This window comes from Leptonychotes weddellii, chromosome 2 (genome assembly GCF_054177405.1).
Source record: "Leptonychotes weddellii isolate Sample4059 chromosome 2, ASM5417740v2, whole genome shotgun sequence".
Classification (NCBI taxonomy): domain Eukaryota; kingdom Metazoa; phylum Chordata; class Mammalia; order Carnivora; family Phocidae; genus Leptonychotes; species Leptonychotes weddellii.
Genome location: NC_138370.1, coordinates 54,877,723 through 54,949,811, shown reverse-complemented (window position 1 = coordinate 54,949,811; position 72,089 = coordinate 54,877,723). Strand labels below are relative to the sequence as shown.

General features: G+C 36.8%; 1 protein-coding gene across 1 annotated transcript; it reads right to left on the bottom strand.

Annotated features, from left to right (window-relative positions):
* Positions 1-23,248: 23,248 nt before the first annotated feature.
* On the bottom strand, positions 23,249-61,556 carry NAF1 (nuclear assembly factor 1 ribonucleoprotein). The gene is made up of 8 exons (XM_081811269.1): positions 61,036-61,556; positions 56,441-56,609; positions 43,496-43,589; positions 40,375-40,457; positions 34,203-34,363; positions 30,983-31,034; positions 27,933-28,035; positions 23,249-24,237 (listed from the first exon to the last, which is right to left on the bottom strand). The coding sequence occupies exons 1-8, from the start codon at positions 61,362-61,364 to the stop codon at positions 23,774-23,776; spliced, it is 1,455 nt and encodes a 484-aa protein (XP_081667395.1). The 5' UTR covers positions 61,365-61,556; the 3' UTR covers positions 23,249-23,773.
* Between the last annotated feature and the right edge of the window lie 10,533 nt (positions 61,557-72,089).

The following is a 72,089-nucleotide window of genomic DNA, read 5'->3' as shown; positions in this document are numbered from 1 at the left end:
TACAAATTTGGGGAGGTAATTACATTTATTTATCTGGGACTCGGAAAAGGAGTTTGTGCTGAGAAATAGATTTGAGAGTCATCAGCATAGAGACAGTAAAGGAAACCAGAGGGAGCAGGGCAGGTAAGTTTATCTGGAGGAAATCAGTACAGTGAGAGAATAGGTCCAGTACAAATCTTTAGAAGAGGGTAGAAGAGAAGGCAATATTAAAGAAGAATAAGGAATGATCAAGGACTTAGAAGAAAAATACATCATGTAGGAGGGATGCCATTGAAGACAAGTAAAGAAAGTGCTTCAAAGGGGCGCCTGAGTGGCTCAGTCGGTTAAACAGTTAAGCATCTGCCTTTGGTTCAGGTCCTGATCCCAGAGTCCTGTCGGGCTCCCTGCTTAGTGGGAGTCTGCGTCTCCCTCTCCCTCTGCCCCTGCCACAACTCTCTTTCTCTCTCTCACTCTCTCTCTCAAGTAAATAAAATCTTTAAAAAAAAAAAAAGAACGTGCTTCAAGGAAAAGTAGTTAACCAAATCTGCATAATGTTATATCTTAGGCTTTTATTATTATTTGCATCAGACTTTACTTACCTCTTAAAACTATTTTATCACAAAAGTGATGCATACACATAAGTTTTCAAAAAATACACACAAATGCACTTCATCCATTCCTCAAGTGTAACTACTATTAGCAGTATTGCGTGTTTGGGAGAAGTCTTTTCCTGGAAATTTTGCCAATATGCAAGCATACATATACTTTGGTTTCTACACAGATAGGATTATATTATAAATAGTACTTTGTACCTTGTTTAATTTAAAAATCAATTTCTGCATAACAAATGTGACCACATAAATATCCTTTTTTTCAGTGTACTTTTGATATCTTATTGTACAATGTACCATAAATTATTGTGCCATTTTAAAGCAGTTCCTTGGTTATTATGGTCATCTGGGTTGTTTCCAATTTTACAAACAGGGCTGCAAGGAAGATCTTCATACATATTTAACTGCTTGTGCAAGTAAGTACATTTGAAGGATAAATTTCAGACTGGAATTCTGGGTTAATGGATTTGCGTATCCCATTTTTAATAGTTAATTATTCGCTTAAAGGATTACATGAAGTAACATACCCACAACAATATATGAGTTCTTATTTCCTAAAACCTCTGCAAATACCAGATGTATTTTTCCTCGCCTCCAAATGAATTTCTTCTCTTGCTCACCTCAAGCATAATCCAGTACGTGCTGACCTGGTGTCCCTCCGACCTCTCTCCCTGCACTTTGGTTCCCACATGCTCAGTGCCTTTGTTGACCTTCCAGCGTCCTGAGACTGTGCGCAGAAGTTAGAAATCGAGAGCTTATTTTTGACAGTCTTTGGTGGTATTATATCCAAAAATAGAAAAATGCCCCAAACCTGTCAATCATTTCTCCCCCTTCTTTCTTTCCCCCAGTCGCCCAAGGTAGCTCTATAAAAGGAAATGTAGCTCAATGGAAACTCAAGAACCACTTCAGTAACCATGACTGACCAATGACAGCAAAGGCAGATTTCTGGCAAAGGTTTTGTGGCTTTGGTCAAGCATGACCTTTTCCCACACAGCGCCAGGCCCCACTCAAATCTGTATCTTGGGAGGACCTGGCCCACGCACGAGGCTATTAGGTGAAAAGAAAAACAAACAAACAAAACAAAACAAAACAAAAAGCACGAAAAACAAAAAGAAAAAACCTTAAGAAGGGAGCAGCTGAGTTTCTCAGTGACTTCTCTAACCCAGTCACATAAAATATGGGAAAGAGAGAGGCGAATATTTCTGGACTCCCATGTATTTTTCACCTAAAGCCATCTCACTCCTGGTGAAGGAAGGGGCATGTCTTGGCTCGACAGATCCGAGCAGCAGCTCCTCTTCTTCAGATGAGCGTGGAAGACAAGTGGGAAGAACAGAGCAGAAATGTCCTCCTCCTGCAGCAACCACACTGCGGGAGACCTAAGAGAACAGCCCCACTACTCCCGACGAGAGTACCCTCCCTGGAGACCGTCTCCTCCGGGCAGACTCAAGTGCATGCCTGATGAAGATGTACCTATAGGTGCCGCCGCTCCCTGAGCCACCACCGTCACCGCTGTCACTTAAATGCGGTTTGCCTTTGTTTTTACAGAAGCAGAAGGAGAACATACTGTAAAATACTTGGACGAAAACACTTCAGTCTGAATTTAAGAATGAACTTCGTCCCCCAAGTGTAAGATCATTCACTGTATGAAAACAGAGAAATAGTCCCCTGGTTCCAATTGTTCACAGATTAATTGACAAAGACTGGTCAAAGACAGAAAGATATAAATATCGTGATTTTGCCTGCAGTCGAGCAGAATATAACTAAAAGAAAGATGTGACCTCATAGTCATGCTTTTTCACTGCTCTCTGTCTTAGCCCATGTTTGTCGTGTGCTCTTCCCTCTCTTTGTCAGCCTGGAAAACTCCCACTCATCCTTCAGGACAAAACACAGGACCACCTTCCCAGTAGTGCCTTCTCCCTGCTCTCTCCTTTAGTATCTTGCTGTAATTATTTCTGCTCCGCCAATCGTTTCTTCTTCTCTCTGTCATCCCCACTAGACAGTGAGCTTCTTAAGAGTATAGTTTGTGGTTTGGTCATTGTGGGTTTCCAGAACTTAAAGCAATGTCAGGAACATGGCTCAACAAATATTTATGGAATGAACAAACAAAAATGTAAGTCTTCTGCTTCTGCTTCTTGTCTATTAATGAGAAACAGAAATGATAAGGAAACTTATCTGAAGGAATGTCTCCTGCCATAAAGGGTCACCTGGGAGAAGAATTCCAATAACTAGAAAGTCTCACAGCACAGAGAGTTCAAAAACTGTGAACGTTGGTGCCCGAAGAAAAATTTCAGAAATATGAGTGATTTCGGGATCCCTAGGGAAGACTTAGGAGGAAAGGAATGACTTTCATCTTCTGGATTCATCTGAGCACTAGTGTTCCAGTGCTTTTTAAGGAGTTTCAACAATTTGCTAACAAAGTACGTAAGTGTACTAACGACACTTACCTCTTTTCTTTTAATCATCTCTAAGCCTTACTGGCAGTCAAAGAGGATGATATAAGAGGAAAACCAGCACTTCTGCATAAGAGTTTTCCAGTAGCTCATTCAACTTGTTCTTTTTTGGCTTAACTGCTCCCTGCATCAATACATGCTGATTAAGTACCCTCACTTACCTAGCAATAGGGAAGTCAAGAACCTAAATGAAAAACATTTCTTGTTACAGCAAAATAGAATGATTTGAATTCTAAATTCTATTTTACCTTCTACACATATAAACTGTTTTATTTCTTCTTGTCATTGTTTTTCTTTTTTTTAGTAACATATATAAAAGAAATCACACCAACATATTATATACCACCTGAGACGGCTTAAATTTATTATTCCAAAATAGGATTATGCAGCAAGACAATAGCCGCACTGACAGACTTGAGAGAAAATTTTAAAAATTAATTTTATTCTTTTCACTAGCATATCAACCACCAATTTTGAAGAACTTAGTTCACAGATATGTTTATAGGGTACAGAAGGAACTGCTATCTGTCATTAAAGTTAAGCCAGAGTTAGAAAGAAGAAGAGGAGAGAGAGTGGGAAGAAATGATGTAGAGAAAATCCTTTTACTGGGGATTGTGGAGAGAGAGACAGAGAGAGGAGAGGAAAATGCTCTCGTGTGTATCAAATTTTAGGTTCTCTAGACTGAGGGGTTGGGGGAGGGAGATATGTTCATGAGATAAGACCAAGGAGAGAGAAGGCTCTGGGAGAAGGCAGGATCACAAGCTGCCCAGACATACTTGGGGGCAGTCACATCAAAATAAACTTGGCAGCACAGGGTCATCAGGTGGATGAAGGATGTTATGGACTCAACTGTGTTCCCTCCAAATTCATATGGTGAAACCCTAAACCCCAATGTGACAGTATTTGGAAATAGGATCCTAAGGAGATAATTAAGATAAAATGAGGTCATCAAAGTGGAACCTTAATCCAATAGGATAGGTGTCCTTATAAGAAGAGGAAGAGACACCAGCAACACACACACCCAGAGAAAAAGGCCATGTGAGGACCCAGCAAGGAGGTGACTGTCTGCAAGCCAGGAAGAGAGGTAGCAGCAGAAACCAAATTTCCTAGCACTCTGATCTTGGGTTTCCAGCCTCCAGAACAATGAGAAAACGAATACCACTCAGTCTGGTATTTGGTTATGGCAGCCTGCACAAACTACCACAGAGGTCTTGAAATTTAGCTTTCTTGAGTCATTCAGTACTAGGTTTCAAGACAATTTGCTCAGGAAGAAATTATAATTCAGGGAACTTTTGGTACAATCAGGGGTCTACCCATCAGCTGACAACAGTACATTGGTCCCAGCCCCAAGAGAAGAGCAAAGTCTATTCATGTTACTGTAATGGTTGGTCTCAGTGCAAGAGAAGCAGGCCTTTCCCAATTTTCCCAAAGCAAACCTTTACTAAATAAAATCAGCTTAAACATTCAACAGTCAAGTGTATCATCTTACAGAAAAACTCTTTAACTCAAAACCTAAATAAAACTCATTGTCATTGTTATTAAACTTCTGTGTTCTCATTATTTACCACTTCTCTTTCTAGTTCAGAGAGATGCTCCTGACTTCTTTCACTGGCTTCAGTTCTGAGACATCAGGACGTTAAAACTACTGATCTTTGAGATTTCTTTCAGAGGAAACTCCTCCAAGTTTTATTTCCTGCGGCAGGCTGTGACTTCAAACTCTGTGTTTCCTCTTTCATCTCTCAGAGGACAAACTATGATAGGGGGGAAAAAAATAGCCCCTCTTCTTTCTGATTGGTTCTCCCTATGCTTTTACCTTCCACATGTGAGGCAGAAAGAAAGGTGAAATGTCAATTACACATAAATAGATAGATAGATAGATAGGTAGATGATAGATAGACTCACAAGCTTCCAGGGATTTTGCTTTTTTCCCTTTTATTCAATATGCCAGTTCACTTGAGTCTTTGTTGAGTATCCTGTTATTAAAACAATAGCAGCAGTGCTGCTTGATTTTGATTGAGCCACACAAATTATGATTATAAAAGCTTGAGTTGTTAATGCATTGACTTAGAATTTTTCTTTGACTGTTTCTTAGATGTTGGTTTATAGCTAGATTGTAAGCTTGTTGCAGATAAAGAATATATTCTCTCTTTGCTTGGCCAAACTACCAGGCATAAAACAATGCAGGGTATCCACTGGGTGTTTTCAATAACTTACACATGTGAAAATAAACATGTGAAGGCTGTACTTTCTATTAATGCCATATTCGGGACACTGAGCATTTCATAAAAAGGGGGTTTTAATAAAATTGAACCTATCTACTTAGTGCAGGAAAGAGATGTTATTGTAGAAATGTCCATAAAAACATAATGTTACACTGTTTTCTGTTATATTTTATAGATAAGATTTTTTTATTCCTAGTTTTACAGAATATAACAAAATATGGACACACGAAGATGTTAATTTTTTTAAAAGATTTTATTTATTTATTTGACACAGAGAGAGACAGCGAGAGAGAGAACACAAGCAGGGGGAGTGGGAGAGGGAGAAGCAGGCTCTCCGCTGAGCAGGGAGCCCGATGTGGGGCTTGATCCCAAGACGATGGGATCATGACCTGAGAGGAAGGCAGACGCTTAACGACTGAGCCACACAGGTGCCCCTTAATTTTGTTTTTTAAAAGTTATCTCTATGCCCAATGTGGGGCTCAAATGCATGACCCCAAGATCAAGAGTCACATGCTCCACCAACTGAGCCAGCCAGGTGCCCCAAGATGCTGCTTTTTTTATTTCTGAAATTTCTCGTTTGTATTAAAGTGGCAAGAATGGGCATTTATACTTAAGGAGACACACCCACCCCAATCTCTAAGCTCATTAATTTATTAACTGGAGTCAAAATGTATGATCACCAAGAAACAATTTATAATGCAATGAAAATGATAAGCTTCACTTTCTGAATAATATCAGAGCAAATGATTCCATGAGAATACTGGTCGAGTGGTCTTCCCAACCTCAGGAGTGATCACTTAAATCTTGTAACTAGGAGAGCTATTAATTACACATAAGATAAATCCAACTTAATAGCCACAACTCAATAATTTGTTCAGTGCCTTTTCATGTTTTAGGACATTTTAAGTCTCAAAAAAGAAAAGAAGGAAGGAAGAAAAGAAAAGAAGGAAGAAAGGAAAGGAAAGGGAAGAGAAAAAGAAAACTAGCACTTGAAATTTTAATTATTAGGCTCAACACAAATCTTTCTTCATCCTTGATATTATTAAAAGTTATACCCTCACAGTGTTACACCAAAATATCAGCAGACCCCTCCTTTATAATTGCTAGTTTGCAGAGTCCCTACTGTTGCTACCAGAACATGCTGTGATATATTGGAAATTCCTAAAAGGTAGTTGGTGCAGAGATTAGGATGTAAGCCCTGGGCCCTGAACTGGGGTAGGGCATGATGCAAATCTTGGCTCTGGAATTGCTGTTTGTATGAGCCTCGGTAAGCTAATCACGGTGAGGGGCAGTTCATTCCAGGGTACAATTCAGATAATAATAGCTCTTCTATAACAGTACTGTTAGAAACATTAAGTGAGATAACATCTATAAAATTAGGACTTAACATAGTGCTTGGCATATAATTTTAGATGCTTAATAAATGTTACCTATAATTAGATCACAAAGTAAAAATTGGAGGAAAACAAGGAGAATAATCACAAGATGAAACTATACTTTTGAATCTGTTATCTATGATTCTTAAAAAATATGTTAGCTATTTAATATTTGACCAGTGAATGTAAATATTCTTGCCTATACTGTATCTAAACTAGAAGATAGTCTTTTATAATTGCTGTAAGATTCTGTTGGAAATGATAATTTCTTAAGACAATAAACATGCTGGATGGCATTTTCATCTTATTATAAGCCAAATTTCATCCCTACAAAATAAAATACCTAAAAATATACTTGCTTTTAGAGATAACAAGTGTTATCGAGGGTGTGGAGAAGAGGGAACATTTGTTGACTGTTGGTGGGAATATAAATTGATGTATCCACTATGAAACACAGTATGGAGGTCCCTCAAAAAATTAAAAATAGAACTACTGTATGATATAGCAATCTCCCTTCTGGATATATATTCAAAGTAATTGAAATACAGATCTAGTAGAGATACCTGCCTGCACTTTCAGGTTCATTGCAGTATTATTCACAATAGCCATGATATGAAAACAACTTTAAGTGTCCGTCAATGAACAAGTGGATAAAGAAGATGTGGTGTGGGGCACCAGGGTGGCTCAGTCATTAAGCGTCTGCCTTCGGCTCAGGTCATGATCCCAGAGTCCTGGAATCGAGCCCTGCATTGGGCTCCTGCTCAGCGGGAAGCCTGCTTCTCCCCCTCCCGCTCCCCCTGCTTGTGTTCCCTCTCTCGCTGTGTCTCTCTCTGTCAAATAAATAAATAAATAATCTTTAAAAAAAAAAAAGAAGAAGATGTGGTGTATTTACCATGGACTATTATTCAGCCATGAGAAAGATGGAAATCCTGCCATTTGAGGTAATTTGGATAAATCTTGAGGGCACCACGCTAAGTGAAATAAATCAGACAGACAGTGGTATTATATAAATACCACTTACATGTGAAATTGAAAAAAAGCCAGACTCAAAGAAACAGTTGAGTAGTGGTTACCGAGGGCTGGAAGGTTCAAGAAATGGGGGGATATTGATCTAGGGTACACACTGCCAGTTATAGGATTAATAAGACCTGGGGTCTAATGTACAGCATAGTGATTATATCTAATAATATTATATTATATATCTGAATGTTACTAAGAGTAGATCTTAATTGTTCTCATAGCAAAAAAGAAATAGTAATTATATGACAGGATGGAGGTATTAGCTATGATATGGTAGTAATCATTTTATAATATAAAAGTGTCTCAAATCAATGTGTAGTATGCGTTAAATTTACACAATGTTTTATGTCAATTTGATCTCAATAAAACTGGAAGAAAAATAAAAAACTAAAAATATACTTGCCTTGACCAAGCAAGTTTATTTGATTTTATAAATAAAATGTGTGCACATTTTTGGGTACATGTCTGATTTACATTTACCTTAAATCTTTTAGTAGGTGTGGCAAACATGCATATTTTCCCATGGTCAATAATTGGCTGCTAGGTTTTGTCACTGAATGCAAGCTTTGATTCAGTTCCTGTTGAGAATTAAGTAATAAGAGAATAAGGAAAATTATAATGAAGAAGTTGCCAAATTATACCTTGACAAGTTTCTGTGTTAACATTTTGTTCTAAATTGCATATTTCATTTGAATATAATGTCAATACGAAGATCTTTTAATATAACTTTAACCATTTATAAGATTTCAGTTTTTTATTTAAAAAATGCAAAATCAATGCATTTTCATTAACTACACATGTGGGAAGCCTGTCTATTTGGACGGTGAACCAGGGTCCTGCTACTGACAGTTATCCTACCAAAAGACATGGTATTAGCCTGAGAGCCTAAATCTATGTAATGAGGAAAATTCACAATGATCTGTCAGTGTTCTTACAGTGATTCAAACTAGGTACTTTGATTGTGTAAATTAAACATAAAAATATCCTCATAGTCTAGGGGTTGCATTGACCAATATGCTAGGCACTAGCCCCAAGCGGGCATACAAGTTTAAATTAATTGAAATTAAATAGAATTTAAATGCAATTTCTCAGTCCCACTAAGCATATTGCAAGTGCTCAGTATCCCCATGTCGCTAGCGGCTACCATATTAAAAAGTGCCAGTATACATCATTTCCATCACAGCAGAAAGTTTTATTGAGCAGCACTAAAGTTTCCATTTCCTATAGTAATGGAAACTGTTCTTTTTTCTCATTTTCATCCCTTTGCTTAATTTTTTTTCCTCTTCTTTCTTCTGCCTATTCACTCCTCATCTCAATAGAGTATCAACCAATATGATTTTAGTTTTGAAATGAAATTAAATAATTCATTTTAATTAAAAATTAATTTCAAAAAACAAAGGAAATCTTAACGTTTCCTGAGAAATTTAGAGAACAATATAGAAAATGATGTTTCATTTTGTTTTTTTATTATTCTGAATGAGGTATAATTAACATACAATATTATATTAGTTTCAGGTGTACAACATAGTGATTTGACATTTGTATACATTGCAGGATGGTTACCATAATAATTCGAGTTACCATCTGTCACCTTACAGAGTTAACAAAATATTACTGACTATAGGCCCCATGCAATACATTACATCCTCATGACTTACTTCTTCTGCAAGTTTGTACTTCTTAATCACCTTCACTCATTTCACTCTCCCTGCAACTCCCCTACCCTCTGGCAACCTGTTCTCTGTTTCCATGAGTCTGAGTTCTGTTTTGTTTGTTTTGTTTTTTAGATTCCACATGTAAGTAAAATCCTGTAGTATTTGTCTTATTTTACTCAGTGTAATACCCTTGAGGTCTATCCATGTTGCCACAAATGGCAAGATTTTATTTTATTTTTACGGCTGAGTAGTATTCCATTGTGTGTGTGTGTGTGTGTGTGTCCACCACATTTTCTTTATTTATCCATCAATGGACGCTTAGGTTGTTTCCATATCCTGGCTACTATACTTAATACATCAATGAATATAGGAGTACCTATATCTAGAAAAGGATATTTGAAACACTGCAGAGATGAATATTTAGTTACAAATGTAATTCCAACACAAAGATCTATTCATCAATAGTATATTAGGCAAAATTAGTAGACAAAATTCATTTTGATTTTTAGTACACCTTAGAGAGAATTCTCCATCCTTTTCTCATATTTTCAAAAGAAAGGTGTATTTCAGAATTATTTCTCCACACCTACCTTTATTACGAAAAGTGACTAATCCCATACTCTTTAGGCCATTCGCTGGTAGTGGGGACCACTGGGCCCCCAGAGCAGAACCTTGTGTTTCCACTTGCTAATGGCTAAGTGCTCAGGTTCAACAGGCGCCTTCGCCTGCTCCTGCAAGGGCAGTTCAGGTACACGGTGCTCTCCCTGTGCTGTTTTCTCTCCAGAACGAGACTTTTCTTTTTTCTTTTTTTTTTTTCTTTCAAGTTTAGATCATTTTGCAGGAATGAGTTGACTTCAATTCAGACAAGAATGACTGATCTCACTTTAGTCCTAGATCTAGGAACATTTTACAAATAAGCTTTAACCTGGAAGTCCTGTTTTGGTTCAACTATTTAAAAAATCGGTTCCCATGGAGCCATTAGGTCTTTACCAGTTATTCCATTAGCCAGAACCTGGGAGAGGAGAAAAATCTTTAGAAAAATAAAAGCACAATATATAACAGTGTTTCTTAACCTTTTTTTTCTCATTACTGCCCCCTTAAGAAGCCTTTCTAGACATTTTTTTTTCCTAAACCCCCATCATGAAATTTTAATACCTCGGATTTCCTATAATTACTGTCTGTATGCTTGTGCTTTGTACATAAAAAGAGTAAGAATTTGTCACTTTCCAAGAATCAAGTTTTATCTCCTTAGCAACAATATTGCCCCCTTTGTTAATGCCAGATAAACAGGAATTGAAATATCAGAAATAGATACTGTTTTCAAGATCATTTACTTACGTTGCAGCGCATTGTCATGAATATTTCAAAGCTTATAGCTTGCTTGAGTATGGAGATTAGAAAAATAATTTTTCCTCCTGCGTACATCATAACTTACATACATTAGTAGTTTAGTAACCTCTTTGGGCTTTCTGAGAAATCACAGTATCTGAAGTCACTGGATCTTGATCTTTGAGCTCTTATGTCATTCTACTCCAGCATTTTCAATGTCACTGCTTACAGGCGGGAAGAGGGAGGGGTTAGGGGTCAAAGGGAAGTGGGAAAGGATAAGGGAAAGGACATGGAAGGAGGGGAGGAAAGGAGGAAGATACCTACATAATAGCATATAGCATTTATTTTATTTTCCGATAGTCATTCAAACTCATTAGCCAATAGCTTACCCATGTCTCTTGAAACCTCTGAACATGAGAGATTAGCACTTGGAGAGCATCTCTTATTCCCCACCCTCAATTATTTTTTAAAAAGATTTATTTATTTATTTGAGAGAGAGAGCGAGCACGCAGGTGGGGAGAGGGACAGAGGGAGAGAATCTCAAGCAGACTCCCTGCTGAGTGTGGTGCCAGATGTGGGCTTGATCTCACCATCTCACCACCCTGAGATCGTGACCAGAGCTGAAATCAAGAGTCTAATGTTCAACCAACTGAACCACCCAGATGCCCGCCTCAAACCCTCCATTATTAAAATCACTTCCTAAAAAAGAAAATGATATTCAAATGTTGAGCACTGAGTCCAATATGAAGAAGTCTGTCATACTTTAAAGTAATCATTGCTAAAGATTTACTCTAACCTGTTTCATTTAATCAAAACTTTCCTCCTGTATTATTTGATAAATCAACAATTTTTTGGCAAAAATCGTCAACTCTTACAATTAAGACAATAAAGCTTGTCACTGATACTTTCCTTCATTATGCTTCACACAGTAATAAAAAGAAGAAACATGGGGATTTTAAAGTGTAATAAAATACACTGTCACAATAAAATATTGTTCTTAAGACGTAATCAGTTAAAGGGGCGCCTGGGTGGCTCAGTCGTTAAGTGTCTGCCTTCGGCTCAGGTCATGATCCCAGGGTCTGGGATCGAGCCCCACATCGGGCTCCCTGGTCCGCGGGAAGCCTGCTTCTCCCTCTCCCACTCCCCCTGCTTGTGCTCCCTCTCTCGTTGTGTCTCTCTCTCTGTCAAATAAATAAATAAAATCTTTAAAAAAAAAAAAAAGGGCGCCTGGGTGGCTCAGTTGGTTAAGCGACTGCCTTCGACTCAGGTCATAATCCTGGAGTCCCAGGATCGAGTCCCGCATCGGGCTCCCTGCTCGGCAGGGAGTCTGCTTCTCCCTCTGACCCTCCCCCCTCTCATGCTCTCTCTCTATTTCTCTCTCTCAAATAAATAAATAAAATCTTTAAAAAAAATAAATAAAAAATAAAAAAAATAAATTAAAAAAAAAGATGTAATCAGTTAAAGTAGCAGGCAAAAAGGTACTCTTTGATTTATGCTATCATTCATTCATTTGTTCATTCAAGAAATATTCACCGTGGGCATCAAGTGCCTGGCGCTATGCCCCAGAGGAAAGCTGGCGCTGGGTGATCATTCTTACCCATCTGTGGAGCTCCCCCTTTTTCAGGTTAGATCCTCACTAAAAAAGGGCTTAATGTCTTTTCCCTTTGGTTATATTTCTTTAACAAAATTAGGCTCCAGAAGATACAGTTCCTTCTCTTCTCTCCCCAAATCTTTGCCATAAGTTGACAAATTATTTAGAAGTCTCCATCTGAACCTATCACATCCAGGACATTTGTGTTTGGAGAAGAAATGAGCTTTTCAATAAAACAACTCTAGTTATACAGGGTCTAATGTTTTAATGCTAATATTACCTTCCTAGACTATACTGAAACATTGGCCCATGACTGTTATTTATTCATTTGGGGACAAGCGAAAAACAAGTTGTAAGTATTTACTCTGAATTCATTAAAACTCCTTTATTTTGGGGGCACCTGGGTGGCTCAGTTGGTTAAGCGGCTTTCTTTGGCTCAGGTCATGATCCCAGGGTCCTGGGATCGAGTCCCGCATTGGGCTCCCTGCTCAGCGGGGAGCCTGCTTCTCCCTCTCCTTCTGCTGCTCCCCCTGCTTGTGCATGCTCTCTCTCTCTCCCTGACAAATAAATAAAATTAAAAAAAAAAAAACAACTCCTTTATTTTCTAGTGTCTAAAACATTTCAATTTGTCTAGGAAGAAAAAAACATCCTCTTATTATGAGGCTATTATTTGTTTAAAGTATTTTTCTATGAATTAGTGCATAGAGAAAGTAACATTTGGGAACATATAGAAAGAACACAGATGGTAACAGGGGACGGTGACAACATGACCCTACCTCACTGAGACAGAAAAGCATGTCACAATTTGCTTTGTGACATCGGCCATTGGGAAGGAGAGCATTCTTCCATGGGGAGCTAAAACCTGACATCAGTCTACTTAGAAAGGTGTTTGTCAGGACACCTCACACTCCTGCACTTCCAGGTGATTGCAGTCCTCACTGAGTGTGAGAGTGGCCCATAAATAGGCTCAGGTGAAGTAGGAATGGCTAGGGATACATGTCTGATCTTCTGATCTGAGGTGAAATGAAAATACAATTTCTTAACACAGACTGTGCTTTTAAAATGCAGAGATGGAGTCTTTACTTTGTCGTGTCCTCATTTTGTCTTTCTTCACTGCGAATGACATGTGAGGTGGCAACCTCCCTATCGAGTATGAAGATCTGCAGTCATTAAGAAAGAAGACAGCTTTTCATTATTTATTTAGCCAGAACATACAGTCCATGAAATCTGTGGGTTGCAGACAGGGTTTCCATGGAGACTATTCTATATGAAAGAATGCCTGACCAGGCTGGAAGATTTGCTGTTACCATCACGAGCCATGGCAACATTTGCAAATCCCACCACCATCTTGACTTTAAAAGTAATTTGCATGGTAAATGGACTCTATCTTCTCACTGTTCTGGAAATCTAAGGTCAAGCAAAAATGATGCCTATGTGTTTCAGTGCATTTCTACAGATTTTAATGTGACTTTTATTTTTGCTTTTGGTTTTTCTACCCAAAAGAGCTCTACAGAGCTGCCTGAGTTTGTTTCTCCATTCTGCAATGACTAGAAATTGCGCTGATTTTCACATATGGTAAGTTAAACCCCAGAAATTACTCTTCATAAGGCTCTTTAGGAAATTCCTTGTCTTAAGTGGATCCTGCAAAAAAAAATCTCCTTATATATGCAATAGCCAGATGTGACTCTGGCTCTTGTACATGTACCCTTTGTGGGTTTTTACAAAGTGACAAGTGTTGAATATATTCTAGGTAGAAAGCTGAAAGATTGACTTGATGTTAAACAAATTGACAGACACCAGAATCAAGGGAGGAAGGAATGAGGACCAGCAGAAAGGGAGGAAGCAGAGGGCACATTTCTTTGGTCGTTGTCAATCCATTTAAAATATTTAAATTCAGAGAGCTACCCCTAGAAAATTGAAAGTAGGTTAATTCTCTACTTTGACCGCGACTATTCCCTCCTCATCTCCAGGCATAAGGTAAAAGCAATATGTAATCCTTACTGTTTTTCTATTTTGTTTTGTTTTGAACGAGGTGTCTGAGGCCTGAGTAACTGGAAGGAAGGAGTTGTCATCAACTGAAAGAGCAGGAACTTCCAGTGGGGCAAGCTGGGATGAAAGTTTAGAACTCCGTTTCGGACATGTTCAGATATTTGTTAGTCATGTAAGTAAAGATGTCAGGTAGCCTTTGGATTTCTGAGTCTGAGCAAAGTCTTGAAAAGAGACGAATGTACTTAGAAAACAGAAATACACCAGGCACAAAGCCCTGTGGCACTTACATTAAGAGTCAGAGCAAGAGAACAAACTAGAACAAAAGACTGAGAAGCAGAGCCACCTCACTGCCTCACCCCGGAGAGACCATTTGTATTCTTGTCCGGGTAAACGGCATCTCTTGGAATTGTGCCGTTGATGGCCCATCTGAGAAAGCACGACCAGTGAGGCAGAATAAACATGAGGGTTTGATATTCTAGAAGCCAAGTGGGAAAAGCTTCGAAGAGTAGAAAATTATCAACCATGAAAAGAAGCGTGATGGAGGCAGAGACTAGACCACTGTAGTTTGCTTTGTGGAGGTCACTGGTGCCTTTGACAAGAGCAGTTGCCACTGGTCAGTGGGGGGCAAATGCCTAATCAGAATGCGCTAAAGAGAAAACAGAAGAAGAATTGGAGAGTGGGATTATATAGATCATTTTTAAGTAGCCTTTTTTTTTTTTCCAAAAGAGAGCAGAGAAATAGGGCAGTAGCAGGTGAATTGGGCCAAAAAAGAATGATTTCTTTTAAATTATAAATTGGAAGAAATAATAGACATAATCTATTGTTATTCCAGTAAGAGATATTATTATTATTATTATTATATATTCTTATATATTACATGTAATATTATCATTATTTCCAGGGAGGAAAGATTGGTAATGTAGGAGCAGGGAGGGAGAACTGTTAGAGCGATGTCTTTAGTAATCAAATACAGTGCACAAATGACATGATAGCCTTCAAATACAAGCACCCTCTGAAGAAGACAGTCACAGAGGACTGGAACAGATGCAGGTTAGTAGATGACCATGGTGATGGGACTCTGGATGCTTTGTGAGGTGTCACAGATTGAGTTCTCTGGTGGCAAAACTGAGATGAAGTTTAGAATAGTGCATGTGCATTAGGGATCAAAACCTATGGAAGGGAGAGGGAGGAAACAGGATTGGGTTGGAAGAAAAATTCAAAGTACAATGCATGCCGAACAAAGCCTTACCCAACTCGAGAGAGAGCTCTGAATTTGTCCCTCAGGGACGTTTATGCCACCCCCATTCCATTGTCCCTAAACAGACATTGGATGTGGGGCCCCTCTGGAAGTGTGCACTCTTGGGCTCTTGTTAGGTAGGGTGGACCCCACAGTAACTGCTTCCAGGGGAGCATAGCTGCTCCCAGTTCTCCCAGCAGCTGAGCTAATAGCTCTCTCGTTGAAGGGGGGGTGTGGAAAATAATCTCTATGTCCATTGCATAGAATCCTCTATTTCAGAACAAAGAGGCAAGGAAATGGATACTTGGAAGTTAGGAAGGACGGTGAAATTGGGGGTGGGGGGAACAGAGGGCTTGCAGCTAGGAGAGGTGTGACGCTGTCACCCAGGTGAATGACCGGTGAATGGACTAGGGAAATTCAGAGCATTTCCAGGCAGCTTTAAGAGCCCATTTTATGTTTGGAGTTAGGAATTTCAAGCTATACCAGACAGTGTAGCGCTTTAGTTTTCTCTAATCACGTTCAACTGTGTATGTAGAAAAGAGTGAGAGAGTGAGAGAGAGGAAGAATTGAGAGATCAAACAGTTACTAGGGGGCCTGATAGTTGAGGGATTTGCAGGCCATTTAAGGACCTTGTCTTCTTACTCTGAATGAGATGAGAAGCCATTTCAGGGTTATTTTAATCCTTCTTATTTGAAAAATAATATACATATAGGAAATTGCATAGAATATAAATGGACAGTTCATTAAATCATCACAGGTGATCAACCACAGAACCCTATCCAGGTCGGGAAACGGCATGGCCAGCCCCGTGAAAGGCCCACTCTTGCCCTCTCCCAGTGATTATTCCTTTCCTTGCTGTTAATGGTATTTACTCTCCTGACATTTATGGTATTACTTTCTTGCTTTTTCTTTTAATAGTTGTGCTATCAGACATTGTATCTGTAGAAACTAAAGATTAGGTTAGCTAGTTTTTACTTTTCTTTTTTCATCTTCTCATTAATGGAATCAAACAATATATGCTTTCTGTGTCTGGAATTTCTGCTCTACACTACATTTCTGAGATTCACTTACGCTGTTGCATTTCTAAGTTCAGCCAACCACAGGGTCAGACTTGGGTTTGGTTTTCAGAAGTTTTAAGCCTGCAGCTATAGAAGATAGTTTTGTGGAGGAAGTTGTTTTTATTTCAGGACAACATAGAAGTTTTCTGAGTCCATACCCAGATTGTAAGATTAGAATTTGCTTTCTTTCTTCCTTCCTTCTTTTCTTTCTCTTTCTCTTTTTCTTTCTTTCTTCTTTTTTTCTTTTCTTTCTCTTTCTTTTCTTTCTTCTTTCCTTCCTTCCTTCCTTCCTCCCTCCCTCTCTTTTTCTTTTTTCTCTTTCTTTCTTTCTTTCGTTCTTTTCCTTTTTCTTTCTTTCTGTCTTTCAAGATTTTATTTATTTATTTGAGAGAGACAGAGGGTGCGAGAGAGCATGAGTAGGGGGGTGGGGGCAGAGAGAGAGGGAGAAGCAGACTCTCCACTGAGCAGGGAACCCAATGCAGGGGTTCCATCCCAGGACTCCGGATTACTACCTGAACCCAAGGCAGATGCTTGTGGCTCCTGGTGAGTTTAGAATTTAAAGCCCAGAGCTCAACTCCTCCTCTCTCCAAACCTTCAGGTATACTTAGAAGCAATCAACCCAAGGCAAAGTCTTTATTTTTTATAAAGTGTTTTATGGCAGCAACTACTTGATCACTTAAAAACTTTGTCTTCTCTGAACACAAGCTAACTACTTAGTTGCTGCATGCCTAGGGCTACTCCTGTTTTATTGACCATGACAATGGGTCAATGTTACCTTTAAATCTAGTCAGAAAAATAACTCCAGATTCTTATCCTTAAAATTCTATTTCTTCTACTCAAATTCAATTCCATTCGAGGTTCAGTCAGGAAAATATAACCATTAAAAAAGTATTATGAGAATAAGAAGTGTTACTATAAAAATGAAAGCATACACAAATGTGGAGGGAGCTGGAAACGGGAAGACAGGAAGAAGAGAGTTGAGAAATAATAGCAAGTCACTACCAGGACAGAGTTGGGATAGGTAGGAGCATGCAGGAAAACTTAATCTCTACAAGACCACCTTTTCCTTCTTTACAAATTATATTAGTATTTCCTATCTCACAAAGGATTAAAACATATAAACCATGCAAAATATATCCCTTTTCTCAGAGACTAACACCTTACATAGTCACTCAAATCACAACCAGAGTGTTATTACAGAGGATTTCCCTTCTCAACCCAGCCCCCTAACATTGCAAGTCCTTATCAATTCACATTCTTCAAATTTCTATCATCCAAAATCATATCCCTATTTCAACCCCTAGTAAGTTTTCATCATCACTCTCCTACACTGCCTTCATCAATAATTTCCTGATCTGCCTCCTTCCATCCTTCCATTTCGTCCCTCCAACTCATTCTCCCAGTTAGTGGTATTTACAAGATATGGAAAAAAAAAAAAAAGTCAGTAACCCAGGGTAAAACTCTGGGGTGAGAGCTCCCCATTAAGGCCCCCAGAGCTCTCAGTCATCTGGCTTCAGTTCCTTTCCAGCTTCTAGGATTGGTTTCCTCCATTCCAGCCATACCCTCTACATCCATCATACCTGTCTGCCTGCGGCTTCTAAACATGTTGACTGGTTTTACACTTCCATAGCTCTTCTCAGGCTTATCCCTTATATTGTAAGAATCAGCTCCAGAATCATGTCCTTTGTAAATTATTCCCCATTTTCTCCCTTTCCCCAATCCCTACCCAAGGTAGAATTGACCTCTCTCACCTCTATGTTCCCACCATACTCTGTACAAACATATACTTGCATGATACAGCATCTGGTACCCTTGTTTGTGTATTTCCAACAATTGCCCTCTAAGGGTTGTATCCCCAGCATTAAATAGATGACCAATAATAAGCACAGAACAGATGTTTATTAAATTAATGAGCAGTTGAAAGCTCAATGGCTTGGGATGCCTGGGTGGCTCAGTTGGTTAAGTGTCTGCCTTTGGCTCAGGTCATGATCTCAGAGTCCTGGGATCAAGTCCCACGTCGGGCTCCCTGCTCAGCCAGGAACCTGCTTTTCCCTCTCCCGCTCCCCCTGCTTGTGCTCTCTCTCTCTCTGGCAAATAAATTCTTTAAAAAAAAAAAAAAGAAGAAGAAAGCTCAATGGCTCCATAACCCCAATTTCCACTCGGGTGGTTAACCTAAAGAAATATTAACAGCAAATTATAAGTACTTCTCTATCAGTTGTTACAAGAGATTCAGAAGATTTGTGCTTCTATGTTTTTTTTTTTTTTCATATTTACAAATGAATCTAGTGCCATGATCTCAAGTGGCTTTCTCAACCTGAAGCCATTTTACAAAGTAGAGAAAATTTGGAGGGGAAAGCAAATATCTCCTAGAATACTAAGCCTTCTCTTCTTAATCTTTAGTTTTAAATTCTCTGGAAACCTTATATATATGTATATCATTCATTATTCTTTGCTATCTATAAGGTTTGCTCTCTGAAAGGTTTATTTATGGATGGAGCAGCATATATATAATCTTATTGGATGACCAATATAGAGATCAGCCCAAAAACCCCACAGTAAATTTATCATTCTTTATTAATAAAGAATTTAATAGCCATATTTGGTATCATCTAAAATATGAATTTTAAGCATATTTTATTATCTTGAGGGAAAAAAATCATTAATTTTGCTGTCAAAATGTTATCATTTCCACATTAGTGTTGATAGAGTATTATCAAAACAAGTTCCAAAAAACAAGTAAATCCGTTTTCTACTGATGTCTCTGGGCCATTTTTGAGGCACATCTGACCTGAAAATCTTTGCCAAGATAGATTTCTGATATCCTGAGAAATACTTTCAAGTTATTAAATAAAAATAATTATCACTAATACTGTGGCATTCATCTGGAATGAACACACATAAACCACTGTATTTTAGAAACACAAAGTAGAATCCCACAGGTTATGAATCAGCAAGAAGCATCTGGCAACAAGATTGCAATTACTGTCTCTTGAATATCATTTGTGTGCTCAGAGTACAGAGAGATGTGATCAAACAGTGCTGGTCCTCAAGGAAATTATACTTCAATATGGGAGATCAATACAATCAGTTACAATAAAGTGTCATGTGTATTATGACAATGTAAGTAGAGTATGAGAATTAAGCCTATTATTATATTTCATGTTGCATTCACAAAAATGAAACTTTTTAAATGAACATTTTGAAAGGGATAATGCTGCTTGAACACACTGGGAACAGTCTTTAAATGCCCACTCAGTTCAGAGAGCTATATGTAAAAGTATCTAGATATATTATTTGACTAAAAATTTATGAAAACTAAAAAAGTCTATCAACTAGCGTGACTGAATTCACATTTTAATGAGCAATCTATACATTTTCCTTTTCTGTAACAAAAATAAATTATACAACTTTAAGAGATAGTTTATATGTAATCTTCCACATCCTCTGTCCTGAGGAAATGGGAGAGATGCCATTGCTGATTATGCCTGGCTGGTCTCATCTTGGCTTAATCTCCATTTTTCCTCCCAGAAATTTTTCTGGATCATCTTCTGTGGTCCATTCAGGTGTTTCCCTTTTCAGTTGTTCCTATGTATGGACATTTACAGTATTTGTAGAAATGTCCTTAGACTTTGTTAATTTGGTCAAATTTCACCTCTCATCACAATATGCCTAGAATGAGCTCTGTAAAGTGGACATAGACGACCAAATTTGTTAAACTGAAGATACTGCCCCTTTCTAGTAGTGTAAGAGTGATTTCCTATCTAAAGTCTAAATTATAAAAAAATTCCTCATTGTGCAGAAACATACATGCTGGACATTTTCAAGACATCTAAGAATGTTAAATGTTTACTCCTATAGTCATTTGGAGGTTTTTCCTCTACAGCCATTTGAAACCCAACATTGTCTAAGACAATTGTTTAAGTTGAGGTCTATAGATATATTTTTGCAGGTATAAAAATTCTATAAGAAACTGAAAGGAGATTTGCATAGAAAGAAATTTAGTTGCATAACTCAGTGTTTCCCAAACTGTGGTCTGTGGATATGTTCTTGGAGATCCACAACACTTTTTTTATTTTTTTTAAGATTTTATTTATTTATTTGACACAGAGAGAGCACAAGCAGGGGGAGCGGCAGGCAGAGGGAGAGGGAGAAGCAGGCTCCCCGCTGAGCAGGGAGCCCGATGTGGGACTTGATCCCAGGACCCTGGGATCACGACCCAAGCCAAAGGCAGACACCCAACTGACTAAGCCACCCAGGCGCCCCTCCACAACACTTTTTAATGAAAGGATTTGTGTATTACCAAATTTGAGAAAGATTTATACTGTTATTACTGTTATACCTGCTTCAAAAGGAGAAAACCTTTTGAAAGACTCTCTCTCCATCTTCTTTCTCTTCATATATTACTTAAAAACAAGATGAAATTCAAGAACCCTCTCTCCTAGAAAAATGTCCATCTCACAGGTTTTTAGTGGGTTCTAGAAAACTGGGGAACAAACCTCAGGTTAAGAACCACAAAGTCTACACTAAAGAACAGTATTTTCCTAACCTAATACAGAATATTTTAATAGTTCTTCTGGGCCCCATGATCTTCTCATAGATTGTCCTCTTAGCAAGACTAGAGATAGAGATCTCTTAGAAATGTTCACTACTATGAATTTCTGCCAGCTATCATCCATGACAAGTATTTCCCAAAATGTGTTCTGGTAAGTAATGGTACAGAGAGATGTTCTATGAAGAAAAATATGAGAAGCAATATATTTTATAGTCCATATATTACATTGGACCATTTGAAATGTCTTACTGTGTAGGGAATTTCATATGGTTCAAACTAACTGTATTTGAATGTGTTAATAGTTAATGTCTTGTTACTCTCTTATGCCTTTTTTTTTTAAAGATTTTATTTATTTATTCATGAGAGACAGAGAGAGAGAGAGAGGCAGAGGGAGAAGCAGGCTCCCAAGGAGCAGGGAGCCCGATGTGGGACTCGATCCCAGGACCCTGGGATCATGACCTGAGTCGAAGGCAGACGCTTCACCATCTGAGCCACCCAGGCGCCCCTCTTTTGCCCTTAAATATTTTTCTGCTCATAACCTTGCCAAACAGAATTCATTTGAGCTTATGTTGCTGCCAATAAATATACTAGCAAGTACACTTGGTCAAAAACCAAACTAACACTAAAGAAAATTATTTGCTTTGAATGAATCAGCTACTAACACAGCTTACATAAATGAGCCTGACAGTCCCAAATCCTAAGATTAAACACTACATGATGCCTAGTCAAACAGATATGTGCAAGAGCAATGAGATGGGGGAGAGAGCAAATGATTTCCACAGCACTCCTGTATGTTATGCGAGCACACAATAAACAGTTTTAAAAGTTGCAATAACAGGTTTTGCACAGTGCAGTGGCTATTGATACTGAGAGAACATTTGAGAAGCCACCATCATTTATTTATCGCATTTTATATTCATCAGATAATACCTACAGTCAGACACCAGTACTTAAGGCACAGAGGTTCAAAGATTTTTTAAATGCCATGGCAATTACAATGGCTTGTTGATATACTGTAATTGAATGTTAACATCTCACTCTTTCCATTGTTGTAGAAAAATGTTTTTAGTACTTCCAGATATAATCTCAATTCTAAGAATATTCTATCAACCAGAAAAAAAAAAGACTGCCATAAACTATGAAGGTTAACTCCTAAAGAGAAGCTACGAACACATTTCAAGGAAGAATAATAAAGTACAACATATGATAAAGTCAATGTATACCAAAGCAAGAACTTCTCAATTGGGCCCCAGAAACTTAAGAGTCTCCCCAGCCTCCAGGGACGTGAAGGGCCATGGGGTTGTGATGAATGATCTCCAGATTACCCCAATGATGTGCATAAAAATACTATTTTCTAAGAGTGTCAAGGAATAAAAGATTGGGAAGCAACAATTTAATAAGAGGTACTGATGTGAAAATCAAGAAAACTAGGTTCAACTCCTTGTCATCCCATTGAGTTATCTTAAATTACTTAAATTGGAACCCTTAGGTTCCTCATTACCTGCTAAATGAGGACTAGTTTAAACTACTTCTAAGGCCTCTTCTATTTCTAAAATTCCATAATTTTCTTTGCATTTACATTTCACGAGGTAAAATAACATTTAGTGGTAATTTAATTAAAAGCTCTAAATTCAGTCATTCAATAAATACTTATTAAGCACCTAATCTGTGCCAGGCATGTGAGAATCTGGAAAATAGATACAGAAGACAGTGTCCTAATATGGGGTTACATCTACTTCATTGTGAATATTATATTTTATTATGAATAACCACTGTGTCCCTTTAATTAATAGTAAAGTCTACTGAATAATGCCTAAGTTCTAGAAACCTGTATAGATAATGAAAAGCTTGCCTATGCATAATTAATCAATGTGAACTTTATAGTCAGAACATCTATCAATATTGAAGAGTTTTCTTTTCTGTATCCTTATTTTATTTTTTTTAAAAAGGGTGGGGGCACCTGGGTGGCACTGTGGGTTGATGTCCAACTCCTGGTTTTAGCTTGGGTTATGACCTCAGGTTGTGGAATCAAGCCCCGTGTCTGGCTGTGCACTTGGTGCAGAGTCTGCCTGGGACTCCCTCTCCCTCCGCCCCTCTCCACCACACTCACTCTCTCTCTCTCTCTCTCTCCCTCTCTAAAGCACTGGGTGTTATAAGCAAACAATGAACCATGGAACACTACATCAAAAACTAATGATATAATGTATGGTGATTAACATAACAATAAAAAAGACATTTACAGTTACTGGTAAATTGCATTGACAATCAGAATCACTTTTCAAAGTATACATTTGTAAAAATAGTTTATTTTAAAGACTCTCAACAAGATTTCAACATCTTATTTTCAGATATACCAAGAAGACAATCGATGTGTTCAATATATTTTAACCCATGATGAAAGTTGCTCCAGATCTATTAGACCTATATACACTGTTAAATTGAGCAGGGATAGGGAAAACATGGATTCAGTTTTAATTAAATATTACATAGTTAGATTTTCTCCTCCACAAAAGTGAAATTTTCATATGGATACAATTTCACAAAGATTACAAATATATATCAACTTACAACTGAAGGAATCATTTAATATTTTACAATGTTAAAAATCTAGCCCCCTAACTGCTTTCTTTAAAAAAAAAAAAAAAAAAAATTCTTCCCATATAATATAAAAAATCCAGATTTCTCCAGAAACGTATACAGTCACCTAGTAGTAGGATCCAAAATGGGAAGAAGTACTATCCCCAGAAGAGGGGGGTGGAGGCAGTGGTGGGGGGGGTGGGGGAATGGAGTATGGTAAGGGAATTAATGGATGAGGTGCCATGTTAGGTGCAGCCCACCCCAGGTTTACAGATGCAGGTGGTGGAGGTGGAGGGAGTGGTGGTAGAGGAGGAGGGAGTGAAAAACTGTGCATGTCAAACACTGGAGGAGGAAAGGGATACTGTGGCATGATAGGATTCTCTTGTCTCTGAGGTGGAAATCCTGAAGTCTCCTGAAACACCATATGCTCAGAGTTATAAAACTGTGGCGATGGAGGCCTGCCGTGGCAAGGTCGAGGATATCTACCCCGGGAAAATCCTCGTGAGAATTCTCTGTTACGATATCCTTTTGAATGCTCTGAAGCAGAGCTATGAACATTCCAATTCTGATGTACTTCTGAAAAATTTTCACCTTTGAGTGAAGAAAAAAGCATAAAAACAAAATTAAAATTAATTTTAGTACATCAAAAAACACTGCTTAAAATTTCAAAAATGCCTTTTCTTTAACTTCTGGTATTGTCTTATGGTAACTAAAAAAGCATAAGGCTTAAAATTATCAATTTTTAATGAATCCAAAAGTCCAGAGGCTCAGGAAGGACAACAGATGTATCATCAGAAACCATAGAGGACAGAAGAAAGTGGCTCAACATTTTCAAGTGCTGAAAGAAAACTCAATCCAGAATTCCAAATGGAATGAAAATATCCTCAAGAAAAAAGGGAAACTAAAGACATTCTACAATGAAGAAAAACTATTAATTTATCTCCAGCAGATCTACACTGATAGAATGACTAAAGCAAGTTCTCTAAGCAGAAACAGTAAAAGAAAGAAACTTGAGACATCAGGAAGGAAGAACATGACAAAAATATGAGTAAATACAATAAAATGTCCTTCTTTGAATTTTCTAAATGTTTGATGGTTGAAGTAAATATAATTGGTAACATGATTCTAATTGTATATATGAACTATTTAAGGCAATTCACATTATAAACTAGAGAAAATAAAGGGACATAAAGAGGTAAAGTTTCTAAGACGTAAAGTTCTACACAAACTGGCAAAACAATGACACCAATTGATTGTGATAAGTAACGTATATACAATTTAATACCTAAATTTAGTAACTACTGAAAAAAATCATACAAAATGATACATTCAAAAACACTACAGATAAATCAAAATGGAATTCTAAAAAATGTTACAGTGCTGACAAGCAGTCAGATAAAAGAAAACAGAAATGAAAACCAGAGCAAATGAATGGAAAAGGGCAGACCAGCCCTAAAACATCAATAATTACATTAAATATGAATGGTCTAAATACATCAATTAAAACACAGAGAATGACTGGCAGAGTGGATTAAAAAACATAACCCAACTATATGTCTACAAAATACTCATTTCAAAGGATATAGTCAGGTTGAAAGTAAAAGGATAGTGAAAGCTACAACATGCAAACATTAATCAAAATAAAGGAGTAGTGGGATGCCTGGGTGGCTCAGTCAGTTAAGCATCTGCCTTCAGCTCAGGTCATGATCCCAGAGTCCTGGGATCGAGCCCCATGTTGGGCTCCCTGCTCAGTGGGGAGTCTGGTTCTCCCTCTCCCTCTGCTGCTCCCCCTGCTAGTGCTCACTCTCTATCAAATAAATAAATCTTTTTGTTTAAAAAAAAAAAGGAGTAGCTACATTAATATCAGATAAAATAGATTTCAGAACAAAGAAAATCATCAGAGAAAGAGACAAGAGAATTCAATAATATACATATAAAGAATTATACACTATGACCACCTCTGGTTTATTCCAGTGATGCAAAGGCTGGTTCAATATTCTAAAACCAGTGTAATCTCCTTAACAGGCTACTGACAAAAAATCATGTCATCTTATCAAAGTACTGTCAAAATTTAACAGATTTTTTTTTTAAAAAAATCTCCAAAAAATAGGAATAGATGGGAATTTACTTGATAAAGAACATCTACAAAACCCCTATACCTAAATTATACTTAATGATGAAAGACAATGTTTCCTCCTAGGATCAAGAACAAAGCACATTTTATTCAACATAGTGCCAGAAGCTAGAGCTAGTAAAAGAAAGAAAGGGAGACAAAAAAAACCCACACAGTTTGAACAACAAAAACAGATAGAATACTCTCCCTATTTGCAACTGACATAGTTGGCTAAGCAGAAAATCTCAAAGAAAAAACTAGAACTAGTGAGTTCAGTAAGGTCACAACATATAAGCTAAACGTACAAACATAAATTTTATTTCTATATTCTAGCAACAAAAACATGGACACTGGAACTAAAAATGCAAAACCATTTACAATGACTTGAAAAATTAAATATTTAGGTGTATACTAATGAAAAAAAAAAACAGAATTTGTATTCTAAACATGACAAAATGCTGCTGAAAAGAACCAAAAATCTAAATTAATAGAGATGTATACCATTATTGCACAATGGAAGACTCAATACAGTTAATGTATCAATTCTCTCCAAACCAGTAAACAGGTTTTACACGACTCCCATTAAAATCCCAGCAAGTTAAGAAGGGAAAAAAAAAAAAAAAAAATCCCCGCAAGACTTTTGCCAATATAGAGAAGATTATTATAAAATGCATATGGAAAAGCAAAGGAACTAGAATAGCTAAAATAACTTCGAAAACTTTTAGGAAAAAAAACAGAAGAAAAATCTGGAATGTAGGTCTAGACAAGAAATTCTGACTCCACAAAAGGAAAACAATAAATTAGGCTTCATCGAATTTAAAACCTTTTGTCCTGTAAATGGCCCTCTTGAGAGGATAAAAATACAAGTTACAGGCTGGAACAATTATGTACAAACTTCGTAACTCCAAGAACAAAAAAGCAGAAATATAGTTAGAAAATGGGCAAGAGACATGAACAAATATATCACTGAAGAAGATATGCAAATAGCAAATAAGGACATGGAAGGATGTTCAAAATCTTTAGCCATTAGGAAAATGCAAATTAAAATCACAATTAGATATCACTACACACCTATCAGAATGACTAAAATAAAAAAGTGACAAAACCAAATGTTGGTAAGAAAGCAGAGAAACTGAGTCACTCATACACTGGTCATGGGAATCCAACTACCACATAATCCAGCAATTATTCTTAGACATTGATCCCAGATAAATGAAAAGCTGCATTCACACAAAAATCTGAACACAAATACATAAAACAACTTTATTCCTGTAACCAAAAAATGTTAACAACCCAGATGTCCTTCAACTCATGACTGGTAAACAACCAGTAGTATAGTCATACCACGGAATACTACACTCCTAAATGAAAAGAAACAAACATGACACATAAAACGATCTGGATGAATCTCCAGGAAATTATGTTCAGTGATGAAAGCCAATCCCTAAAGGTAACATACTGTGTGGCTCCATTTATGTAATCATTTTTGACACGACAAAATATATTATAGAAATGGAGAACAAATTAGTAATTGCCAGAAGTTAAGGAGGTGGGAGGGAGGGAAGTGGGAGTGACTATAAAAAGGCAACATGGGGGATCCTTTTCTGTGGTGGAAATATTCTGTATCCGATTGTCTCAATGTCAATATCCTGGTTGTGATATTGTACTGTATAGTTTTACAATATGTTACCATTTCAGGAAAGTGGGTAATGGACATGCAAGAAAATCTCAATTATTTCTTACAACTGTGTGTGAATCTATAAAAAGTTTAACTTTTTTTAAAGTTTCCTTTAAAATTTGAAAGGCATAATGAATGGAAATGCATGTTAAAAAATAAAATACTTTGATTTAGGTATTAAGTACCCTATCATTTAATTCTAAATATGGAAGCAAAGAGGTTTCTTAAGAAAAAAGTGCCTATATGCACAAATGACTAACAAGGCTTAGTTTTACCCCTAGAAGCCATTTTTACATACTTAAGCTTGAAAAACTAACACTGAATATCCCTCATGACTCTCCTCTGCCACATCTCGTATTGTGTAAAGCCTCCTATGTTAGATGAATGCCACGAGGTAAAGAGAGATCCCACATGTTTCCTTCAATTTTAGTAGTTTATCGACTTATATAAATGTTAAGTGAAGATAAAAAATTACTATATATTGCATTTACTCACTTGATTCATTAGATTCAGACTTGAATTTTTTCCGGCCCTGAATCTGAGATTTTTTCCTCTGTTTGGCTTCTTTTTCCTTTTCATCATCACTGAAATCTAAGGCCTTGCAGAGGAAAAATATAATTATGTCAAATGGATTTAATTCATTGGTACATACTTGGAAGTGAGAAGGATAGGCCTATTATTTAACACTGACCCTGAAAGAGTATTACTTTTTGATATGTAGTATTTTCTAGTAATATCTGAATTAACTATTTATGACTCTTAATTAACACAGGCCAGAGTACTCAAGGCTTTTTTTTTTCCTAGAAAGTTTTGGATAGATAATTCTTTTTTTGCACAGATAGGTAACTTTAAAATGCCAATCTTTAACAACCTTCAGATATGGGTATTCCCTAGCTAGAAGACTGACTTCAAGCTTGAGTCAAGAATGTCAACAATGCTAAAGGGAAGGAACAGTTAGGAATATGCAAATAACATCAATGATCAGAACTAATATAAAAATAGAAGAGAATGTTTTATCTTTCATTCATTCAAAAATTTATACATACCCATTATATGACAGGCACTGTTCTAAACATTCTATAGGTATTAATTCTTTTAATAATATAATGTCAAGCATAGTAAGGGCTGTAAATAAATAAAGCAAAGTAAGGAAAGAAAATCACTGCAGATGCAATTTAGACTGGGCTGCAGGGAAAGGCTTAGATAATATCTTTATCTTTAGAAGATAAACTCAAGATAAATCTCTAATGATGAATTAGCAGTGAATAAAGGAAAGGAAAATTTCAAGGAGAGGGAATATGTGCAAAGGCAGGGTACATTTGAGACATGAAACTGATTTAATCAGTAAAGCAAAGCAAAAGCTTCTTATATAGTGAAATCAGAGATGATAAAATTGGAGAATAAAGAACTTTATGTCCCAGTCACTGGGCATGTCCTAAGAGCAGGAGGGAGGTATTAAAGGATTTTAATTGGCATTGTTTTATTTTAAAGAGACTGCTTCGGCAATATTTTGCTATCACCTCCTAAAGTCAGAAAAAAATTCACATGTTTCTTGTATACATATTAAATTTGCACTGACACATTTATTCAACTACAAATTATATATTCATGTATTAGAAATGAATACCAAAGTGAAGAAGATGCATGCCTTATACACAATCTATGATTAACGTCAGGCAATAATTCTATACTACAAAATTTCATAATAAAATAAACTTTAAAATCTCAAAGAGTTTTCCCCTATTACAGAATTAAAGGACATTCAGTCAACTACTTCGAAAACAAAGACAAAAACAAAATAAAACACACCATGAAGTATGCTGGGATTTAATTTTAAAATTAACCTAATCACACATATTTTATAAACAACATTACCATAATTAGCAACTTCAAAGCTGAGGTCTAAAACAACAGAGATGTATTAGGATATTTTCATTTCACAAGAAATATGTTTTAAGACCTTTGTGAATTTTCTCAAATACTTTAAAAGCATGTAACTTCAGTAATTACTGAAGATGACCTAAACATAACTAAGAACATTAAGGGAACCTTCAGAGCCTTAACAGAAATCACATGTATATACAACATAAATTAGAAAACATAATCCCATGGCATTGTGGATACTAAACTAGGATCACTCACTGGTTAAGCAAACCTGTAAGTCAGCGTTACCTGATTCATGCCTCAGCAAAATTAGAAATTAATATGAATCTTCAGCACTGCTTGAGAACATCTAAAATGAATAAAGTTAAATCTACAAACCCAATAAATTTATATACTATAAAACTTCATCAGAATTCCTGAGTATGTTTAAAAACTCTCACTTATAATTGTATTTTCCCCTATAGTGTGTATATTCATACGATTTCCAAGAAATGTATACACTTATTGCTGCAATTTTTATATTTTAATAACTTAAAAAAAAAAAGAAAATCTCCATGGAAAGTTAAATAACCCTACAGATTATTCCTGACTATTCCACATCTCTAGAAAAACTGTACATCAAGTTACTTGAGACATAAAATTAATCTTGCTGGGATGGGTTAGCCTGGTGATGGGTATTAAGGAGGGCACGTACTGAATGGAGCATTGGGTGTTATACGCAAACAATGAATCATGGAACACTACATCAATAAATAAATAAACAGGGAAAAACAATCTTGCTGACATGGATTCAAGAAAGAAAATTAAGAATCCTCTTTTTAGGAATGTAATTATATTATAAAACCTGGAGAGGTAGGTAGATTCTAATGATTTTGTACCTCCAAAAGAAAGGCAGCTTATTATAGGCACCATTAAATGTATTCATGTCCCATATGGTTAACATATTAAAAAATAAAATTTTTTAAAATAATGACAATTCTGCCTTTACCAGATGTCAACAAAATTGATTTTTAAAAAAAGGAAATTACAAGGAAAATAATAAACTGGTACTTGTTAAAATATGACTGAAAGTATTTTTTTTTTCCTGCAATGATCAATCAAAAACTCTTACTGAGGGGTATAAAATAGTCATCTGGGAGAAGGGGAGAGTACATGCTCCCACAGATGGCAGTATGACTGCCAGGCAGCATGAAAAGACCTCCTTTATTTTTTTTTTTAAAGATTTTATTTATTTATTTATTTGACAGAGAGAGACACAGCGAGAGAGGGAACACAAGCAGGGGGAGTGGGAGAGGGAGAAGCAGGCTTCCCGCCGAGCAGGGAGCCCGATGAGGGGCTCGATCCCAGGACCCCGGGATCATGACCTGAGCCGAAGGCAGACGCTTAACGACTGAGCCACCCAGGCGCCCCATGAAAAGACCTCCTTAAGGTCAAGATGAATTTATAAAATTAAGTTCTGAGGTGCCTGGGTGGCTGTGAGTTAAGTATATGCCTTCAGCTCAGTTCATGATCTCAGGATCCTGGGATCGAGCCCCACTTCTCCTTCTCCCTCTGCCCCCACCCCATCGCTTGTGAGCGCACACTCTCTCAAATAAATAATCTTAAAAAAATTAAATCCTGCTTTACTTCCTAAAATATTATGTAAAGAGATTTATACTTACTTCTGGTGGTGGTTCCTGATCATTCTTCCATGACGCATCCGATCCCCTATCCCTAGAAAGAGAAAGTTAAAAGAAAACATGAAGTACTTAAGATTCTGTGTTTATAACTCAGTAGTATAGAAAGTAAGTAGAAGACATGGGCTCAATCCTTAATTTTATAATATACATGAAAATAAGAGCAAAAAATAAACGACCATGTATATGTTCTTCACCTTGTTTCAGAAGATGTGGGAAGCTCCTAAGAAAAACACAAAATCTGGACACATATAAAATATTAGGACTGGGGGAATGAGAATGAGAAGCCAAGACTATGGTGTGCAGAGGAAAGTGGCTTTGCAGTTCATAAGCATCTCTAGATGCTATGACTTTGATACTTTCATGATACCTGAGCTCAGTTCATAAAGCTCACCTCAACAAATGCTTATTCTACACCAACTATAGGTCAGACACACTGTTTCAGGTGCTAAGGACACAAAAATGACCAGGAGGCATTCCCTTAAGATTTACAGGTTTAACGGTAGAGGTAACAACATGAAATTCTTCTTCCTCTATTTACCTGAGGAATATCAACAATATTCCATGAGTAACCAAAGCTTATTCCAACAGTATTCCTCAAAGCAGAGAGGGTGGAATAAAAGCTATCTCATTTGGTAAGGAGAAAGAATTCTGAAGAGTCTGAAAGACAGTATAATCACAAGCACTAACTACTTTTAGTGGAAAGTTTTATACTCTACAATCAACAAAAATACATATATTATTAAGTATGACTATGATTTCTGAAAGCTCACCTTTATCTCTTTAATCTTTTTGATTTTGTAAGTTTGACAGTATCTTGTTACTCAGTTACATTAAAATATTATAAAATATTAGGAGTAGACGTTGTCCTCACTGCTTTAAACTAGATCCCAAAAACAAATGAGATTCTCAGGATTTAATTCATTAAAATCATTAATATATTAAACCACAATCCATAAAAACCAATGTACAGATGTCAGTGGGCTGGCAAAATAGGAATATCATTAAGTCTCCTCTAAAATTTTGATTCAGAACTTTTGACACTGTACATGGGGCATTATCAATGATTTTTCTACCATTAAAAAAAAAAAGCTTACTCGTTAATGATCAGTTTACACCTATGCATTTAACACAGCTCCAATACTCCTTTTTGCATATATGCCATCACACGGCCTATGGGGTTTAAAGACATAAATGGGGAAAGTTCCCCAATAGCGCATTTACCACAGAAAATCAAAATCTACTAAAGAAGAGATCAAACAACATTTCAAAAAGCACTTTCAACAAGAGTAAGTTCATGGGAAGCTAAAATTAAAATAGCCTTACAAGAGGTGGATAAACTAGAGGAGGTGACCTTCTCTACCTCAAAGGCAAAGTACTCTACTGAGTGCCCATGCAGACACCAAATTGCAGTCTAGAATAAAAAAAAAACTTTGTTAAATGGGGCTTCTGCTGGGTGGGCCTAATTTCGCAATTTAGTTTATTGTTTCTTTCCAGGAAAAAACTCTTATTCTTGCAAATCAAGAACACAGACTTCTCTTGTTTAAAATCTATTTAATAAATGTCTTTAGAGAAGCTTTTCAAGTTTATGTTTTAAGCTAAAATATTTTTGTTAAAAGCCGAAAAATCACATATCCACAGCAACATCCTAATATTTAGAGCAGAATGAAATGCCACCTATTTAAGGCATGATTTTAAAACACGATTTTTCTATTTAATTTACCTTTCTTTTCAGCGGTTACTTAGAAAAATCAACCTTACCAACCTGAAGAACTTAGGCAAAATGTTCCTCAGATAATTATGTGGATTCTTAAGCATGAGTTTAATGAATTATGATAAATGAAATTCAGAGACTTGATTTAATATATAAGTGCTTTAGAGATTTTACACCATGCAATGGGGACTAGTACTTTTGAGGTAGCAGTAAGGCTACTCATTGACTGAAGTTCCCCTCTCTGTTCTGCAAAAAACACATTCCTACTGCTTCAACTACACTTCAAGTTTCCCATCAAAAGACAGCTAGACCTAAAAGGGAGTTGTGTGTCAAACTGAGTGCAAAATCTTTTTAGATCCCCACCCTTCCCTCTATCTTTCTTAGTGTTTCTTCCACTCCTACTAATTTTACAGTATTTTTAGTGGCTCATATTCATTACATCTTTCCAAAGCATTCAACTTTTTTTTTTCCTGAAAAAACTATTCTACTTGAACCATATACCACTGATTTACCAAAAATAAATTATATGATTATAATAACAAGTTCAACTGATATAAGCAGCTTTACAGCTAACACTTAGCAACACAAATAATACATGGAAAATGCACAATTAATGAGTAGCATAAACATGCAGAAATATTACTACCCACATGTCACAGGCATCATTTAGCATCCACAAAATGGAAAGCAGTAGTTTGTTGGTTAAATCAACCCTGTTTAGGGGCGCCTGGGTGGCTCAGTCGGTTAAACGTCTGTCTTCGGCTCAGGTCATGATCCCATGGTCCCGGGATCGAGCTCCACATAGGGCTCCCTACTCAGTGGGGAGTCTGCTTCTCCCTCTGCCCCTCTCCCTGGTTGCACGTGTGCTGCACATGCACCCTCCCCCCCCAAAAAAATAAATATAAATTTAAAAAATAAAGAAAGAAAGAAAGAAAGAAAGAAAGAAAGAAAGAAAGAAAGAAAGAAAGAAAGAAATCAACCCTGTTTATCAACTTGATACACAACTTTTTAGGGGCATATTTTTGTTCTCTCTTCTATAAATTTACAATCTATAAGCAACCAGAAATTTATTAATTTTTTTTTCTTGAGAATTACCAAGTTTTATTAAACAGTTAAGCCTATAATGAAATCCAAGGAATAATTCTATTTAAAATGGAAAAGAATTCTTTTTAAGTGGTAATACTAATGCTGAAGTAGCATGTTTATAAAAAAAAAGGTATGTCATGGAAAAAAATATGAATTAGAATTCAGAAACTTTATATGGCCTAAATGTAGTCCTACTAGTTGATTATGTCATTTTGGGTAAAAGATAAAAATCATCTCTACCTATAAAATCTGGTAACAAATTGTAGCTTTCAGAGATGTTATTAGGAAAATAAATGAATGCTTTGGAACACAGATACTTAACAAGAAACTACCTTCACTGAAAATTATTCGTAAAATATAAATTAAATAAGCAGACAACAACTAACGTGTCAGTAACATACTTACTGTTTAAGTTTTTCTGTGAATATGTACTGGGTGAAGTCTTTCATTGATGGAGCAAAATACATAGTATCCTTTATTTTAATACCTTTACTCTCAATGTGCTCTGAAGAATTAAACCGTAACACATAAAATGGATGTGCGACAGGTCCAAATATCTCAAATATCTATAAAACAGAAGAAACGTAAAGACCTTTAATATGCAAAATAACAACTCAAAAAGTAATTTTTAAAAAATTGATAATTGTTATAACAAGGTAATTTTGTCATGTCAGAATAAAATTGTATTTATATTTAAGTCATTTTTGCATACTCACAGTCTTCATATTTTGATTATAAATGCATCAACTCATTCCAGATTTCCTTTTTATGAGAATTTAAAACAAGTGTAGCAAATCTGTTAATTGCTAAATTCAAATCATCTTGGTGGTGTATGAATTAGAGACAAATTATGAAGTTTTTTTTATCATTCCTCATTTAAGTTGTAAAGTATGAAGAATCACAATAGGTAACTTTTGAGAAATAAAATGCTGTCACTTGGAATCTTATAACACGAAACTTAAAAGCAAGCTTCTGCTTTAGTGGGTATTTAATCATTTCTGCTGTTTCCATACAGTGGTTAACATTTTTCATAAAATTAAACCACAACTGTTTCTAATTCAAAACTTAGAAAAGTAGATTTGAACTTGAAGTTGCTTATTTCTCAAAAACCAAAGAAGCTTATACAGCCTTTAACTTTTATATAAAGGAACTGCTTTTAGTACAGACACATTTTATTTCTGAAAATGTTTTGTGAATGATTAAAGGAAGTCTCTTGTTTTCAAACTCTTCTCAAATACCTAAATTCTTTGAAAAATGTTCTGATAGTAAATATATGTATGCTATAGAAACCAGACCATGACCAATGTCAGTGTTCAACTTTTCTAGTCTTCTAATTCTTTTCTTCTGAGACCACATTATAGTTTTGTATACTGTTCCCTTTTAAAAACTAAAGTTGCATTAAGTTTTTCCATGTTATAAATATTCTTCGTAAGTATAATTTCAGTAGCTATATCAATAACTCCTTTATAGATCTGGCATGATTTAACTTGTCTCATAAATAAGCACATTTAGGGAGCTTCCAATTTGTTCAATATATAATAAATGATGCCCTGATGAACATGCTTTTATGTAAATTTCTGTACTTCAGGTTTCCCAAAAATCTATTTGTAAGGGGTGGAATTATTGGAGCCAAGAGTATGATTATTATTAAAACTCTGGATATAAATTACTAAATAATTTTCCAAATAGCTTGGACCATTTTAAACCAAGTGTACTGAAAATGTCTGTTTTAGTACATTATCAGTTCTTCATTTTTGATAGTAAATATTCTCATTTCATTCTCTTTAAGTATACTATTCAGGATTTTTATTAATTTTCAGTGAGGCATAAAACAGTTCACCTATCAGGGTACCAATATTCTGAAGGCATGAGTACCCCGTACCCCCAAAACAACTAGTAGTATTCAATACAATTAAAATGCCAACATATTCTGAAGCAACACTAATAGCATAATTTTTTTTTTAATTTTAAAAGAAAACAGCAAATTTGCTTTGAAGGATTTAGATACAAAGAGTAGACCTCGTAGACCTCTTCCAACTAGAACTGCAAAGGACAGAGGTATATACCGCAACATCACTCTTACTGGTTCACATTACATAAAGTAATGGATTATCTTGTCACTTTTTAAAAAGTCTTAAAACAATTCTTTTTTAAACTCCTTTGATAAATAGTGACAAATGTGATTCTTCAAGTTTGGACGGGGATAAAAAATTTGTTTAGAAAAGTTTCCCATAAAGATATAATAATCACGGTTAGCAACCTGGTACATAAAGCTGTTCCCCAATGATTGGTTTCCTGGACGAAATAATTCCAGTTCCTAACTGAGAAATGATTTCACTAGAGAAATGCCTGAATAGCTTCAGGCTTACACAGAGACTGGTTTGAACTAAAATGTAAGTGACATTCAAAATGCCTTGATAAAATCAAAGCATACTTGGTTGACTATTCTTAAGATCTCAAGTGTTAATGAGCTATACCTAATGATAAAATCATTACAAGGTTTTAAGTAAAATAATTCCACATACAACAGGTAACAGGAAGCTACTCTAAGGAATCCATACATGTCTTACACCAAAACTGAGAAGTATTTATGCTCCTACCTCGAATAGCCATGGAACACTTGACTGAGTTGACATAAGCAATTTAGCTAATCCAGAGTTACAGAAAAAAAGGTTTAACAATATTTTAAATTACTATAAGCTAAAAAGTATAGATTTTAGATCGGCTAATACCTGAGAGCTAAACTCTGAAGAGCAACCTCAGACAAAGTAGGGGTCGGGCCAGCCCACTTCATCCCATAGTTTCATTAAACCTTGCATCCTGGCTCACTCTTCAGACCTGCCTTTGCGGATTCTGCAAGTTCCAAACTACCTGACTACAGATAAAAGGAAAGGAAGGAATATGGCTGAGACAACAGTGTAAGGAACAAAACTCAGGATAATAATGTCTTAAGATATTTACTTTAAGGTAGGCAAGAAGCTTTCCTTATACTTTAAGTAACAGTACATAACCCGTAGAAATACTCATAAAAATTTAATCCAACTAATGTTTTATACTTGCCCTGTCATTTGAAAGGTAGTTTTCAGTGTCTTTCCACTTGGCTCTAGCTTATAATACTTACCATCTCTTATTCAAAAGCAGTATCTTTCTGCTAAAAGACCTCAAAGGATTCTTGTCACACAGAGAGATCACAAACACACACCACTATCACATTATACAGATACAGCATAAGGTCTGTTAGGAAAAAAACTGACAAGCAGAGAAGTAAATTCATTCCCCCAAATTCTCATTCCATAGCATAATCTAGGCTTAGGTGTTCTGTATGCTCCATGGCCAAAGTTCTAGCAGCTGGAGACCAGCCTGAGTCAGCTGGCTAGACACGCGCAGAGAGCACTCCAAGAGAGAGAATAAGCTGCACTCTCCCATCTCCACACACACACATTATATACTTATTGGTTAGCCTAAGAGGGATGAAGTAATCCTAGTTTCTACAGGTAACGAGAAACAGATCAAAGACTCTCCAGGCCCAGGAATAATGGTGAAGACTGCAAATGGAGAGCCAAGATCTGCATACTTCTGCTCTGAGAACAGCCTTCAAAGAATGCCATTAACAAAGGCCTTATGGTTGTTCCAGCTGAGCCACTTTTTGGCTAACCTACCAAAAGGGGAAAGGGGGAAATGAACCCCTCACAGCCATTCAGAATTACCTCTTATCAATCACTTTACACTAATCACTGTGTGTTACTATTACTTCACAAGTTGCTGAGGGAGGAGAAAATAAACCACTGTATCAAAATAATACAGAATTTCAGAAAATCAACACATACTACCAACCAAGATTGTAGTATATTCTTTTTAAAAAAGATCAGTAAAAATTCCGGCCCAACTCTAACAAACACACTGAAAACTAATGAAAAACGAGTAAGTAATTCCTGTTATATAGGGATAATAAATTGCACAGGTTGGTCAATTTTTAAATCCCCTGATAAAGAGCTAAACATTCAAAATAAAAATTCATTCATCATTTATCAAGAGTAACTAATCATCATTAGGATTAAAGGGCAAAAGGCTGAAACACAAATCCAAGGTTACCTCCCTTAAATCAGTGGGTAAGGGGGAGGAAGGTGGAGGGAAATGCATCAGACATATTAACTAGGTTGTAAACTCAACTTTGTTCCTTTTTAAAACTCTGTGATTTTTGAGTAAATGGGGATAATTCCACTTGCTTGGAGTTTCAATGAATTTAAAAAGATACACAAAATATGTATCACTGTGGCTCATTATTATTGTTGAAGAGCAGAGGGAAAAGAAAAGATGTACAAAGGTTTGACACTGAAGGTAAAACTAAATCAGTATATAGATAAGATCTAAAACAGATTCAATTTCATTTTCTGGTCACTGGTTTGTTGAACTGATAGTCCCAACCCTCCCCACCCCTGCACCATTACTTTCGGGAATCATGTCAAGGCACTTAGATGTATAATGAAATATTTTTTAAAGGCTTGTCACTTCTTGAATTTACAAAGCTCTCTATGTAAAATTTAGAAGTAGATTTAATTTTTTCCTCTAGACTTATGTCACATAACTAAAGTTAGAGGCATAAATGTTACATTTTTATCTGACTCCTTCCAAAGTCAAATGACAAAAGAGCTGAATATTAACATTAGTCACAATTATAGAACTAAAAGTTCAGCTGTATTGGGGGATATAAGAAATGTGAATATTTAGAGGTTTTTAATTAGCAAAGTGTTGGGTATTTTGAAATTAAAATTGTCTCAGCTAGCTACTTAAAAAGACAACTGTCATGAATATCATAAATAAAAGGAATCATGGAAATTATCAGTTTCAAATGAGTTAGAAAACCAAGAAATAAGTTTCCATTCCCCGTTCTCCCCTCCCCCGTCTTCTACTACTTTCCGGAGGAGAGCGAAAAATGCTTTGCCTTTGTACCAGAGCAGAATACTGGTTTCTCCTAAAGTAGTATACATACCAATGGGCATGGAGAGCTACTCATGGCACAGTCATTGACTCATTTCCCATCCCTTTTCTCTCTCAACCTTCTCTGAGGTTAAGCCCCCTAGTCAATCTCTAACCACTTACAAAGGCACCAGCAGAACTCACTTGAAACAAAAAGACTGAGCTTAGGTATCTGAAAGGGAAAAAAGTACAGCACCATTCTTTAGGCATTAAAGTCTTTCTTCCCCTCACCAACTTTCTCAAGAATTGCCAAAATATATTAGCTCTAGACTCCCAATTAATTCTGTCACTGCTCTGCCATCCTAAGTCACTCATTTCTTTTTGGTAAATTAGCCTGTCAATCTAAACAAAAAGAAAAACAAAACCAAAAAAGTACATAGGTGGTACAAGGTAGGCAGGACCCTGATAAAAATCTGACCTCTTTCTAATCTGTGTTAGAATGGGACAGTAGGAAATAGCATATAAAAGGGAAAATTATATGAATGACCCAATAATATAATTAAAAAGATATGCTTTTTTTTCTGATTAGATGTAAATTAATTGTATCTCCTAGAACAAAAACGAAGCCAACTATTAGTTATCTAGGAAAAGCTAAACCCCAAAAAGTGACTTCCCCAAAGACAGCAGCTGGTTTCTTATTTTTATTTGTTTTCAACACAGTACACATTTACTCAGCACTTAAAATTTACAAAGCACTGTACTCTGTAGTGGAGAATGCTGAGATGAATAAAACTACCCCTCCAGCCAAAAAAGAACACTTGGTTGGTACTTATATATATATAAATTTTTTTTTAAAGATTTTATTTACTTATTTGACAGAGACAGAGACAGCACAGATAGGCAGAGCGGCAGGCAGAGGGAGAGGGAGAAGCAGGCTCTCCGCAGACCAGGAAGCCCGACGTGGCGCTCAATCCCAGGACCCTGGGATCATGACCCGAGCCAAAGGCAGATGCTTAACCAACTGAGCCACCCAGGCGCCCCAGCTGGTATTTATATTTTTGATCTTAGAGGTTTTACATCCTCTGCCAACGGCTCAAAATTGCATTATTTACTGGGTAAAATGTGTAGTCTTCCATATTAAAGATGGACATGCCAAACTGTCCCATTCGAAAGATGTTATAAGGAACTTGACTTTTTGGTGAGTACACATACTCATAATTCCCCAGAATGTGCTTACAGTGACACTTTGTACCTATTGCTGAAATCTTTTTTCCCCTTTTTCTTTTTTCCACTCTAAAGATTCCACCTGAGGAAGCCAAAGTCTAAAAAGTTTTGAAAGCCCCTACTCAAAGGGACTCACAAACCAAAAAAAGGTTAAGAACTACTACACTGTAGTTGCTGCACTCAACTTTGAGTACCTGGAGATATTCGATATGAATACAGGCCCTCTACTTCACAACTTACCTGACAAACAGGAAAAAATTGTATACCAACAGACACAAAGTACTGAAAAAAATCAAGAATAAACACTTCAGAACTCTAGACTGCTCATCTACTAAAATTAATAAATTCTCTTTAGGACAGATACGGAAAGTCAGAAAAACCAATCCACAAAGAAACAGAATAATTATAAGATTTGAATATATTTTTTTTTACAAACCTTTCCTGCTGCCTGTCGATCGCTTTTAAAAATTACAGTTTCCTCATTAACCGGAGGTAGGTTAGTCACAGATTCAATTATTACTGAAAAATGAAACAAAGGAGATTATTCCAAGATTTAATCAGAAGATAATGTAAAATTTAAGTGGGAATTTTTAACTCCAACATAATTTAAAATGAAATTTAAGGTGAGATAATATACCTCAGTAACTGTTCCTCTTAAAACAACAGTCTTTATTATCAAGTGGCACAAGGAAAAAGAATCTACATATTTTTATTTAATACAAAATGCTACAACTCTAAGAAACAAAAACTAAAGTAAAATTCTCACAGAAAATTTTTATCACCCACTAAAAAGTCAATAAATTTAAGTCATGTACATTTTCCCAAGCAATTTTTACCCAAAAAAGTATAATCATATTTAGTCACAAAAACTGTTTTAGGAAAAATTAGTCTTCTTCCTCACTCTAGAAGTTCTTTTCTAGAAAGCACTGAGTACTTACTGATCTATGAAAAATCTAAAGACTTCCCAAAAGCATCTGCCTCTGAATAGATGAAGATGATAGAACTCACAGTAATTATCATTCTCCCTCTCAAAATGCAACAGCATTATCCCACTCGTCTATCATAATCTCCAATTCCTGTATGGGCCACAAATGTTAAAACACCAAGCTACCATAGCAAAGAGAGAAAACAAACAACAGGCTCTTAGAAAATTAGAGCAACAACCAAGAATATGTGCCACATTACACAGGTAATGCCATGTCCACTTGAGAAATGAAATGTCAGTTCAGGTTATTAAAATTCATTTTAAAAATTTCAACTGTATCCAATTAATTACAACAGTTACTGCTTCTAAGTTCTGAACATACATGTGGAGTAACAGATCACAGGTCAACATTTTCTGAGTTAGATCTGTTTCTGGAACAAAGATGATGAGTAAGGATTAATAATGATAGTGAGCACTAACAGCATTCATTTTCAATCATTTCTCCTCCCTAATCCCCTTCCCAAGAATCAAATTACATGAAAATAAAAGATCACCTAATTCAATTCTCTCATTTTATGGAAAGATGAAAAAACAGGACTTAAGAGAGTAACATTATCACATGGCCAATTCCAGACCAAGTCATCACCAGAACCTAGAATAACCTAGATCCCTAGTTCCAATGGTCTTCCTTTAACAACACAACTACTGACTGTGTTTCCACAGCCTAAAAAAACCCATTCTTTTTTTAATTATGATTCTAGGTGGCAGTTGCAGGTAGCTGGATACAAATCAACCTGAAGTTTGTACCACACATTGATAAAAATTTCCAAAGCTATCAATAGTCAAAGTATCTTCTAGTACAAGATCCTTAAATTCATGAAATCTCTCTACTTCTACCTAGGTGGATAATATTTAACTAGCCTCTTGTATTTTCCAAATTAAATGAGAGAGAGAAAGAAAAATAAGCCAGCATAACTTGTAGAACAATTGCAGAGTACAAAGCCAAATCCTCTTTTTCTCCTGGGGTCTTATTTGAACTCACATATTTTTTGCTTCATGTATTAATACTTATTTTATTTTCTCTTTTGTAATTTGGTCCAAATCATGTGAGATATTTTAGGCTCTCAAAACAGGGTAGCAGGTGCTGATTTTCAGTCAATCTTTATTCCTAGCAGCTTGAGAATTTTGTTATTCTATTAGGGTGTGCTAGTCAAAACGATATCTTTAAAAAGCATTATCTTATGCATATTGTATGTTCACATTTTTTTCTTGATAAACATTTTGACCTTTATTTTTTCTATATACATCAAGTCTAATAAATGCTCAACTCACACTATGTGATGCCATAAGATAACTCAAATACCAGTAAATGTAATGACTCAAGAATCAGGTTAAGAGTTTTAATAATCATGATTTTTGTAAAAATAAATAAATGTTTCACTTTAATCAGAATTTTGACTAATAAATTGCAAAAGTACAAAATTATCTAAGTATAAACTTTTCAAAATATTGGTATGGACACTGTTAGAAAAAGGTCAAAAGTCCAATTTCTACCACTGACCCATTATACAACTAATCATAAGGGCAAGTGAGTTGGGTTTTTCTGTGTCCCTTAAGTCCTGTAAACTAAGAGGGCCGGTGGATAATCTAGGTCTTTTATCCAGTTGAAATATCCTTCGACTTTGTCAACTCTGAGTTCTACTTTCAGATGGATCTTACTATGAGAGCTAATGGTAGCTACGTGAACTTCAAGGCCTTTAGTACCTATCTCACAACCTGGGGCTAAAAGAAATCTATAATATCTAGTTCTCTTACAACCAACAGCTTTATATTTCATGAATCACAGAACTTTCTAATTTACATGTTTCTAAAATAAAAATCAAAGGCAGTAGGCAGAATAATGTTCCGCCCACCAAAAGACACCTACACCCTAATCCCTGAACCTATAAATATATTACCTTACATTAAAAAAAAAAAAAAAAGGATTTTTGCAGATGTGATTAAGGTTAAGGACCTTGAGATGGGGAGATTATTCTGGATTATGCATGTAGGCCCAACCTATGGAGTCCTTAAAAGCAAATAATCTTTCCAAGCTTTGGTCAGTGAGAGATGTGATGAAGGGGGAAGGGTCACAGGGAAGGTATACTACTGGCTTTGAAGATGAAGGAAGGAGTCCATAAGCCAAGGAATACAGGCAGCCTCTAGAAGCTGAAAGGGACAAGGAAATGGATTCTCCCCTAGAGCCTTCAGAAAGGAACTCAGCCCTGACGGACCTCTTGATTTTAGCCCAGTGAGACCCATATCAGACTTCTGTTCTACAAAACTATAAAACAATAAATCTGTGTTGTTTAAAGCCACTAAATTTGTAGCAACTTAATAGCAAAAAAAATTAATATACCAAATCAAAGACAATTCTGGAGAAATGTCAATAAAAGCAGACTTTGAATTTTAAAAAAGACACGGCATTTATGAGTTACATATATGAGTAAAAAATGAATTTATCTATTCAAACTTAACTATAAAATGAAGTATTATTACATATTTCACAGAAAATGCACTAGTCATAAAGTCTTTCATTTGATGAATGCATACTTGGATATAAGTAATTTTACTCATAAAATTATTTACATACCTAATTGCTCAATAATACTTGAAACCATCCCAAGAGGCTTTAATTCAATATCTTCAGGCAGAATAATAGTGAGTTCTTCAACAGAAGGTAGTTCCTATAATATAAAAAAAGCATTGATCTTCAACAACTAAAAAAAATAGGACATCATTTCCATTTAAAGTACTATAAACATTTCTGAAGATGTAACATTAAGCACTTATACCATCTCTTTGATGTGATCCTTTTTAGTGTCTGACAGTATTTCTTCTACTTCCAATATCTCCCCACATAAGTGATGCAACAGCATCTATACCTGAATCCAGCTAAACTAAGAACATGGACAAAAGTACCCAGATTTTTCCAACCATACTTGAATGAGACAAAAAAACCAAAAAACGCTATTACTGTTAAGGAATTCAAGGCAAAAAAAAAAAAAAAAGGCATTTCACTTAAAGTGATTCCCAGAGAAATGATTCTACTGGTCACTACAATTTCTCCACAGAAGAAGAGTTCTCTCTCTTAGCTGTCTTAATTTGGTTAATTAATTTGACAGGGAATAAGTAGTTGAAAAGAGAAACAGCAATCTCTTCTGGGGCTGTTTGAAAAAGAGTAAATGTCTAGCTTCTTCAGGAAAAAAAATCTAGAATTCCTGGGAAACAGAACATAGGCTCCACCCGGAAAAGCTGTGAAGTGTTGCCTCGTATCTTCTTTCTCTATGTTAAAATCTAAATTCCTTTACGTTAAAAATTCCTCTTTTCTGACCCAGCTACTAACTATACCTCAGTTGCTATAGAAACTAGATGTTGAAGTAGAGACGAAGTTGAAGAGAAATCTAAGAATAAAACTGACCTTAGCCTTTAAACTAAACAAACAGAACTTTCTATTTTTGACCTTTGCCAAAAGACCATGATTAACTTTTATTTTATTTTATTTTATTTTTTTTTTAAAGATTTTATTTATTTATTTGACAGAGAAAGACACAGCGAGAGAGGGAACACAAACGGGGAGTGGGAGAGGGAGAAGCAGACTCCCTGCCGAACAGGGAGCCCGATGCGGGACTCGATCCCAGGACTCCAGGATCATGACCTGAGCCGAAGGCAGTCGCTTAACCAGCTGAGCCACCCAGGCGCCCCCATGATTAACTTTTATTTTTTTTTATTTTTTTTTTTTTTCATTTGTGATAGTTATGTTTTATAATTTTTTTTCCCCCCCATGATTAACTTTTAGAAGGAAGTTCTTCCTTAAGAAGGCTTGAAAGTGTATGTTAGGAGTTGGTTGGGGAGGAGAAAGAGAACTTCTGAAGAAATGTTGAAAAAGATGGGAAAAGCCTAAACAATACAGTGTATTACAGATGAATGGATCATGGTAATCATTTTCCTCTTCAGGGACTCAAAGAAGGTTTTTAATAAACCATATAACCAGAGTTAAAGTATAACTTGCTTCTGGGAGATGCTATTTTCTGATCAAGAATTACTTACAAACAACCACACTAAAGGTCTCAACCAACTTCACGCAGAAGACTTAACCTCGCACGGTTAGTCTGGATGGGGTCGTGAGGAAATGACGGTTTTATATCAGACTTTTTCTGAGTACTTTTAGGGAGAGGACAACCACTTGTCATTTTTGCATATTAAATATGGATAGTTTTTCTTGGCAAGACCATGGTTTGAAAGTGGTCCATATGTGTATTAGAATAGAGAAGGGAGTACAGTTCTTAGAACTGGTAAAGAACATGTGACATGGGATAGCCTTGTTAAGAAGCTCTTAGCAAAAGAAATCCCACACCCAGTTAAATACAAGAATAGAGAACTATAATGTTGGGAGACTGCAGACAGGAGGGCTTTCCTGATATTTTAGAGAGCAAATCACACTGCCTTCTGCTTCCGGATGGGGTAGTAGGTCTTATAAGTAGTAAATGGCATTTTCTAATGCAGAAGTATAGTGATGAAATCTGAAATCTCCCCCACTGACTAACCAAATCACAGTTAAATCTAGAGCAAAAACTTTTCGTACTTTTGGACTGCGAGAGAGCCCACTGGTTAAATAAAGTCAGGATCATGTAGGTAGAACAAAGGAAAAGGAAGTCTCTAAGAGAAAGTGCTGTTAGATCTTTTGGGAAAACCTCTGAACTGAGGAGGAGGGTAAACCAAATACTGTTAACACTTAGAACATAAAATCAATGTTATTCTCAAATAAATAAATGCTATCTGGCCACAGAATGAAAAGCTCCTGTTTTGTATTTTCTATTAAGAGGAATAAAGTCCATGCAATATAATTATGTTTTGGTATAGGTTCAAATTCTGATACTGTTTTAATTTCTTTTAACTTTAAAATATAAAATACATGCTCCTGTTTTTTAAAGAAGAAAAAAAAAATTAGTAGTACCAAAGTACTCAGAGTAAAAAGCAAAAATTGCCCTGATTACTTTCAACCTCCCAATCCCTCTCCACAGAGAGCTGTTAACAGTTTATCCTTCAAATACATTTACCATGCAGATATAAACTTTACATTTCTAATTGTAAAACATTTTACTTATATCCACATTATAATGCAAGTTATCCTTTTTACCTATCATATTTTGTACATCTTTCTACACCAAAACATAAACATCTAATTTTTTAAACATTCTTACAGTATATCACACTGTATAACTGTAACTTAACACAAGTTACCTGATAAAACATCTGTCTCTTTTTAATTTTTATCATTACATACAATGATAAAATGAACTATCCTTCACATACATCTTCGTGTAACTTCTGTGATAAATCCCTGTAACTGGAACTGCTAGATCCAAAGATATGAACACTTTTGACAGATACTGTCAAGTTTCTTTTCAAAAAGGTTCCATCAATTAACAATTCCACAAATGATGACAGATTTTCTCACATTCATGCCATCACTGAGAAGCAAACTAAATCTTTGCCAGTGTGATAGGTCTATGATATAAAATAGCATCTTTTTTTATTTTACTTTCTTCATTAATCAGGAAGACTGTGCATCCTTGCATGTTTCCTGGCTATCCAATTGTGTTTATGAATTGTTTGTATATTTTACACATTTCTCTTTCAAAGGGTTTATCTTTTTATTAATTTATAAGAGAACTTTGGGTTAAAGAACATTCGCCCTTTATCAAATACAAAGAAAATACCCATTCCCTTTCCTCCCAGAATGGTTTTTAGTATTTAAGTTGCTTAATGAACTTCAGCATTTTAATTTTTATGTAGTCAAATATATCAAGCTTTTCTTTTTTTTGGCTTTTGAGACTTATGTCACAGAGAGAAAGACCTTCCCCATACCAAAATCACTTTTTAAATTCACTCATATTGGGGCGCCGGGGTGGCTCAGTCGTTAAGCGTCTGCCTTCGGCTCAGGTCATGATCCCAGGACCCCGGGATCGAGCCCCGCATCGGGCTCTCTGCTCGTCGGGAAGCCTGCTTCTCCCTCTCCCATTCCCCCTGCTTGTGTTCGCTCTCTCGCTGTGTCTCTCTCTGTCAAATAAATAAAATCTTTAAAAAAAAAAAAAAAAAGTGACCGTCTATTCCTACTTGTGTTCCTATTTGTGTTTTTTTAAATCAGACTGCTGAATTTCATCTAATGCCTTTTCATCATCTTTTGAGATAATTATAACATAATTTACTGTAAGTTGAGCAGGTCAGCTCCAGGGTCTGATGAAATCCTGATGTTCTCCTCTTCTAAAGATGTCTATGAGACACATCTAGCAATGAGGAAGACAGGGGAAGATATACAATGCTAGAATATTTGTAGTGATGCAGGGACCCACTCTTGTGGTCAAAAGCAGAGTCTGCCAGTATAGTTATGTCAAGCAGTATATTTGCTTTGAAAATGGTGGACATTTTGGGGGTTGGATCAAAGAAGAAGAGATATATTTGTCCCTTTTAAACAAGCATGCTTTCCATGGGCTTTTCATAAAGATTTTTGTCAGGCTTGAAGAGGCAGAACTTCAGAAGGTTTAAAAGGAAAGTTCCTTGACTGCCATGTCAGACAGGACAGTATATGATCTTGTCTTGGTATCTGGATGTCAAATGTTACTTTCTCTTCCCTAACTATGAAAGCTGAAGTACTGCACCTCCACCAAGCCTAGTTACCTCTTTACTAAATTATCCTGATTTTCTTTTTTGTAAACATCTTACTGTCTAACATCCTATGTGTTTTCTTGCTTAAAGTTCATTTCCCTAACTATACAATAAATCCAACAATAAACAGGCTTTGGTCAGCCTTGCCCATTGCCATAGCACCCAGAACAATGACTAGCACATAGTAGGTGCTGAGCATATATTTATTAAATGACTTATCTCATCAGTCTGGGTTAAACAAAATTCTCAGAAGAGATCACAGTCTTTTTCAATCAGAGCAAAACCAGATAATGAAAATATAATTCCCAGAATTCAAGAGAATCCTCAAAGAACAGAAGTTAAAAAGGCAGGCTTCTAAGGAAGCTTCATTGCCCAGGACTAATGCATAGATATGTCAGATTTGCAGCAGCAAACATTATTACAATTATTAGACTAACACCTAGCTCCCTGATTACATAGCGGCTGTTCAGCAGCTGTTCCCGGTAAGATAACAAATAAATCTGCGCAGTCGCATAATCTCCTTTCAAGAAATAAAAATCCATCACTTTACTTTTCCATGAGTGGGGAAAGGATGTGTTACAGCAAAGAGGAAAAACAAACTCCAATAAGGGAAAAAAGAGTAGCCAGAACACACTGAAGGACATTACCACTCTTGACAGGACACACAGGATCTAAAGAATTAGAAGTAAAAGGCATACTGATGAAACTAAAACACTGAAGTTAGAGTTGATGAGGAAAACCTGGGATAGAAAGACCTTCTCCATCATATAAGCAAAATCCAAGTGTCCTGAAAATAAAAGACAAGAAGGCTATATTTACTGCAGGTAAGGAAGATTAAACTATAAGCCTGGATTACCCTATAACCCTCATGGAAAGATGGATAAGTGGGTAAGAAAGGCTCCTTTTATTCTGTTTATCCAATACCAGACACTAACTACATTTGATTATTTAAATTTCATTAATGAAAATTATGTAAAATTTAAAATGCAGTGTTTGATTGGACTAGCCACATTTCATATGCTCAACTGCTACAGTATTAACACAGTGTGGATATAGAACACTTCCACCATTGCAGGAAGCTCTACTGAACAGCACTGCTTTACATTCTTGTACATCCCAAAAGCCCTCCCTTACAAAACATACACCCAAGTATTAATAGCACCACTCTATTTTCAGCCATTAATATAAATATAATTTTAAGGCCACATTATAACAGCATACACCACACTGCTATGAAGTCTTAATGATAACCTGAAAACTTTACCTGGAAAACGAAGATTTGTAATAAATCTCTATTTTTACCACTGTTACTTCTCCCAAATTAAAAAGAAACTAAAACCTGTCTTGGGTGCACAGTATATACAACTAGAAATAAATATCCAGCTATCATTTAAATAAAGTTTATATTATGCTTACTAACTCAAAACAAATGTTATCTGTAATAACAAAGAATAGGCAAGGAAAGGAAGAAAAATACTTCATTCACATCATTAGCAAAAGAAAAGGCCACATGGAAATAAAAATCCCCAGATACATAACACCATTTGGCAATGAACTACTAAAATTCACCATACTAAAGAAATTCAATCACGTATTTCCTACAATCTACAGTTCCAAGTCAAAGGCTCTATTAAAAGATAATATGGCCCAAGCATATGCAATTTAAGAAAGCTTACATTATGATACAATCATCTATCACCATGACAAAATACACTACATTATTCAGAAACCAAATAATCAAGGAAGTTCAAATGATCAAATTCTAATGTTGCTATGTACGCACGTCTACACAAGAACTAAAAATACAGCAGACTTAAATCTACCTGTTATTAGTTCCAAATCTGCTCTCCCCTACTTAAATACTACCTCAGGCAAATCACTTTCTTTCTGGGAATCAGTTTTCTTATCTCTAAATAGTAAGAAAACTGAGCAAAAGTTCTGAATATTTCATGCAAATGGCCAATACAATTTAAAAAATGTTTAACTGCATGTAATCAAAAAGACAGCACATTAAGACGGAAATTATATGCCAGCCTCAAACACAATTACTCTAATTCTGGATAACAGATACCCCTAACTATGGCATTAAATAAATGCACTGTCCTACCTATACTTCTGGAATATCCATGAAAGAGCAATTATTGTTTGTGTTACAAAAATATTATTATATTCTGATTCCTGAACATCTGTATGGCCTACAAGGTTGTTCAGTTAGGCAAAATATTCAAATGAGTACCACATATTAAAAATCTCCCCTATTAAAAAATTAAACTGTAGACACACTAGTTAAAAAAAAAAAAAATGGATGTCTAAGACTTCCAGTGCAAAAATGGAAGGAGCTAATGGGTCAAAAATGGCCCTCTGAGAAGACGACATTTGTACATTACAATGACCTTGCCTTCTCTAGTTCTTTGAAGACTTATTATTGGGCAAGAAAAAAAAAAATCAGTAATTTATGATTTTCTGAGGAAAATTATCTAAAGAACTTTGATTTGGGTTTTCACTCACAAATCTAGAAAAAGGGCAGCAGAGGGTAATGGGAAAGGAATCAAACATTCCAAATGGCAACTAACCCTTTCTTGGTGCTAGACTGGGGAGAATTTTTAAAAAGTGAGGAAAGTGGAATAAAATTATCTGACCACTTTCCTTATTATTACCCAAGAATAGAGGACATGCATGTGGCAGCCAATTACCTGACGCTATCAGGTGAGCCTTCACCTTTCAGATATGGTTGGAAAGTGGGATCCAATCCCTGGAGTACTGAGAGCCATGATTGGAAACTTTTTTTTTTCCCCCCCTTATAGCTGGTAAAACATATTGGAAAAAAGAACGGATTAGATCTGTACACTGTGTGGTAACTAAGACCACATATAACATTTAGTCTAATTCATCAACTTAACAAAAGTACTTTTACATGTTCCATGGAACTCAATACACATTAATTGCCCTTCTTAATTACCTTGTTGTGTATGACACTAAAGATTGAGACTAGCCCATTAAATATTTTCACCTAAAAAATGAAAACCAACACTCCTTTGCAGTGTTTTTATATTTTTCTCTTTAAGTAAATACTATATTCTTACCGTTTTTCTCTAAAACTAGTCAGAAACAAAGTTCATAAGAATATCTTCAAAAGTTGACTCACATTAAAATAAAATTATAATCCATCTCAATAAGAAAAAACCTTCAATGATATAATTCTAAGCATTATCTTTTATGTTAACTGAGGAGTCCATATTTCATCAAATCTAAGACACTTATTTTATATATCATGAAGATAAAACCACTACCAAATTATTGTAAAATGTCAACAATTATTAGTCCCAAATTTCAAAATGAAAAAGTGCCCATTTTGGAAGTGACAACATCATGTGTATGGATGATAAACGAATGAACAAAGAAACACTCCCTGAGCTCCTACTACGTAACCAACACTGGGAATACAACTGTCATGCAACAGACTCTTACCTATCAGTGGGAAAGTGCATATTCTCTTCACCTGTCACCTTTCCATACCTATCCTATCCATCTTGCAATCTAGGATGACTTCCTTGACCCTTGCACTGTTAGCTATCTCCTCTTCCACTCAATCCTACAACTCTGTATGTCCAGTACCACTCATCTTGCATTCAATCATTAACTTTCTGGTGTCACTTTGCTTTTAGCCAAAGTGTATGCACTCACTCCCTAGCTAGATTCCCTTTTAACAGACATTTGTCTTTATCCTCTAAAGCAATCAGAACTTATTAAAATCTACTGAGGAATGGGGGAATCTAATAAATGGAATGCTTGTGTGTAATAACCATATATATATTTTGTGTGTGTATATATACACACACACAAATTATACACACACATACATGCTTATTACTTTACTGAAAACACTATCTGAAGTTTAAGGGATCATATCTGTTGGCTATAAGCTTTACTAAAATAATTTTGTATAATGAAGCACAAAATTTTAATTTTTTAAAAAATCTGAGCACTATTTTTAAAGAGCACCAAGTATCAATTTAAAAATATCTCCTCTCAAGTACATAAGCCATTTCTTAAACATCAGATATTTTGAAAAGAATGTTAAAAAGTGTCTTCAGTATTCTATGATACAATGTAATAATTTCAAACACATTTAGAGTCATAAAATGCTGAAGTTGAAAGAGGCCTGCATTTAGGGCAAAATTTATAAAGTAAGCTAGGCCTTGAAAACAACATATTCAGTCAACGATTATTAAGTGAAGACCATGGTGCATTGTAATTTCATGGATGGTGGGAGATCAAAAGTATGAAATAATCCGCTGTAACTTCTGACCACTTGATGTGTCCAGATATTTCCATATCCTCATGTTAGGATGTTTTATGATATGTGTTTGCACTGCCAAAATCAGAAAGAAAATATAGCGTACTCAACCTAACTACAAAATACATTTGTTTTACAATATAATATAGGCAGTCTCCAAATAACGAAGGTACCAAGAACTGCCTACCAGCATTACATTTTTTCTTAGTCATGCTATTATGTGTATACATACGCATTAATATGCCTACTGCAGTATTATCCATTTTTTATCCCCATAAGCACTGTAACCATAACTTTTAAATGTTATGTAAAACCTTTCAGGTTTTCAGAAGAGAAAATAATAGGCATTAATTTATAAAATTCATTTCTGATTAAGGTTCTGAAATGTCACAATCCCATAAATGTTTTTATGATTCTAGATTTTTAATTATACCTTATTTATTTAAATAAACAGGCCAGGGCATAAACTGCTGAGAAAATTTTTCAAAAAGGACCTAATTTTCCAATTCACTGAAACACTGAATAAACCCTATGTGGTTTAATGTAGTTCAAAGCTGTAATACGTATGCTGCTTTACATTTACTGTGTAGGTCATGTATAAACCTTCTCAGCATTAAAGAGGAGTTTATGATCAAAAGAATAATTCCACATGGTTAAATTTAACAGCATATATTACATAACTGTGACATATAAAAAGAGCCAACTAAGATTACTCTCCTTTTCAAAGCCTCTTTAGCTAACCATTCCCTTTTTTTTCTCTTTTCCTCACCCCTTTTTCTAAATCAAGATATAACCATATCTTGTCATCCCAAGAGACTGCTGCAACTCTCTAAGGTTTAATTCTAAAAAAAAACAATCATGAGGTTACTTCACTGTAGCTCCCATGTACCTACCATTAGAGATCTGCAATAGTTAGTAGTTAGATCACCAGGATCTAACTTTCCAACAAAGTGAAAAGATTTAAAAAGCTAGATCCAGGGAGGTGACACTCCTACTTGACAAACAGAATAACTGGAGGTAAAAATTAAGCTCAGCACGCCTGCATGGCAATAGGAAACAGCCCAGAATATGAGACACTTTATAAAGAGGTGGGACATAAAACTGAGTTAAACTGGGCATGCCTATGTTCCAGAGATCTCTAAAGATCCAGCACAAACTCTGAAATTGATAGAACTGCTTGGCCCATTTTAATTTATGTACACCTTTTAGCAAAGACAACATGGATAGAATGTTTCATTAATTTTCTCCAGCATTTCATTAGGAAATTAAATAGAATACATAGATCAAATGCTCCATGCACAATCCCTGCTGTCTAAGAGGATATACCAGTATGACCTGAACAAAATGGTACATCTGACACTGGCTAGAGCTGGTTTTAACAAGAGGGGACAGTTCCCAGGAAAAGTGGACTGTCATTTTCAAAAACAAAACAAAACAAAAAACCCCAAAACACACACACAAAAACTAATCTAGTAAGTAATAGGATTGCCCCAAAAGTCAGCAAAGAAATATAGCACCAACTGGCTGGTTCAAGGGGAAGGTCAAAGTAGAAGACAATGTATTTAGAGCCAGGGTCACAGCAATCTACATGCAAGCTAGAATTTTAAAAGATTAATCTATAGGTAAACAGAAGAAGTCAGTGAGTAAAGAAAGACTAAAACGACACTCAGAAAACTATGAGAATATCCAAGAGGCATATAAAAGAAATAGCATGGCTATCCTCAATAGTTGCCTTAATTCCCAATGGCTTTCCTATCCAAATAAGTTTACAATGCATCCCCCCTCTCTTGAGGTAAGTGGAGAGTCTTTTTTGCTCACAACCACAAGAGCCCAATGTAAAGTCACATGTGATAACCCCCTGCAAGTATTTCCCTTTTACTCTCTACACAGGATGACTATTATCACTGACTAAACAGCATCCCTTTTTGAAATGGATAGAAGACTTCCTTTCCTATGACAGAGAACCCATTCCTTGTGGTTTGCATGGGGTTGGTATCGCCCACCCAACCCTCAAGCTTCTCAAAATACACATACATTCACACTCCCTTTCTGTCAGCTGGCTTTTACATGTTCCCGCCCTCACACTTGCCCATGTGCTTTCTCTAAAGCACTCACTTTCCTACATACCCTCCCACCCAAACAAGAGTGACTATGTGACTCATGCCCAAGCAATCCAAATACACATTCCACTAGCCTCAATGATGTGTTCAGGGCTGTGTACCAGGCCCCAGGTAAACCAGTACAAGTCCTCCCCATGACTTTCATATAGGAATATCAATGGCCAAACTGCCAGCCCCATGGAGAAAAACCTACTGAGCAAGAAAGAAGTGGAGTCCTAAAGATACTGAGTACAGGTAGCCCTATCATCCTGGTCTTCAGGGCCAAGTCACTCTCTTCCCTTAATTCCAGAGTTGAAGTCCTGAAGGAGTCCTAATAATACTCTTTCACAGCCCTAAGTCAAAGATTTATGGCAATCCAGGGAACTCATCCCTCTACCTCACCCATTAGCAGTGGTCTAATGGACTAGGAACTTCCAATAAGTTCACTTCCTAATCATGTAAATATAAAATAAAGCAGACAGCTACTCAAGAATCTAAAGTTGAAAAATAACGACTATAACTGATTCTTCCATCTTTCCCAAAGACCCCTTGCAACTGGCACAAAAAAGAACAGATTGTCCCACTGTTCAAGTTTCAAAAGCTAACATATCTTTCCAGTAAAAATGTAATTTTCTGATATGAGCCAAACATACACTCTCACAATTCAATAGCACTTCCAAAATCGTATTTGTCTCTGTTTATTTACTGTCTGCCTCTCTCCACCGGGCACGATGAGAGCAGAAACTGGAGGGTCTTGTTTACAGCACCTAGTATATGGCCAGTGTGCTATAATAGTTTAAGAATGAATGAACATAAAATGCCTCTTGTTTTCTCACTCATTCTATAATCATGTATTACTGCTGCCTGACAACCTATTATCTGTCAAGCACTCTACTGCACACTACGGGAACTACAAAAATCAGATATGAACTTAGCCTTCCAGAATGTGTTTCCTGGCCTCTGTGTGAACATGGACCCCTTTAGTTTTCTGAGGAAAATATGAGCACTCTACCAAGAAAAATACTTAAACATATAGACTAAGATTTTGCATTAAATTTTAAGAGATTCACAAGGTAAGAATTCCAGGTCAAGTAAGATAAGTAAGAAAATGATACATATAAAAGTACTGTGGTCCTTTATTTGTTGATTTTTATGCTCTGAGAAAACTTAAGTAGAAAGCTGACCAAGATACAAGAGAAACAACGAAGAAGTCTCCCAATACTTTCAGAAAATAGTGTATGTTGGGAAAGCTTTGTGTAAAAAGACCAGTAAGGGATAGCAATGTCTGTAGTATGAAAACAAGAACCACCAATGAAGTTGCATAAAAATTCAAGAGGTTTTCAATATATAAAGCATAAATGAGATAGGAAATTTCTCATTACAAGTAGAGAAAAAGAAGTAATATTGGTAGAATTTAGGCATGAAAAGGTGCCCGATTACCTCGAGACTTTTAAAATGTTTTCAAACCTTGCATTAAACTGTTTCATTGATTTAAGTATTACATAATAAATGTAATTAGTGATCATTAAATTTTTAAAAAGCATTAGTTGTAATTAAAGTACATGTGGGTGTAAGGAGAATAAACATGCGGCAATACAGCCTATATTCTGAAATCCTGAGATGTTCCTCTTGGATCATGAGGTTTCAACCAAACTACCATCATCCTTCTAGGATGGAAGGAAGAAAAGGAAATAACCACATAAGAGTCAACTTCACAAACCAACCCTATCAAGTGCCAATAAATACCATCCTATAATAAACAAGTTTTCTCCATCTACAACAAAAATGCTCCCAAAACTTCAAGTTAACAGGAGTCCTAAGAAACTCAACCCATCTAATTTTCCTTTCTACTTCTCTTAAATGCAATCAATTAAAAGGATTTCAATTACTACTGAGCAAAATTTTCTGACTTGCGGACCAAAAAAAAACCCCAAATAAACAAAAAAAAACCCCCCAAACTAGGTTGTAAATCTACATAAGAAATCTTTGTAGGAAAGATAGCAAGCTAAAGTTGATGTCCATCAAGAATAATTACCAAATATTAGATTTAGAAACAACCTTAGAAACCTTAGCAACCACATCAATCCTCTCTTTTATTTAAAAAAAACCAAGGCAGGGGCGGCGCCTGGGTGGCTCAGTCAGTTAAGCATCTGCCTTTGGCTCTGGTCACGATCCCAGGGTGCTGGGATCAAGCCCCAGGTTGGGCTCCCCGCCCAGAGGGGAGTTTACTTCTCCCTCCCCCACCTCCGCTTGTGCTCGCTCGCTCTCTCTCTGAAATAAAATCTTAAAAAAAAAAAAAAACATAAAAAATAAAAATAAGAAAACCAAGGCATAGCAAAAGTATGCCCAATAAGAGGTTGAGAAGTCTTCAAATTTACAGAGCCAGATATAGGCCAAATAACATCAATATTAGTATCATAACATATATTTAATAACTTTCAAATTAGGTTTAATAACAAATCTAAGTACTTACATTAAGGAGTAACTCATCTTTTGTTTTAAGAGGAAAATTCTTATTTTCCTTCTCAGTTTGTAAATCATCTTCTCCATCTGACAGCAGTGGAGGAAGTGATATACAAGAGGAAGATGATGAGGAAGATGATGAAGATGAGGAGGAGCTTGAACTATCTGAATCTGTTTCACTGTAGGGAAGAAAAGTCAAAAACTTAGGAAAGCATTATTACAGTGGTATTAAATTATAATTTTTCAACTAGGAAATATCTACTATGTATTTACTGTTGCTGATATAATTCAAAAGCTAGCAATTCGAAGTTGACTATGGTATTTGGAAAGCAGTCTTTAATCCATTGATAACATTTTCAACCCCTGCTATAACCCAAACCCTATTATTATAATAGTCTCACACATCACACGTTTGTCTTAATCTAGTTAAGCACATGACAAATCACTGACAAGAGAAAGGTCTGGACAAGACACCTTTCTTATTAGCCATCAGTGACCAGATCACTTAATTGCCAATAAAATGTCTTCAGGGGGCGCCTGGGTGGCTCAGATGGCTAAGCGTCTGCCTTCAGCTCAGGTCATGACCCCAGGGTCCTGGGATCGAGCCGCGCGTCGAGCAGGGAGCCCGCTTCTCCCTCTACTGTTCCCCCTGCTTGTGCTCTCTCGCTCTCTCTGTCAAATAAATAAAATCTTTAAAATAAAAAAATAAAATGCTGTCTTCATACAACTTGGAAACTCCTGAAAGTTACCAACCATGTTGACCACTCTACTCTAAAAATTCCCTTAGCCCTTGGCTTCACAGCAATTGTTACCAGTAATCCTCTTAGTTTAAATTTTGTTTGGGAGCCTGGGTGGCTCAGGTCATGATCCCAGGGTCCTGGGATCGAGTCCCGCATCGGGCTCCCTGCTCCTTGGGAGCCTGCGTGGCTCAGGTCATGATCCCAGGGTCCTGGGATCGAGTCCCGCATCGGGCTCCCTGCTCCTTGGGAGCCTGCTTCTCCCTCTGCCTCTCTCTCTCTCTCTCTCTGTCTCTCATGAATAAATAAATAAAATCTTTAAATTTTGTTTGCTGGCTTTCTCCCTCAGCCCATTTTATGTGCTGTTTTGAAAAGTTCCACCCTCATTTTCTCTTCTCTCTATCCTCTTCCCATTGATAACCTCATTCACTCAAATGATTTCAATCATCACCCATGTATAGATAACTCCTAAATCAACAGCCTTGATATTGATAACTCTAGGCTCCACCCCTAATCTCCAGCTGCATACTGGCCACCTCTGTATGAAAAACCTACACTTACCTCATTCTAGCAACAAATTTAATTAAAAAAAAAAAAAAAGCATTCTCCTTACTGAAACTGCTTCTGTCCTTGAGCCTCTATTTTATTTCATTGCTTAGTGTTCAATCCAGTCACTATAGGTAGAAATCTTGGAATCACTCTGAGCCAATACCATCTCACAGTCAATGATAAAATCCTACCTTCAGATGACAAACATCACTCCTATTCCATTTCTCAATCCCATTTCCACTGTTACTATGACCCTATTTAGGGGGAAATCCTCATTTCTCACCTATTTTTCTGTAATAATTGTATAACTGACGTCAATACTCGTAGTCTCTTCCCATAACAATCAACCCTTCCTCCTACTGCTATTACCTTCACCCTCTCATGACCTTCCATCCTAATCAGTTCACACGCTTGCTTTAAAAAAAAAAAAAAAAAAATCCATGACTGGACATTAGATCTGAAGGAATTATCAATTTTGTTATGTGTGATAACTGTGATTATGTAAAAGAATGTCCTCTTAGAGAACGCATGCTGAAACATTTAGGGAGAAAGTGTCATAGTATCTATAAATGACTTTAAAAGGGCTCAATAGCATGCATATGTGAAACAAAGTCCTGAAATGTTAATAAGTGTTAAATCAAGGTGATGGCTCTATGTGTTTGTACCATTCTTTCCATTTTTTTTAATGAAGAAAACATTAAACACAGAGAAAAGCTTTAAAAGTTTCTCCACAAATCTACACTGTATACAAGATAAAGGCCATCTCAGGGCCCTTTGCAATCAGGTTCCTGGTAACCTTCACAATCCCATCTCCTCCCACATCTAGCACAGAAGCATATAAAATGTCCCAAATCCTGTTGTACTTTCACTACTTCATGCCATTATTTGTGCTATTTCCTTTGACTGGAATGTCTCCAGGACAAAAAAAGGCCATTCCTCTTTATAAGCTCAACTCAAATGTTATCTCCTCTGAAGTCATCCCCTATCCACCAAAGTAGATTTACTTCTTTCCATATCGCCCAGAGCATTTTTTTCAAACTGCCTAGTACAGCCTGTCTCGTACTATCCATAATTCATTGAAAAACATGTCTTCTCAGATGGATTATGAAGTGCTTGAAACAAAGGCACTAGTTCTGGCAAGTATGGTCTTTTTCTGTTACAGGGGTAAATGGGCATCCCATTCACAACTCCTTCCTACTCTTACCACATTATGAATCTTTCCCTCTCTCCCAGATCATTCCTATCAGCATACCAAATTCTACAGTACCTCTGCTGAATTCCTCCAGCTATGGCCTCATTTCTCCCCTTGAAGTTTCTTGACAGAGTTGTTAACACATGCTATCTCTGCTCCTTTATTTCCCATTCAGTTTTTGCCCCAAATTGGCTTCCATCACCACCACTCCTTTACAAGGTCACCAACAATCTCCATGTTGTCAAGTCCAGTGGACATCCTTCTGTCATCTTAACTTTTCAGCAACATCTGACATGATTCTCCCTTACTTTCCCAAAAACCTCCCATATTTTGGGGTGGTATTCTACCCTCATGTACCTTCTTCTGTGTCCATGGTTTTAAATATGACCTTCACTTAAAAGAGACTAAATTGACATAACATCCAAATGTACTGCTTGAGAATCTTGTTTGAATTCCAATTCAAACAAACCAACTGTTAAAGACAACTAGAGAAATATGAATACTGACTGGGTATTAGGTGATATTAAGGAATTAAGGTTAATTTTACTACATTTGATAATGACATGGTGGTTACATAACAAGTACTTCATCAGTTAGAAATGTAAAGAACATACAGATAAGGTGACATACTGTTTGAGACTTCCTCTAAAAATCTCAGGTTAAAAAAAATGTTAGAAATACTAGATAAAACAAGATTAGCAAAATACTAGAAACCGTTTGTTTAAGTGTGGTAATGAGTACATTTGCATTCATTATATTACTCTCTACTTTTAACAAATTTGAAAATGTCCATAATAAAAAGTTAAAGTAAATCCTATCTGTAATCTCATGTTCAAATTTACGTCTCCAGTCCAGAATTGTCCTCCCAACTTTAAATTCATTATCCTACTGCTTCCCTGACATCTCCAATTAGCTGTCAAAGAAATCTCAAATAAACTGTCCAAATTAAACACTCATCCCAGATAGGTTACCCCCCATTTTACTAAACAGCACCATCATCCACACAGTTGATGCCTCCTTGTCTAGCCCACTACCCCATTTATCAAAATACTTAACTCCGATAACCATGGTCACGTCATGGACTCAATTCAACATCTTTCCAACTCTTTCCACACTAAGCCCTGTTCCACTCGTGCCTCTCTGCTTTCACTCTTGAACCCAGTTCAATTCCTTCTCTACAGAGCAAAGCTTATTAGAATATTAACCTGAGCATGCCATTTCTCTGCTTAAAATTCAGTAGCTTCCCTAACACTTAGAATTTAAAACTTTAACATGGCTACACAGTCTTAAAGGGCTGGGCTCTCCTATTACGTTCTCCATGCCTTGCTTGTTCCTTCACTGTAATTTTCACCACCTCTAATTTATGTATTGATGTATTTAGTTTTATTTTTCATCCTTCTCATTAGGGGTATTTTGTTCACCTATTCAGTATCCCACGTAACACACTCAAATACTTGTAGACAATGTTCAGTGTGATTTAGTTAACATCCTATAACCTTAAGTCCTCTCTCACCATAGGTTTCCCATTTAAAAGACACGGCGGCGGGGGGGGCGGGAGGTGCTGTCTATAAAACCTACCCAGATCATAAAACAATGCGAAATAACAATGTTTCACTAATTTCATGAACACTTGCTCCCTGCAAGGATTCTACAAAATTATCAGGACCCAAACTGGAAACGTATGAAACCTTTAACTGGTCCTTAATTCATCTGGTTCAAAAAACAAGGCCACACTCTAAACCTGATTTAAAAAAAAAAAAAAAAAAAAGGTCTGACACAAAATTCAAAGTTAAAACCACAAAGGGACACGCCAAATTGAGTGGTTATCGAAATAATCCAATATCCTCACGGTTTGTTTTTTGTTTTTGCGATCTATACATAAGACATTTCATACTACCAAATTTAGGAAGAAGAGGGATCTGATTATTAATCTCGGATTCGCAACGCGATTTGCAGAGAAGGGCGAAGAATGGGCGGTCCGAGCTACTTGTCAACACGTGCGCAGCAAGCTTCAGCTACCTCTCCTCTCTCCCAGGCCCACGCGGGCACCCTCTCAGTCCCCGACGCCGGCTTCCCCCTCTGCCCCCCCGCTCCCCACCGCAGCTCCAGAATCCCCAGGCACCCGACCTGTCCGAGTCCGAATCCGAGTCCGAGGTCTCTAGAGAGTCTGGAGTCCCCGCCTGCTCTGCGGCGCTCGGGGCGGTGACGCAGTTCCCTCCGGGTGGAGGTTCTGACCTTGACTGCAGCGCAAATTCAGGTGGCTGCTCCTCTGCAGGCTGAGCCTCCGCGGCCTGTCCGGTGTCCGGGGACGCCTCATCCGATTGCAGTGACGGCTGTGGCTGTGGGACAGGTACAGAGCCCGGAGACCGCACCGCCTGACCTTGGCCATCCCCCAAACCGGTGCCATTAAATTTCAGAGTTTCCAGCTGAGCGGCGGCGGCCTCCACTACTTCCATGCCGTAGCGCCAGAGACCCAGTCAGGCTCACGTTCAGGGCCCCCAGAAGGCTCGCGGCTCGCTAAAGAAGAGAGAACAACCGCGCGTCTTGTAACCGCACCTGGGCCCAACTTCCCGCGTTTCTCCGGTAACTACACGCCGCGCTGCCTGGAGACACGCCCCCGCCGTTTACAGGGCGGCACTTCCGGGGGAGCGTACTACGTGACGTGACGTGACGCGATTGCGCTCAATGGGAGCGGGACAGGGCTTTTGGAAACCAGACCACGCGCGGTCCTAAACCCGTCGTTTTCATTACCTCCTCGAGCTACAGCTCCCATCCTGGGGTCAAGTGGCTAGGCTTTCCTTTCACTGGCTGTGGGCCAATTCTACTTGGAGCGGAGATGCGAAGGAGGGCTTGTAGGACAGGGGGGACACCTGATTGCACGAGTCTCTGTACGTAAGAAACATGAGCCAGGAAGTCTTGAACAGACACGTCTAGTAAACTTCATTAAAGTTAAATGAAGCTGAATCGATAGATAGCAAGCACGTTAACCATTCATCTCCAAAAAATTACTACAACTATTCCTTGTGTTTCTCCAAAGCACTCTCAAAAAGAGCAGTAGTAGTGGACGTAATGTTGCTGCTTGTTGATGTTATGACGATGTCTATATGGTAGTTGACGCCACTTCATAGAAAGAGTGGGATGGGACTAAAATGAACTAACTTAGCCGGGGAAACGATTACTCTAGATCAGAAGGAAGATAAAGCAAAAAGTTCTTCGGACTGAGGCAGAGATCAGAATTTTATGGGGTTTTTTTTAGGACTTCATTCGATGCATCAGCCCCTCCAGCAATAATAAATAATAATCCTTGTTACCATTTATTAAGCATGCATATGTGCCAAGGACGGTGCTAAAGATTTTATCAGTTATTCACTGAGAATGTATTGTGTGCACACCACAGTGGCAGACCTTCATAGAAACTTAAGAGTAATACATAGTACCTTATTTTAAGGCGCTTACTCTCTAATTGAAGTAAAAAGGTCAATGCACAGGGCGCCTGGGTGCCTCAGTCGGTTAAGCGGCTGCCTTCAGCTCAGGTCATGATCCCAGGATACTGGGATCGAGCCCCGCATCGGGCTCCCTGCTCGGCGGAGAACCTGCTTCTCCCTCTCCCTCTGTCTGCCGCTCTGCCTACTTGTGCTCTCTCTCTCTGTTAAATAAATAAAAATCTTAAAAAAAAAAAAGATCAATGCACAGTAGATAACTAGAAAAATATTTGAAATGTGTAATACAGGACGCAAGTTCAGCAGTCATAGGAAGTTAAGTAAAACTGGTGGGCTGTATCATGGAAAGCCTCCAAAGAGAAACAGGAATTTAAACTTGAGATACCACTCAATGCAGTTATTAACCTAAAGCTCAGTGTTCCCAGCTAAATAGACCTGTGTTCAAATTTCAGCCCTACCGTTTCCTTATTGGTGTAATTGTAACTTTGAGCAGGTAGTCTAACATACCTAACACTCGTTTTCCTTACCTATAAGATGGAGATAAAAATACTATCTCGTTTAGTTCATGTGAGCACTGATTAAGGTTTTATACAAGAAAATGGCACGTGCCATACACATACTAGTGTGAGAAATGGTTGATAAATAGAACAATGAATGAACTTATGAATAAAATGATACTTCAGTAACAATGATCTTGCAGAGATATGCAGTACGAATGTGAAGAAAGAAGAAATTTAAGTCAGAATGTCTTTCCCGCCAGGTAAAGGTCTGTTGCATGCTTCCAGTAATTAAGCAATGAAAGTCTGAACCAGGGTTAGAGTCAATGCAGTCGAGTAAAGGAAATCCCCAACATCAGAAGAATCAAAGTACTCTAAAATTTCTAACTGAGGAAACTAGAAAGAAGTTGGTATTACCAGTAAATACAGAGAAGTTGGAATGAGATGAATGGAAGAATGAAAAAGAAAACAAATAATGAAGTTTTATGAAACAATCACAGTAAAAGAGAAATGACAGATAAAGGTACAGATGGTACCTAAGTTATTCATTCAGTTTAAATGAATCCAATGATATCTAAGAAAGGCTACTGGTTTTGAATAAAAATCTCTGTTTTTGAGGTGGGATGGTCTCCATGTTTCAGGATAAGAATAGCTGTACCTCTGCCTAGATTTAGACTATGTTACTATTTTGTAATTGGTATTTTTTTTCTAAGCTCTTGAATGTTTCAAAAATGTCTTGAATTTACCTACTTCCAGAGCTCACCTCTCTAACTGCATTACTTCCAACAGCTGCTAAACTTAGCCTGAAATCTTTAGCCTTAGACTAAAAGCTAAAAAACAAAACAACAAAAAAAAAACAACTCCTAGAAAGAATAAGTAGTTTATGGGATCACATTAAAATTAAGAAAATTTGTCTTGAACTAAATTATGAATTACAAGTCATATTATACTTCAAAGTGAACTTGTAAAACACCTAAACATATTCTTTGAAGTACAAAAACAAAGTTTATGAAAAGAAATTCACTTGAAAAAATTTTGCAAGTTCACCCATCTCTACTTATTATAAAGATTGTAAAATTTTACAAAAACAAAAAACAAACTGACAACAAACTCTTAGTGCCATTTTCACTGATTTGCAGTGTCTTGCTTCTCAAAATGTACATAGCAGCTTTGGTATCACGTGGAAACTTGTTAAAGACTGCCAAAGCTCAGGCTCCACCTTCTGAGTTAGAATCTGCATTTTTAACAATATTCCTCATGTGATTTGCATGCACAGTAAACTTAAGGAAAATCTGCCCTGGTGGCTATGTGAGGGTGGGACAAGCACAGTGCTTAAAAGTAAAATGAATGAAAGCCTTTTGCAAGAATAGTTGAAGTGCTAGACCATTGAGTCTAAGCTAAATAGACTGAGCAGGGGCACCTGGGTGGCTCAGACCATTAAGCATCCAACTCTTGATTTCAGCTCAGGTCATGATCTCAGGGTCCTGAGATCAAGCCCCATGTGAGCCTGCTTTGGATTCTCTCTCTCCTCTCCCTCTGACCCTCCCCCCTCTAAATAATAGTAATAATAATAATGAATAAATAGACTGAGCAGTTTGTTGTCTGTTGATACCTCTACCTGGATGCCTGAAAGGCACCTCAAACTCTAATACCCAAGACTAATCTCAGCATCCTTTCTCCTATATTTCTTCTCCTTTATCTCCTATTCTGGTAATGCCACCTATATCTACCTGGCCACTCACTATATACTAAATCTGACTCATCAATTTGCTGTGTGACTAAATCCAAGTCACTTAATTTTCTGTGTCTAATATTTATTCACTCATTCATTCAATAAATATCCACCAGACACCAAATTTGTGCCAGGTGCTGCACTAGGTATTGGGAATAAAATGATAAAACAGAAAAGGCCCTAGAGCTCATGGAACTCACAATATAAAATTTCAGTTTTAAAATAATGAATGGTCACAAGAACAGAGCTCAATAGACCTTTCAGAGTTCATCAGGAGTCAAAGTGAGAGCGAGGGAATGGGAAAATTGGCATTCCAGATCCTTACACTTGTTGGGTTTCCAGTAAGATTTTATTTGAAGAAAGATTTAATGATAAAAGAAAAAAAAAAACCAAAAATTGAAACCTAAGACTTTCTAGAAATGTGATTTCATATAGTCCTTGGTTTTCATTTTCAAATATTTTGAATTCAGGAATTTTTATAGAATATCACGACACAGTGATTGATCTTTTTATTTCTATATTTAAAAAGACATGAATAGGCACATGTACAGTTAGAAGCATACAATGCCCTCGTTAAATGGAAATAAGATATTCTAATATTTGTCATATGATGATTAGAAGCGCTGTTTATCATTCCCTCCACTTGTGGAATTTGTGATATCATTCTTATATTTCTCCCCTTTCCACTTTATTTTCACTTTCTTAGTTTTACTTTTGGCTTTTTCTCCATTCTCTCTTAACTGTTGATGTACTGGCTAGTCTGACCTGTCTCTAACCCATCCTCTACACTCCTGCCAGAATAAGATGTCTGAAAGGCAAATATAATCATATAATTTTTCTGGTTTAAAATCTTTCAATAATTCACCATTGTCTTAAGATAAATGAAAACTCTTAAATATGGCGTGAAAACATAAGATTGTAAATTAGCCGCCCAAGAGGTGATGATGGGAAAGACAATGTTGTCAGAGACTATTTTAAGCAAAGCACGGAGACAAGGAAATAAATGTTGGGCTGGTTTTCCTTTTCTCGGGCTGGGAATTTTGTGATTTTTATGTTCAACATACTGTTCTCAGATATGTCATAATATACAGAATGTGATCTTCTAATACTTGAGTGCCCTTGAGATTTGGAACCATAGACTTTATACTATAACTATAGACTTTATCTTAGACCACCCTGAGGACTCCACATACTTTTTTTTTTTTTTTTGGTTTCAGGGGTAGAATTTAGTGATTCATCACTTACATGTAACACCCAGTGCTCATCACAAGTGTACTCATTAATACCCATCACCCATTTAGCCCATCCCCCCCACCAACCTCCCCTCCAGCAACCCTCAGTCTGTTCTCTTAACTATACAGTCTCTTATGGTTTGCCTCCCTCTCTGTTTCTATCTTATTCTTGACACTTAAAAATAATCATCTGTTGATTGCATTAGATCATCCTCTGACCCTGTTTTTGTGGCTGTTATTTTAAAGTCCTCTGCATTTAAGAATGCCAGTGATGTCAGGTCTTTCAGGGACTCTTCAAAGCTCTCTTAAGACAAATATACATTCCATTGTCCCACTGCTACTAGAATAACCAGATGGACTATATAAATCAGACCCTTGAAGAATGTCTCCAGGGACACACATCCTTTAGACATGATTATAGGATTGCCTCTTTCCCTGGAGACAGAATTCATGTATACCTGCATGTGTGCCCCCAAAATTCGTATGTTGAAACCTAATCCTGGATGTGATGGAATTAGGAGGTGGAGTCCTTGGGAGGTGATTAAGTCATGAGGGCAGAGCCCTCATGAGTTGGATTAAAGACCTGAGAGAACACCTTTGCTTTTCTAGCCATGTGAGATTAAAAAAAGCAGCCGACATTCTGCAAACAGGAAGGGAACTCTCATCGGAACCAGAGCATGCTGGCACCCTGATCTCACATTTCAAGGCTCCTCAACTGTGAGAAATAAATTTTTTGTTTTTAATAAGTCTACAATACTTCATCTTAGCAGCCCAAACTAAGATACCAGTTCTCCATGGCATAGTTCTAACAGGATCTTAAATTGGAACTTGTGAACGGAGCAGAAGAATCTAGGTGGTGCTGCATTCAAGAAAGTGCTAAACTCCCTTGAAGGCAGAATTTCAAAGGAAACAGCCAACACTCATTTATAAACCTTAAATTTTCCTTACTCACATCAGAAATAAGAAAAAGTAGAAAGATGGACAGAGGATTTTATGAAGTGGTTTTGAAGGAGAAAGTTGATGATGGGAAGTTGGGGATGTGATTCCCACCCCCACCCTCAGTCCGCCTTCCCTCTTCTCTCTGCCATTTCCCATCAACACAGGAATGACCGAAAAAAACTAGAATGGTAACAAGCTAGAAAAGGAAGAGAAATAGTAGGACAGGATAAAAGAGAAAAGGAACACCATGTTCCCCTTCCTACTGTCAGCAATCAGCTCAAAAAGGCTTCAGCTCGAGGGAAGTGTGAAGATTTGATGTTGAAATCAAATTTAGAATTTTGATTCTTATGTAAGAATCATTATTATTTGTTTGTTAAAAGGCTATAGGACTTTCTCTTATAGCACAATGACCAGAAAAGTCAGAGGGATTGAGTTTTCACACAAACAGAAGGATTGCTCCCATTGGGCAGATTTAATGGGACAATGGAAGAAGTAAAGTTTGTCTTTTGGGTTATACTGCTTGAGTCCCATTGCATTCAAAGTAACAGTTACATAGTCTTGGCCCCAGACTTTCCCAACCATTTGCCCTTCCAAACCCAGAAGAGCTCTCCCACTGTACCGCACTCTTTTATAGTCAGGGCCAAACACCCTCAAAACCTCCCAGAAAAACCTGCTCCGCTGAGAGCTGAAGGGAATTCAAAGAAAGCCATGAACTGCTGCAAAGTGAATGAACAAGTTCTTGGCCCATACCACAGAACCAGTGTTATTGGTCTCATCACTTTCTTGCCTAAAATCCCTGACTTTGTATATTAATTTCATGTTTCTTCATTCTTTATTATGCCACATTCCCATACGGCCTTGTTCCTCTGTCTTAAACCAGTCCTGACATTCAGCTTTGGTCCTTGGGTAGATTATGGGCCTGAGAGGGCATAGCTAGGGCCCCTAGCTTCCTCAAGCACACTCCAAACCAGGCACTTCTGTGTTTAAGGTGGAGAAGGTAGGGGAGAGGAGTGAGTGATTATACCATTCCTGGCAAGCCAATTTCCACAGCAAGCTCAGGGCTTCAGGTTAAAAGGGGTCTCAGAATGTTAACATTTTACTATATATTATCAGTTTCACCCCATGTGTCTACATATACATGTGTGTCTGTTTGTGCATGTGTCTATAAGATTATAGCCCATTTGAAAGTTAGCAACAGACATGATACCTCTTTACCCTTAAATATTTCAGTGCATATTTCCTATAAAGAGAACATTTCATGTGTAAACACAATTATCAACTGTATACAATAATCAATTGTTTATTTAGAGAACAGGACAGTTATTTTGAAGAATGTCCCTAACTAGGGTTTCTCTGATGTTTTCTCATTATTTGGTTCATGTGATATATTTATTTTGTAAGGATATCACAAAGGCAATGCTGTGTTTCTGTCAGCAAATTGCATCAGAAGACACACAATTTTGAATTGTGCCATTGTGGTGAAGTTAATTTTAGGTAAGCTGGGTAAAGAGTCAATGGTAATTCTTTGTACTATTCTTATAACTATTCTGAAATTGTTCCAAAAAAATTCTAAATCTAACGATATAACTGTATAATTAAAAAAAAAATAAGAAATAAAGGCTTAAAGTTTTCCAAAAAAGGGAGTGGTGTCTGAGACATATTGAACTGTTCAACACAAACTATACTCAAACCCAAACTATACTCTAAATCTCCTTGTTTAACTCTTTATTCTTCTGGTGAACTCGATGTAATTTTTTTTTAGTCCCATCTTATCAGACTTAGCATTCATTACTATACACCTATTTATACTTTTGACCCTTTTAAACGTTGTCTCTTTATTCCATCAACACAGCTCAAAACCACGTGGGCTGATACTGCTTCAGAATCTCTACTTAACCTCAAATAACTTCTAACACAGCACTGTGAGCAACACTGCCACCAATTTGGCTCATCTATGCTTCAAGGTGTTAAAAAGAAATAATAGGTGCCAAATGGAGTCACTTGTGATAAGCCCATGTCACCAAACCAAAGCTTAATACCTAACCTAATTTTACTTTCAAGCTTCTCCAGGAATGTAGTCTTAACTGGTCAGTCCAGAATTTTCTGGTCAGCAGTAATGAGGTAATCTGCCACATAAACCCTTTCTATTCCCCAAAGGAAGAGGAATGAATTGGCTCTTTCCTTATCCCTTCCCCCTCTGCCTGTAACAGTCTTCCATCTTGTACAGCTTTCCAGAGCTCCTTTCTGCTTGCTAGATGGGATGATTCATGATTCATGAATTGTTGAATAAAGCCAATTAGATCTTCAGATTTACTTGGTTGAATTTTTGTTGTTGAATGGATTTGGTGATGGCAGCGGGATCCGAAGCAAACTTCTGATGGCATTCAGGGACAATGAAAAACATAGGCATGGTACTCTGAGTTCATGGTCTTTCTTGAGGGCCATGGGCAAGTCCACCTGGTTCTGAGCTCCACTGTCTTTACACTGAGCTCCTGATCTCATTGGTTTTCCAGTTCAGGGCTTAGCAAACAGTTTGAGCTGTCAGATGGTTCCATCTGGAACCTCAGTCCCTAGCCCTTGGTTTGGTCCAAAATTCCCCATTGTTTGGAATCCCTTTCTCCAGTTCTAGTCCATAGTCCCCATTTACTGAAGTCTGCTAGTTTAATCTATGTTGGGATTTGCTGTTGGTATGCACAGGCTATTTATTCTCTTGGCCAGGAAATGGTAACATCTCTCAGTTACTGTTAGTCTAATTGGGATTTACATGTTTGTTTGCCTTGTTTTGTGTAGATAAAGGATAGTTGCTAATGGGAATCTTGGGAAGAAAAAAGCCACAAAAATTGACAGGCAAAAGTTGAACACTTAAAGGCAGTCTTAGAGTGCTTGCCAGCTAACTCAAAGACTCCCATGTGGGGATTAGTTGGTCACAGAATGGGTTAGATTGATACTAGGCCACCCACCAACCTCAAGATAATTCGTGTGGAATGAGGTGCACTGTGAAACACCACACAAGCCCAACCCCATGGCACATCCTCTTAGGTATTAGTTTGGCTTGAGAGACCCAAAGGCTTAACTAAAATAACAACAACAATAATAGTATTCTCAAAATTCAACAAGTTAAGCACACCATCTTCTAGCACACCCACTTATTTTCGGTCTAAAAACTGTGTTCCTGGAAGCTATTAATATCCACAAAAATGGCAAAATTTTACTAAAGACAATCTAGAATTCAATGGCCATTATGGGGAATGTTCCTATTATATATGATTGTTTACTTAAGAAGTACACTTAAGAGTTCCCATATCAAACAAACAGAATGGGATACCTATTTTAATTGGTATATTGATGCTTCCAAAGGCTTCAAGATTCCAAAATAGTTTAATTTAAAAAATTCATTGCAAAAAAAAAAAAATTCATTACAAAAGACTAATGGAAATTTAAAGACACAAAATCATAAACAAAAGTCTGCCAAACTATTAGCCTTACAGCTACAACAACTCTAAGGCCAGACACCTAAAATAAAATAACACCTGCCTCTCCAACCCCCACATCACAGTCTCCTACGGCTCCATCATTAAAATGTTGGCCCAGTGATCCATGTCTCAGTTGTAATCAGCTGGGAAAAAGATTGCCCTCAGAAGGCCTACGCAAATTTTTCAACATCAACTCAAATGCCTTCAAATATATTATTAAAGCTGGGCCCCTATATGGGTCCCTCCCAAAGTTGACCTGACTCAGAGGGATTTTTTGATAAGCTGCTGTGTTATTCTCTCAATAAAGGGAAAACTAAAACTAAAAATGATGAAAAACCCAAATTCTGGTAAATACCAGAGCTGCAGATGGGATCCTAGGAAAACTGGCAGAAGCAGGTTAAGGGTGAGAATTCTTACCAGAGTCAGCTCTCCTGGATCTCTGCTGTAGTACCCAGTAGAAAGAGGAAAAAATATCTTTTTCACCCTCTTTGAGAACACCTTTTCAGTCCAAGGGGTTGTTCAATACTGTCAGAAATGTTTATTATTTGTTCTGGCTAAAAACTACAAAGTAGCACTGTGGTCAGAAAATTGGTCTATTACAGATCCTGATAGAAAATTTCTTTTTTAGGCCTTTTCCCCAAGCTAAAATAAAACTATATACTCAGAGGAAAAGAAAAACTTTCTAAAGCCCTTGTAAAAAGATTTATGGGTGGATCAACTTATGAGGTCATTTAAGTTGCAACCCCATTCCTTGAGGAAATGAGAGGAACTGTTTTTATCTTACAAATCTTTACAAAACTAGGAATGCAACTCTAGAGGCAGTTCAGAATTCATCTATTGTCTTTTTACCATTCCCAAAGCTTCCCCTATTTATCTTAAAAGGCTTGTAACTTAATGTTCTTCCTGATGCCTTTGAGATGTAAATATTAAAATACAAACTCCAGGGAAATAATTCTTATCAGGAAAAAGAAAAAAGAGGAAAGTCATTTGGAATTTAGGCTAATGGGAAATCTAAAGTGTATGGAAGCTGTAAGGTCTCTGTGTATGTCTCTAAATATCTATCAATCTATCTATCATCTATCTATCTTTCTATCTATCTATCATCTATCTATCTTTTCTATCTGTCATATGTGTGAGTGCTGTAGATGTGTGGTATTTTCTACCTCTGAAGGATATTGCCAAAATTAATTTGTAAAAGAGCTCTATTTGATTAGTTTATATATATATATATATATAAAGATTTATTTATTTATTTGAGAGAGAGAAAGAGTGTGAGTCGGGGGAGGGGCAGAGGGAGAGAATCGCTGAGAGACTGACATGGGGCTCGATCTCACAACCCATGAGATCATGACCTGAACCAAAACCAAGAGTCGGATGCTCAGTTGACTGAGCCACCTCCGGTGCCCCTCTATTTAATAAGTTGAAAGAAAATCAAAACCTTATATAAATGAAGCTGATAACGAGCAGGACCAGAGGAAGTCTGTGGGGACCCAAAAATGATTAAATTCTTTAAAGAAGGGGAGGATTTTGGCAGCAAACTGTCAAACTCTTCAGACATGACCCCTCTATGTCTGATCACTGAAAACAGGCAACTGCCGATGAAGGCTCCACCCGACTGGTCTCTGAACAGAACCGAGATCCTTCGTTGCTTGAACATCAGAAGCAGTAAGTGCTGAGAGCTGACCCGGACCAGATCAGACCAAGGCCTTATCTCAACTGCGCGCCCACAGACTGACTTCGCGACTGGTTTGCTAACTTCCTACACCCTTCTGTTATCTTGTTTGTTGTGTGGTTTGTCTTATGTCCTGCTCTGTGTGCTGTGCAAGAAGCTAAGCTTAATCACATGGTGAAATGTCATTGAGTTTGGA

Bases quoted from the DNA above. Each gene is read 5' to 3' on its own strand.
- NAF1 (XM_081811269.1), bottom strand. From the start codon at position 61,364: ATGGAAGTAGTGGAGGCCGCCGCCGCTCAGCTGGAAACTCTGAAATTT. The intron at 43,590-56,440 runs GTAAGTACTTAG...TTTATATTATAG, and splicing joins AAGATGAGTTACTCCTTAAT to GAACTACCTTCTGTTGAAGA. The intron at 34,364-40,374 runs GTTTGTAAAAAA...TCTGTTTTATAG, and splicing joins ATCGACAGGCAGCAGGAAAG to ATATTTGAGATATTTGGACC.